At 43.3% G+C, this 72,089-nt stretch overlaps 3 long non-coding RNA genes across 3 annotated transcripts; 1 reads left to right on the top strand and 2 right to left on the bottom strand.

Annotated features, from left to right (window-relative positions):
- Positions 1-50,428: 50,428 nt before the first annotated feature.
- Positions 50,429-50,997, bottom strand: LOC143933223 (uncharacterized). Its single transcript, XR_013263058.1, has 2 exons — positions 50,806-50,997; positions 50,429-50,653 (listed from the first exon to the last, which is right to left on the bottom strand). It is a non-coding gene; the product is annotated as an uncharacterized LOC143933223 (long non-coding RNA).
- A 10-nt stretch (positions 50,998-51,007) lies between these two features.
- LOC143933222 (uncharacterized) lies at positions 51,008-52,362 on the bottom strand. Its single transcript, XR_013263057.1, has 3 exons — positions 51,738-52,362; positions 51,489-51,635; positions 51,008-51,056 (listed from the first exon to the last, which is right to left on the bottom strand). It is a non-coding gene; the product is annotated as an uncharacterized LOC143933222 (long non-coding RNA).
- A 266-nt stretch (positions 52,363-52,628) lies between these two features.
- On the top strand, positions 52,629-55,507 carry LOC143934112 (uncharacterized). Its single transcript, XR_013263213.1, has 4 exons — positions 52,629-54,196; positions 54,299-54,445; positions 54,880-55,130; positions 55,283-55,507. It is a non-coding gene; the product is annotated as an uncharacterized LOC143934112 (long non-coding RNA).
- The last annotated feature ends 16,582 nt before the right edge of the window (positions 55,508-72,089 follow it).

Here is a 72,089-nt window from a genome sequence, read left to right as displayed (position 1 = left end):
AGCTGTGAAAATGTGGAATAGACTCCCTGCAGAGGTGGTTATGGCCAGCTCAGTGGATTGCTTTAAGAAAGGCCTGGATTATTTCCTAAGTGTACGTAATATAACTGGGTACTAAAATTTATAGGTAAAGTTGATCCGGGGAAAATCCGATTGCCTCTCGGGGGATCAGGAAGGAATTTTTTCCCCTGCTTTAGCAAATTGGATCATGCTCTGCTGGGGTTTTTTGCCTTCCTCTGGATCAACTGTGGGTATAGAATTGGGTATATGGGCTGGTATATGTATGTGTGTATATATATATATATGTATATGTATATGTGTATATGTGTATATGTATGTATAGTATATTTTATTTTATTTATTTTTATTTTATTTTTTTTGGTTGAACTGGATGGACTTGTGTCTTTTTTCAACCTGACTAACTATGTAACTATGTAACATCCATGGACTTTTCTCCTGCAAAGAGTGCTTATTCCAATCTGAAATACAATTAGTTAATGGGGAAAACGAAAAACACAACAAAGCATATGTATCATCACAACATTTTAGCTTCATTTGTAACTCTTTTTAGTACTATTATTTTTCATTGTTTGCAAACAATTACTAACTAATGAGCTCATGGTACCATGTGATAATCGATTATGCATTGACAATAACCTAACCCCTGTTCTGTTATATTTTTCCCACTGTTCTCACTTTGAGAGACCTGCAAACAAATGCAAATGTCCGTATACGAACCAGTTTAACTTCTTCCTGGTCTCTGGAAAAAGGAACACACAAGTGATTACACACAATTCTTATGTTAATCAGCAGTATTGGATATTACTCAGGAAAAGTTTACAAAGACTGACAATAAGAGAAGAGTAAAGAAACACAAGATAAAAAAAAACTCATAACAGAAACATCTTTTAACCACACAAAAGAAAAACCACAATACCAATTCAGGGGTTTATCCCTAAAAGTACAAAACAAAAAAAATGTATATCTATATCCAGGTCCTCTATCATATTCTGAACTTGAAACTTGCATCAAACCTTTTTCATAGCCGGGAAACATTGACCAGAATATTCTTACCATGCTTGCAGCTCACTAAGTTCTGCTAACATTGTTTCCCCCAGTGCTATATTTGAGTAACCATGCGTCTATCTCCATTTTGACTCTAAGCAACTGTCCTACATATTGCTTTTTAGTTTCTAGACCCCGCATTTGCGTTTTACACGGGAAATGGGTTTGATTACTATGGGTTCCGTGCTGTGGATGGCTACCCCACCTGGCTGAATAACACACATGATGCCTTGGGGTCGTTTTCGGGTATAATTTCCTTTTGATATCATTATTCGCCGCCCGACAATATTTTGAAATGTGACCCCCCCTTTTACACAAAAAACATTTTAGTTCTGGTTTCCCTGCATAGGCCATTTTTTTAGCATATGGCACTGGAAACCCACATTGCTGGATAATATTACTGCGATTGGAATGCACAGACTTTACACTTTCGTTGTTTGAGGAGTCATCCGAAGTGTCAACTCCTGAGTCAATTTCAAGTGCAGTTATCCCACCTTTATTTGCTTCTTCCACATCGATTCCCATCACAGTACTATCATTTGCAGTGATAATAGCATACGGGTTTTCTTCATATTTCACTTCTAGCTTTTCTATACACTGAGCATGTGTGGAGGGTACCTCCACTATTGCACACTTGGAGGATAACTCCATTATGGCTGCTTGTGCCTTAAGCCTTGTGATAACCTGCAAATTCTCAGCCTCCCTTTGATTCAAAGAGGCAATGCAACTTTCTCTTAATTTACACGTTCTAATTCATCTAATCTCTGTTGCAATACACATTTCTCAGTCACTAATTGTTTAATCCGACTACAAGCATCCGCATCAGCCTTTTCAATCCTCATTGCTATATAACTTACCTGTTCCATCACTTTTTCTCTATCAGCAAACCATTCTAATTCTTTTTGTTCCGCAATTTCTTTCATTCTCAGCAACATGCATACAGAATTGGCTATTCTCTTTTTCTTGCCCTTTTTTGAAGATTTTTTATACTTTATGGCATCATTATGAGTATTGCATTGTTTCAATAGATCATTGAATTGGTGTGTTAAAGCATCCTTTCCTATACTGTTGAATTGAATACAAGCATTTTTCCCAAGAAACTCTTCAAGGATATCCATTGACATGCTAATTAGCCTATCCACACTAGATTGCTCAACCAGTTGCTTAGACAATAGAAAACAGATAAACAAATGGACAACCCCCCTTGGTCCTACCAAAAAAAAAACACACACAAAAAAAAAAAAAATAGATACGAACCGTTTAAATTTCCAGTGACTTGTGGTTCTACAGCATACAAGACACAAGGCACACTCTTAATGCCTTAGGCCGCGTACACACGGGCGGACTGTCTGCCGAAACTAAGTTCGTCAAACAGTCCGCTCAAACTTTTGAATGAACGAACTTGCCCACACACAGCACTTTTTGAGCGGACTAAGTTCGTCGTACTAAGTCCGCGCAACTTTTGAAATGAACGGACTCGCCCACACACGAGGACAGTCCGCTCATTTCGAGCGCGTGTCAAGGTAGGCGGGGCCCGCGACGGAGACGTCGCGGGCTCCACCGCCTGGAATGGACTTAAAGGGGAACTCCAACGCCGAAAAAAATCGGCGTGGGGGTCCCCCCAAAGTCCACAACAGACCCTTGTCCGAGCACGCTACCCGGCCGCCAGGAAAGGGGGGCGAGCGAGCGCGCCCCCCCTCCTGAGCCGTACCAGGCCGCGTGCCCTCAACATGGGGGGTGCCTTGGGGAAGGGGGGGCCGCGCGGCCCCCCCACCCCAAAGCACCTTGTCCCCATGTTGATGAGGACAAGGGCCTCTTCCCGACAACCCTGGCCGTTGGTTGTCGGGGTCTGCGGGCGGGGGGCTTATCGGAATCCGGGAGCCCCCTTTAATAAGGGGGCCCCCGGATACCGGCCCCCCACCCTATGTGAATGAGTATGGGGTACAATGTACCCCTACCCATTCACCTGTAAAATAAAAGTACCCAAAAAAAACACAACACACGAGATAAAATATTTTATTGCACAGCTCCGGGGGTCTTCCGTCTTCGGGGGTCTTCTCGCCGGACTCCTCCGCTATCTTCTTGTAGTTCTTTTGCTAGCGGAGGAGTCCGGCTTTCTTCCTCCCCGCCGCCGGCCTCTTCTCCCGACTTCGGGGGTCTTGTCCCCCTCTTCGGTTCTTCTGCCGGGCCACAGCGCCTTCTTATAGCTCTTTTACAGGCGGTGGCCCGGTCTTCTGTCGCCGCTGTCGCCGCTGTCGCCGTCGCCGTCGCCTTCCGTTCTTCTGCTTCTTCTTCTTCTCCAGGAGATGTTGACTCGTCGCTCTCTCCGGCCGGAATGCCAGAGCCGCGCTGCGCGGCCACTTATATAGTGACAATGGGGCGGTGTCACATGGTATATGTCACATGGGTTGGTCACATGGTGACCCCGCCCCCTTACGATGTCATAGTCCCCATGTGACATCAACCCATGTGACCAACCCATGTGACATATACCATGTGACACCGCCCCATTGTCACTATATAAGTGGCCGCGCAGCGCGGCTCTGGCATTCCGGCCGGAGAGAGCGACGTGTCAACATCTCCTGGAGAAGAAGAAGAAGAAGAAGAAGAAGAAGAACGGAAGGCGACGGCGACGGCGACAGCGGCGACAGAAGACCGGGCCACCGCCTGCAAAAGAGCTATAAGAAGGCGCGGTGGCCCGGCAGAAGAACCGAAGAGGGGGACAAGACCCCCGAAGTCGGGAGAAGAGGCCGGCGGCGGGGAGGAAGAAAGCCGGACTCCTCCGCTAGCAAAAGAGCTACAAGAAGATAGCGGAGGAGTCCGGCGAGAAGACCCCCGAAGACAGAAGACCCCCGGAGCTGTGCAATAAAATATTTTATCTCGTGTGTTGTGTTTTTTTTTGGTACTTTTATTTTACAGGTGAATGGGTAGGGGTACATTGTACCCCATACTCATTCACATAGGGTGGGGGGCCGGTATCCGGGGGCCCCCTTATTAAAGGGGGCTCCCGGATTCCGATAAGCCCCCCGCCCGCAAACCCCGACAACCAACGGCCAGGGTTGTCGGGAAGAGGCCCTTGTCCTCATCAACATGGGGACAAGGTGCTTTGGGGTGGGGGGGGCGTGCGGTCCTCCCTTCCCCAAGGCACCCCCCATGTTGAGGGCACGCGGCCTGGTACGGCTCAGGAGGGGGGGCGCGCTCGCTCGCCCCCCTTTCCTGGCCGGCCGGGTAGCGTGCTCGGACAAGGGTCTGTTGTGGACTTTGGGGGGACCCCCACGCCGATTTTTTTTGGCGTTGGAGTTCCCCTTTAAGTCCATACCAGGCGGCGGAGCCCGCGACGTCTCCTTCGCGGGCCCCGCCTACCTGGAGACGCACTCGAAATGAGCAGACTTTTCTCCAGGCGGGAACAGTCCGCTCATTTCGAAAGTACAGCGGACTGGCCCACACACGGGCGGACTGTCCGCTGAAACCAAGTTTCAGCGAACAGTTTTACGGAAATTCCGTAAGACTTTGTTCGTCAAACAGTCCGCTGTTCAGCGGACAAAGTTGGGCGAACAGTCCGCCCGTGTGTACGCGGCCTTAGGCTGTATGGTAATTCCTGTCACTCTCTAACCAACACTGTGCATTAACAATACACTAAACAAACAGATACCAAGCACACAAAGACACAGATGAAGCTGTTTAGAAGCTACCTTTGACCTGTAGTCCCACTCCAAATACAAAACAAAAAAAAATGCAAAAAGCCAAAAACAAAAAAAAACAAATACAAATCCGTTTACCCACGAATTTCTTTAGGAGAACACACTCTTATTCAATGCCCTCCTATCCGATAGCAGGTCATAGGGAATTTCTATTGGGACAGAAAGTTTTTTCACAATCACGTGGATATTTCCACTTTTCCCTCAAAATTGTATGGTTTATCCTGTCAATCTGCGGTTATATCACATAACCAGGGATGATCAGTCCCTTATCTGGCCAGTGTGCCAATTTGCCCTCTGGTTACAAGTTTGCAGCAAACACAACAATACGTACATATATATATATATCAGTCACAGTTCTCACCAGGTTTTACGTGTGCGTTTATACCAGTGAAATATCTCACAGAATTTTCCTGCTCATCCAAGCGTGGTTTCAGAATTTGCGAGCCAGCGCCAATCTTGTCCACACTAGAGATGACTTTCAGTTCTGGGTGTCTGAGCATCTGTGCTTACAGGGACTCAAACAAAAATACCTTAGATTTTTGTGGATTCTGTGTAAAAATACGTTTTACAGGCCTTCTGGGGTGCCAAATGAAGTAAACCGATCAATTAAGTCTAGTACTACTATTATCAGTTATATATTCCTTTGTCTAGTCCCTATAGTTCAGCTAAGCCTCAAATACGCCAAGCACATGCTATCGTTAATATCACAATGCTACCACCATTGGCTATGAAATCAATACACGGTCTAAGATCAATTAAATGTCATTTATTTCCCAAGGAAATAAGAAAACGTGCATCAAATATCAATATAAGTTACAGTAATACATAGCATACAATCAAAGTACAATATAAGCCATACTTATCGACCCTTGTGACTCGCCCTCCTGATGGAATAGGGAAGAGACCCAACTCATGGTTGCAACCCTTTTTGTTAAACATACCTCAGCCATACCACACCCTACTGCCAGTCCCATTTGGTTTGGACCAATCAGTGTTCACATGACAGCCCTCCTAATATTACTGACTGCCCTGCCATACTTGGCTTCTGTGGCCAGTATTGTAATTGATGTGCCCTGGGCCGTCTTCGTCATCAATCTCTTTGAAGCTTTGTGTGCACCAGGTGGGCTGAAGATAACTCCTTTGCTATGCAGATTCTGCCACATTCCTCTACACATTCTAAATGTGGGACTGCAAACATCAATATGGCTGAGTTCAGTTGTACCAACAGATGTGTAGAACTTTAGATATATAACGGTACTTCTTGTTCACTTCCAACAATATATATATATATATAAAAGTATTTATATGGTCTCATATAGTGCTGCCCACATGCTTTAAATTATATATTTTATATATATAATTTTTATATGTATAATGTTTCAATATTATTTCGAGATGCTACAGTCAATTTTATTTATTCTCATTTCATTCAGTTATTTGCCTGGTAATATATCTATACAAGTCCCTTGTCCAATAGTAACACAGGTCAGCCCCTCCTTCTGTGTATATATGCATCACTTCCTGTCTAGAATACTAGAACTGAGGAAACAACTGAAGTTGTGAAACGCGTCTTCTGATTGGCCCACGCGTCACTTCCGGATCCCAGAGCTTGCGTTCCACGCTGGAACGCACTTCCGGTTCCGGCCATCCGACCATCCGGACGCTTAACAAAGCTGGAAACCGATTGAAAACTATTAGAAATACAGAGGTGCTGCTCCAAATCAGCTTTTGGAACACAGAGGCAAGCCTATTGTCGTCCCCCGTCTGCTTTTATACTCCATCAGCTCTGCAAACCCCGTGGACCGGATTGAGACATGGATACATCCCTATCTAATTTGCATGCCTAAATCACTCTGACCTTTGTGAGTAGCCATTTGGCCGTATGTTTTTTATTTTAATAAATACTTTATCGTTTATACTGCACTTAGTCTGGCGCACCTTCTCCCTGTTTTTTGTGTTTTCGAATTCTTTAGAGAGCCCTGCTTCTCCTCTCAAGACTGTTGCTGCCGACGGTGCTTCTCCTATATTATTACAAATGCTATTGTTATTGACATTTTAAAATACTCATACTCAAATAGAGACTATACAGTGACTGATTCTTTGCGCCATCTGATCCCAAATATCTCTCTATCCCTATATTCACCACGCTTGCTGCTGGCTGAGTGGTCCCTGCGATTTCGTAGGTCGGCCAGTCGCTCTGAGCGCTGTTCATAAGTCGCCGCGGCCTTCTGTATAAGGGTTTTTACCCTCTCTCTCCTTTTCTAGAGCTTGCTTGGGCCCTCTCCCGGCTGGGCCCAGGTCCAGTCCATTAACTCAGACTGTGTGACCAAGAACAATTTCTCCTCCCTGGAGAGGTCTCTCACCCCAGGGGGGGTTGTCTGAGACCCAGGCCGGGAAAGAGGCCCCGAGCCTGGGCTGGCCGATGCCATAAGGCCGGATGTCCAAGACAGCTGCGGTTCTCCACAGAGCTCCTCCACGTAAGTCTGCTCTCCTGGGAAGCCTCTCCTGTGTGCTGGGTTCAGAGCACGCAGGCAGCACGCACAATCTCCTACAACTGACTGCAAGCTCTATTTAAAACGAGCAAGATAGCTAGCTATATAGATGGATATAGCAGTGTATACTGGGTTCAGAGCATGCAGACAGCACGCACAATCTCCTACAACTGACTGCAAGCTCTATTTAAAACGAGCAAGATAGCTAGCTATATAGATGGATATAGCGGTGTATACTGGGTTCAGAGCACGCACAATCTCCTACAACTGACTGCAAGCTCTATTTAAAAAGAGCAAGATAGTTAGCTATATTGGTGGATATAGCGGTGTATACTGGGTTCAGAGCACGCAGACAGCATGCACAATCTCCTACAACTGACTGCAAGCTCTATTTAACCACTACAATACAGGGCACTTTCGCCCCCTTCCTTCCCAGCTCAATTTTCAGCTTTCATCGCTCTCGCGCTTTCAATGACAATTGCGCGGTCATGCTACACTGTACCCAAAAAAAGCGGAAATTTGGAAAAAAAACAATATTTTCTTTTTTCTATTTTAAAAGAAATCCAATAAAATCTAATTTTGTCATAAATTTAAGCCAAAATGTATTCTGCTACATGTTTTTGGTAAAAAAAATTCTGTTAAGTGTATAATAATTGGTTTGTGTAATCACAGACATATGTACGCAAATGATCATGTACAGATGTGTGCAGGTGATCACGCACATATGTGTGCAGATAATCATTGGAACATGTGATTTTAGTGGGACATATGTGGGGGACATGTGTTTTTTTATTTGGGGACATGTCTTTTTATTATTTGGGGACATGTGTGTTGACATGTGTATTGTGGTGACATGTGTGTTTACACTGTGTGGTGATGTGTGTTTACACTAGACTGGTGATTAGGGATGAGCTTCGTGTTCGAGTCGAACGCATGTTCGACTCGAACATTGGTCGTTCGTGCGTTCGCCGAATTCCGAACGTTTGGGCCGTTCGCGGCAAAATTCGTGTGGCCCACAATGCACTGCGATGGCGCAATGCATTGCTGTCTCACGATTGGCCAAGCATGCACTGTGACCCCGCATGCTTGGCCAATCGCAGCGCCAGTAGCGGGAAGAGCAATGGTTGGCCACAGGCATCCTGCCTGTGGCCAATCATAGCTCAGACTGTGTAGTGCACGCCCCACACTATATAAAGCTGCCTTTCAGGCGGCCTCGTGTAGTGTTTGTTAGCATCTGAAGCAGTGGGTGTTCTGTGTACCTTCAACACAGTTACACACCAATCGTTTTTGGCTGATTTACTATTTTGCTCTTGTGTAGTGGTTACTGTCTGTGCCCTGACCGCAGTATACACCACTATATTCACCTCACCTATATAGCTAGTGATCTAGCTTTAATAATAGAGCTTGCAGTCAGTAGTGTTAGTGCGTGCTGTCTGCGTGCTCTGTACCCAGTACATACCACTATATACACCTACATAGCTGTTCTCTATTTGAGCCCGATTGGCATTTGCTGGAGTTATTGGAAGTTGTCTGTGCCTCCAGCACAGCACAGTATACATCTGTATATACCCCTTTAACTCTGCTGTTTTCTTGTTATTGTCTGCGTGCCCTGACCGCAGTATACACCGTGATATTCACCTCACCTATATAGCTAGTGGTCCATCTTTAACAATAGAGCTTGCAGTCAGCAGTGTCACTCAGGAGATAGTGCGTGCTGTGTGCCTGCTCTGTACCCAGTACATACCGCTATTATCCACCTACATAGCTGTTCTCTATTTGAGCCCGATTGGCATTTGCTGGAGTTATTGGAAGTTGTCTGTGCCTCCAGCACAGCACAGTATACATCTGTATATACCCCCTTAACTCTGCTGTTTTCTTGTTATTGTCTGCGTGCCCTGACCGCAGTATACACCGTGATATTCACCTCACCTATATAGCTAGTGGTCCATCTTTAACAATAGAGCTTGCAGTCAGCAGTGTCACTCAGGAGATAGTGCGTGCTGTGTGCCTGCTCTGTACCCAGTACATACCGCTATTATCCACCTACATAGCTGTTCTGTATTTGGGCCCGATTGGCATCTGCTGGAGTTATTGGAAGTTGTCTGTGCCTCCAGCACAGCACAGTATACATCTGTATATACCCCTTTAACTCTGCTGTTCTATAAAAAAGGCATCTGCAGGAGTTAGTGGGTGTTGTGTGCCTCCAGCACAATATAAACTACCCAACTACTGTTTTACCCAACTCCCTTCAGGCCATTACCATGTCTGGAAGGCCAGCAAGGAGAGGCAGACAGGCGCAAGCCGATAAAAGAGGGCAAGCAGGCTCTGTGTCTAGAGACAACAGTGCTGGTCGGGGACGCGGTGCATTGTCATCAGCACGTGGCCATGGGACATGCTTGTCCTTCTTTTCTGCAGCTGGACATGTTGAACCGCAACATGCCAACGACTTGGTAGAGTGGATGACCAAGCCCTCTTCATCCTCCTCATCCTCTCTCACCCAGTCTCAGGGTAGTAGAAAAGCAGCTGCCAACACATCGTCGTCCCTCCTCTCAATGTCATCATCAGTGACTCCTTCCCTAGACCCACCACGTCCTCCTGAGGAGTCTCCTGAACTCTTTGAGCACAGTGTTGGGTACATGCTCCAGGAGGATGCCCAGTGTTTGGTGGGCTCTGATGATGACACTCAGCTAGAGGAAGGCAGTAGCGTGAGCACAGAGAGAGGGGATGCTCAAGAAGGACAGCAATCTGGCAGTAATGTTCCACAAGCTGCAGCATACTGCCAGGTTTGCTACAGCGATGAAGAGGGAGGGGATGATGAGGGCACTGACTCCACATGGGTGCCTGGAAGGAGGGAGGAGGAGGAGGAGGAGGAGGAGGAGGAGGAGGCACATGTCCAACGAGGCAGGATGCCCTCCGGGGGCCAGCTTAGGGGCAGCACACTGACTGAATCACACCGCAGAGCTCCGCCTGCGCAGAGCGCTTCCTCTGCGCAGAGCGCTTCCTCTGCGCGTTATTCTAAAAGTTCTTTGGTGTGGGCCTTTTTTGAGACGAGTGCATCAGATCGCACCGCTGCTATTTGCAACATATGTCTCAAGCGTATCTCACGTGGCCAAAACATCAGCCGCTTGGGCACCACATGCTTGACCAGACATATGTTGACCTGCCATGCAGCTCGTTGGCAAGCATACCTCAAAGACCCACACCAAAGAACAAAGCGGACCTCTTCTTGCTCCTCATCAGCTGGCATCTCCAACCCCACTAGACCTTCAGTCCTCTCTGAAACCTGCTCTGAGAGGAATGAAGGTGTAGAATTAGGTGTGTCACAGCCAAGTGCTTCCGGGAACTCTGCTAGTGGTACATCCACGTCCGATTATAGCAGACAAATGTCCCTGCCCCAGCTGCTGGACCGGCGGAAGAAATTTACTCCCAGCCATCCACATGCCCAGCGGTTGAATGCTAGCTTGGCTAAATTGCTAGCACTTCAACTGCTGCCTTTTCAGTTGGTAGATTTGGCCCCCTTCCGTGAGTTTGTACAATGTGCGGTTCCTCAGTGGCAGGTCCCCAAACGCCACTTTTTCTCACGGAAGGCAATTCCGGCTCTCTACCGGCATGTGGAAGGCAATGTCCTTGCCTCGCTGGACAGGGCGGTCAGCGGTAAGGTGCATATTACCGCTGACTCATGGTCCAGCAGGCATGGACAGGGACGTTACCTGTCTTTCACGGCCCATTGGGTCACTCTTCTGGCTGCTGGGAAGGATGCAGGACAAGGTGCAGTAGTATTGGAGGTTGTTCCGCCACCACGCCTCCAAAATGCTACTATTGGTTGTGACACACCTCTCTCCTCCACCCCCTCCTCTTCTTCTTCCTCCACAGCCTCTTCCAGTGCTCTGTCCTCAGAACCAGCGGTGCTCCGTAGGCGTTGCAGGGGCTACGCAAGTATGCAGGCAAAACGATGCCATGCCGTGCTTGCGCTGGTTTGTTTGGGGGACAGGAGCCACACTGGGGCGGATGTTTTATCAGCTCTGCAGGGGCAGGCCGAGAGGTGGTTGACGCCACGCCAGCTTAAGCCAGGAATGGTGGTTTGCGACAATGGCACCAACCTCCTCTCCGCCCTCCGACAGGGACAACTGACCCATGTGCCCTGTGTAGCTCACGTCCTTAACCTGGTGGTGCAGCGGTTCTTGGGCAGGTACCCTGGCTTACAGGATGTCCTGAAACAGGCCAGGAGAGTCTGTGTGCATTTCCGCCGATCATTTAATGCCTGTGCTCGGCTGGCTGAGCTCCAAAAGGAGTTGAACCTGCCCAAGAACCGCCTTATATGTGACATGCCCACCAGATGGAACTCAACATTGGCCATGCTGCAGCGGCTGCACACGCAGCAGAGGGCCATCAATGAGTACCTGTGCGACTACGGCACCAGGACAGGGTCAGGAGAGCTTGGTTTTTTCTCACCACGCCAGTGGGGCATGATCAGGGATGCATGCACTGTCCTGTCACCGTTTGAGGAGGCCACAAGGATGGTGAGCAGTGACAGTGCATGCATCAGTGACACTATACCTCTTGTCCACCTCTTGGAGCATACGCTGCGTGGAATAATGGACAGGGCACTTGAGGCAGAACAGAGGCAGGAAGAGGAGGACTTCCTTGCCTCTCAAGGCCCCCTTTATCCAGACAGTTTTCCTGCTGTGCCACCCATCACACAGGAAGAGGGTGAGGAGGAGGAAGAGGAGGAGGAGGATGATTGTGTCAGCATGGAGGTGGAGGCTGGCACTCAGCATCAGCAGCAGCAGTCTTATAGGGATGATTTACAGTCCCAAGAAACACGTGGACTTGTACGTGGCTGGGAGGAGGTAGCTGCGGATCATGTTGTCCTTAGTGACCCAGAGGACTCCGGACCGAATGCCTCAGCTAACCTACGCTGCATGGCCTCCCTGATCCTGCAAAGCCTGCGGAAGGATCCTCGTATTCTTCGGATCAAGGAGAGGGACCATTACTGGCTGGCCACTCTCCTTGATCCACGGTACAAGGGTAAGGTTGCCGACCTTATCTTGCCATCGCAGAGGGAGCAGAGGATGAGACATCTCCGGGAGGCCTTGCAGAAAGCTCTGTGCAACGCGTTCCCAGAGACAGGGAGATCACAAACTCCTGGTCCTGGACAACGTGTTGCTGAGGCATCAGTCAGAAGGAGCGGTGGAGAAGGTGGCCGTCTGACTGATGCGTTCAGACAATTTTTTAGTCCGCAGCCCCAAGGTATGATTGGTTCCAGCACCCATCGCCAGCGTCTAATTTACATGGTGCAGGAATACCTAGGGGCAAGGTCAGACTTGGACACCTTTCCCACTGAAAATCCTCTGGCTTACTGGGTCTTGAGGATGGATCACTGGCCAGAGCTTGCACAGTATGCAATTGAGCTACTGGCCTGTCCTGCATCCAGCGTTCTTTCGGAACGCACCTTCAGTGCTGCTGGTGGCTTCGTTACCGATCACAGGGTGCGCCTGTCCACCGAATCAGTTGATCGACTGACCTTCATCAAGATGAATCAGTCTTGGATCACCCACAGCTACCAAGCACCTGAAGCTGATGTAACCGAATAATTTTTTTTGAAATACCACATCCCTTCAAGACTGCCTATGCTGATGCTGAGTGACTGTCCTGTTATGTTGATTGTCTATCCTCTTCCTCCTCCGCTGATATGTTGGAAGAACATTTTTGGTTCTTGGTGATGCCAGCAGCCCAATTTTTCTGCCCCTGTTTAACAGGGGCGTTTAAGTACAATTTTTGATGCAATGCTTTGCAGCAGGGCTAATTCCTGCAAAAAAACTAGAGTGTATGGCAGAGGTTGCAGTGTGATGGCACCAGTGCCTAAGGCCCAATTTTTCTGCCCCTGTTCAACAGGGGCGTTTAAGTACAATTTTTGATGCAATGCTTTGCAGCAGGGCTAATTCCTGCAATAAAACTAGAGTGTATGGCAGAGGTTGCAGTGTGATGGCACCAGTGCCTGAGGCCCAATTTTTCTGCCCCTGTTTAACAGGGGCGTTTAAGTACAATTTTTGATGCAATGCTTTGCAGCAGGGCTAATTCCTGCAATAAAACTAGAGTGTATGGCAGAGGTTGCAGTGTGATGGCACCAGTGCCTAAGGCCCAATTTTTCTGCCCCTGTTTAACAGGGGCGTTTAAGTACAATTGTTGATGCAATGCTTTGCAGCAGGGCTAATTCCAGCAAAAAAACTAGAGTGTATGGCAGAGGTTGCAGTGTGATGGCACCAGTGCCTAAGGCCCAATTTTTCTGCCCCTGTTTAACAGGGACATGTAATTACAATTCTTGATATAATATTTCACAGGAGGGCCCCTTCCTGTGCCCACCCAGAGTAACTGTGAGGACTTATAGTGTTGTGGCACCAGCACCACAACCACCAAAGGTCAATTTTTCTACCACTGATCAACAATGGCATGTAATTACAATTCTTGATATAATCGTTCACAGCAGGGCGCTCCAGCGGCCACCAAGAGTCACTTTGAAGGCTTACAATGTTGTTGCAAAACCAACACCTTGTTCCGCCATTTCTGCAGAGCATATAGGGCAGGCCCCTACTTTCAAACATCCAATTTACAAACATCTCCTACTTGCAAACGGAAGGAGACAACAGCAAGTGAGATGAAAAAAGATGGACGACAAAACAAATTATACAGGGGTGATAATCCTTCCCTATGTTTTCCAAAAAGCTTAAAAATAGTTTTTTTGACTGGAGCTACACTTTAAAAATGTACCAGTTGAAAATTACAAACAGATTCAACTTAACACAACAAACCTACACAGTCCCTGTCTTGTTTGCACCGCCTGTATACTGCTGTTCTGAGTATATAGGGCCTGGGGGCCACACGCATTTCCTTTTTTTAATATGGGTACGGGGTTCCCCTTAATATGCGTACAAGACCCAAATAGGCTGGTAATGGGCAGGGAGGGATACCCATGCCATTTTTCTGAATGATTTTCAACCATATTGCAGGAACCAGATATAACATTAAAACCGCAAGCAGTTTTAAATGGTGTTATTTCCGTTTAATGTCATTTTGTGCAGGGACTGTTCTAAACACGGGAAACACGTGGCACTTCACAGGCATACTATAGACACCCCCCAGGCACCATATTTAAAGGAATATTTCACTTTTTTTTTTCACTTTAATCGTCATTAAAATCAGTGCTCCCGCCAAAACGGTAGTTTTTAAAACTTTTTTTTGCAGTGACCCATGTCCCCTGAGGCAGGAGGCAGATCGCCAAACCCTTTTTAGCACACTATCTTGCATATTAGCCGTTAAAATTAGCACTTTCCAATTCGAACGTTCGAGTCCCATAGACTTCAATGGGGTTCTAACGTTCGTGCCGAACGCGGGGGTCGTTCGCAAGTTCTGGTGCGAACCGAACCGGGGGGTGTTCGGCTCATCCCTACTGGTGATCAGTTAGTAAAAAGCTGTAAAAACAGCTCATACTCACTGATCACTAGCCAGCTGCAGCGATCTGCTCTCCTCTCCTCAGCGGTGACTTCTGTGTGAGGAGAGGAGGAGCCGATTGCCTAGCAACCGGCTGTTTGTTTACATCTCATGACGGCCGTGATTGGACACGGCCGTCATTTGATCAGGAAGGACAATCACAGAGCCCTCCGGCCGATCCGAGATGTGCCGTGTCCGGGTGACACAAGCACATCGGGATCGCGCCGCTGCGCGGGCACGCGCGCGCGCGATCCTCCTCCTTCTGAAGGTCGTTCCTGAACGTCCTATGAGAAGTAGACGGCTCCCACCCGGCCGTATATGTACATTGGCCGGGTGGGAAGTGGTTAAAAAGAGCAAGATAGCTAGCTATATATGTGGATATTTTTTTTAATCCAAAACTGCTACCGAAATATACAATACTTTACATAAGAAAACCAAACATTAGTTTACATCCACTTGAACATAATACAAACTTACAAAAATACTAGGCTATACAAGGAAATAAAATTTTACATATCCTCATCACTATACTCTTCTCCAGAAGAGAAGAGTATAAGCGCAGCATCCCCTTTGTTACTCGACCCTGACTGGGGCCTTGATTCCACCTCAAGGGGTGGGGCCTTTTTTTTCTTCTTCTTCCCACTCTTCTTTTTAACTGTTACCCAGTTAACCTCCCCCTCTTCATCAGACTGTTCCTTGGGGCGCTTTTGGGCACCCTTCATCGAAACCTCCATCTCCTCCTCCCCTGTCTGACTGTCCCCTGCCGAAGAGTCAGATGAGGAGACCCTAACTGGGCGTCCACCTGGTCGCCGCCTCCGAGGGAGGGGAACAGGACCAGAAGACTGGGGGGCTGGAACCTGAACCACCTCCTCCGAGGGGGGAAGCCCAACCACCCCTTCTTCCTCCACCTCATTTGCAGGTGCTTGAGCAGCCTCCCCAGGCACAGACCTGACCTCTTTAACCTTCTGAGGTACATTACCTTCTTGCTGAGGCTGGGTTTTCCCACATCTCACCCCAGCCTCAGGGTCAGCACTTTGTTTTTTATTCCCAGGACCCCGCCCAGCAGGAGGCGGAGCCTTACTACTGTTTGGTTTATTCCCATCTGTTGTTTCCCCTCTGTAGGCCTTAGGGCATCTACTAAATGGATGTCCCATCTGGCCACAGAGGTTGCAGCAGATCTGATCACATGCCTCCCCCGAGTGCCCGAACCTGTTGCACTTAATGCACCGGACCACTGTGCAGTCAGCACTCAAATGGGTCGGGCACCCACACCTAAAACATCGACGGGGCTGTCCTGGATAGAACACTAGGATCCTGTCCCTTCCCAGAAAAGCACTGCCCGGGACATGCGCAACTGTGCTGCCAGCTCTTTTTAGCTTGATCCTAGTGCTCCATGCTCCAGTCCAGACCCCCTTCTCATCACGACACTTGTTTAGAGGACAATGCAACTGGCCGTATCTCCCCAACCAAGTCGCAATGTCCTCTGGGGGCAAACTCTCATTTCTTACCAATATTGTAAGAGTTTTAATATCCTCCTGCCTACTTAGAGGGATCACCCGAAACCCCTTCCAGGGATCGGTTCCCCTAATCATGCCAAAGGCTGTGATAAACAGCTCCATGATGACCGCGTTCATGAAGCTGATATCAAAATCAGGGGAACCAGACGGGTGAATCACCGCATAAAGTTCCTCTACCTTAATACCTAAGGACAGGACCATATCTACCACCTGGCCTCTAGTGGGGCACTGACCACCTCCCTCCCAACGCAACTGTACCACATTTCTCCTCTTACGCTCCGGACCACCAGTCCCTCTTGACCAAGAATTGGCCCCTGAGGACTGATCAGCCGGGGGAACCCGGAAATTCCCGGCCCCAAACTGGTGATAGATGTGGTCCAGAGCCACATTTGCTCCTGCTACTTTAGCATAAGACCGTTTCTCCCTTAAGGCCGTTAGTAACCTTATCTCTGGTGAACCCCTCAAAATAGGCTCAGGGGGAGGGGCTCCTGTCACAGGTACAGAGGGGGGAGCAAACGGTGACACCCCTATCTCCCCAGCACGAGAAGCATTACCCTCCACCCTTTCTACACTCGGATGATTTCCTAAAGGGGTCTCATCCTCTGAACTACAAAGAAGCGCGTTCCAGGCCTCCTTCCACTCTACTTCCATATGAGCCCCGCAGGAGTCTACTGGAACTTGCCCTCCTTCACTTTGGGATCCTTCTAGACCTCTAATATAGTCCAGTGCTGGATTACCCTCATCCAGTTCCCCCATTGGGCAATCTCCCCATGCAATCCCCTGACCAAGTTCCAAACTATCAGACATATCCATATTATTAGAACTGTCAACAACATTTGCGTGAAGCGCTGGACCGGAAGCTGTGTTAACCACCGGCCGGAAATGCTTTCCACGGCCAACTTCCGCTCCCGCTGACATCACTTCCGGCCCTGAATCAACCCCGTGAGAGGCCGATCCGCCTACCGGAAGCGCGTCACCCTCCCCCATTGTCTTTACATTAGGCTCACGCCCAACAGACCCGCCCTTTTGCCCGCGAAAAGACGGCGTTTTGCTATCAGCAGCCGCCATTACCGCACCACCAGGAGCCTTGCCGCCGGCCGTCACTGTAACCTTCCCCACAGCGGCGGCCAAGCTGGCCTGGCTCTTTACACCACCATTACAACCACCAACCCCCTTCCCCTCTCCCTGAGGTTGGCTTGCAGCAGCGGCAGCCGACAGCTCTGCTGACGGCATGCCCTGCTTACAACTACCGCCCGGGATCACTGGGGACTGCATACAAGGTAAGTCCATTTCTTGTTTGTCTTTCAGTCTTGTTAACTGCACCACTGGTATCTTCACCTTTTTAGAGTCTTTCTTGTCCCTTTGCTGCTTTCCTTCTGCTTCACTGGGACCTACAACGCCACCCGGGATCACAGCCTCACACACAGGCTGATTACCCGTTTTGTCTTTAGGGACACTTTCCACTTTTCCAGGTTTTTCTGCACCTTTACGCACTGGGACTGTCTCTTTGCAGGTCAATGGCTTTCCCACACCCACAGTCTTTTTCACTGGTTTCTCACCGTCCATCTTTCCTTCCACTACTCTTTCTGTCTCTTCACGGGTGGCCTCCTCAGAGGGACCCGCCATTTCCTCCTCTTGCGTTGTGCTTGGGGCTAAATGCTGTCTGCGGCGTCTCCCTGCCTGGGACCCCTCGTCACACGCTACTCTCACCGCCTTCTCCACATTAGATAGGAATTCTTTCTCACTAGAAGCACTGTCAATCAGGTTGGATAACAGCTCACCCATCAAGTTGCACTGCTTCTTCAACCCGTCTATCACCGTCTTGAACTCCTGTCTCTTTACAACACCTGATCTGTCTCTCCGGTTCCTTAGCTCCGCCAGGACCTTCATTTTCTCGCAGTAGCTGCGGGAAGCCTTCACAATTAAGCTTTTAGCTTTCTTTCTTCTGTCTGCAGATTTCTCCGCATCCTCTCCTGGCTGTCTCAGAGACCAATCTGCAAGATCCAGTTGGTTCTCCAAGAACAACCTCTCCTCCTTGACGAGCTCCAGGAGCTTAGGGGCTCCACGTCCTTCACTAGGCCGAGAAACAGGCTCCTGGCCTGGGCTGACTGAAGCCATCAGCTCCCTTTCCTCCTCCACCACTCTGGAAGCTCTCATAGATCAGAGCACGCAGCCAGCACGCACAATCTCCTACAACTGACTGCAAGCTCTATTTTAAAAGAGCAAGATAGCTAGCTATATAGATGGATATAGCGGTGCACACTGGGTTCAGAGCACGCAGACAGCACGCACAATCTCCTACAACTGACTGCAAGCTCTATTTAAAACGAGCAAGATAGTTAGCTATATAGGTGGATATAGCGGTGTATACTGGGTTCAGAGCACGCAGACAGCACGCACAATCTCCTACAACTGACTGCAAGCTCTATTTAAAAAGAGCAAGATAGTTAGCTATATAGGTGGATATAGCGGTGTATACTGAGTTCAGAGCACGCAGACAGCACGCACAATCTCCTACAGCTGACTGCAAGCTCTATTTAAAACGAGCAAGATAGTTAGCTATATAGGTGGATATAGCGGTGTATACTGGGTTCAGAGCACGCAGACAGCACGCACAATCTCCTACAACTGACTGCAAGCTCTATTTAAAACGAGCAAGATAGCTAGCTATATAGATGGATATAGCGGTGTACACTGGGTTCAGAGCACGCAGACAGCACGCACAATCTCCTACAACTGACTGCAAGCTCTATTTAAAAAGAGCAAGATAGTTAGCTATATAGGTGGATATAGCGGTGTATACTGGGTTCAGAGCACGCAGACAGCACGCACAATCTCCTACAACTGACTGCAAGCTCTATTAACCACTTGCCGACCAGCGCACGACGATGTAGGTCGACAGAATGGCACAGGCAGGCAAATGGGCGTACATGTACGTCCCTTTAAATTTGCGCTGGTCAGGACCCCCGTGAGTCCGGTCGCGGGACCCGCGGACTCGATCGCCGTGGGTATCCCCGCGATCGTCTCACGGAGCGGCCGAATGGAGAAGTGCCGTTGTAAACAACATTTCTCCATTCTGCCTAGCAACTAGTGACGCTGATCTCTGCTCCATGTGATTGGAGCAGAGATCAGTGTTCACTAAATGAAAGCCCAACCCCCCCAACAGTTAGTAACACATCCCTAGGAACACTTAACCCCTACACTGCCACCCACTGGTTAACCCCTTCACTGCCAGTGTCATTTACACAGGAATCATTGCATTTATATAGCAGTGATTACTGTATAAATGACAATGGTCCCAAAAATGTGTCAAAAATGGGTCCCCCACAATGTCGCAGTCACAATAAAAATCGCTGATCGCCGCCATTACTAGTAAAAAAAAATAATAAAAAATTATTAATAAAAATGCTATAAAACTATCCCTATTTTGTAAACGCTATAACTTTTGCGCAAACCAATCAATAATCGCTAATTGCGATTTTTTTTACCAAAAATATGTAGAAGAATACATATCAGCCTAAACTGAGGGAAAAAAATGTTTTTTTATATATTTTTGGGGGATATTTATTATAACAAAAAGTAAAAAATGTGTTTTTTTCAAAATTGTCGCTCTATTTTTGTTTATAGCGCAAAAAATAAAAACCGCAGGGGTGATCAAATACCACCAAAAGAAAGCTCTATTTGTGGGAAAAAAAGGACGTCAATTTTGTTTAGGAGCCACGTCGCACGACCGCGCAATTGTCAGTTAAAGCGACGCAGTGCCGAATCGCAAAAAGTGGTCTGGTCTTTGACCAGCAAATTGGTCCGGTCTGAAAGTGGTTAAAAAAGAGAAATATAGCTAGCTATATAGGTGGATAAAGCGGTGTATACTGCAGTCAGGGCACGCAGACAACAACCACTACAGAAGAGCAAGAACGAAAATCGGCTGATAACGATCGGTGTATACTGTGTTGAAGGTACACAGAACACCCACTAACTCCTACAGACGCCAACACACTACACAAGGCCGCCGCGCTGGCGGCCTTATATAGTGTGAGGCGTGTACTACACAGCCTGAGCTATGATTGGCCACAGGCATCCTGCCTGTGGCCAATCATGGCTTTCCTCGCTGCCGGTGCTGTGATTGGCCAAGCATGTGGGGTCACAGTGCATGCTTGGCCAATCATGAGCCAGCAATGCACGGCGATGGCGCAGTGCATTGTGGGCCATGAGCGCCACACGAATTTGGCGCGAATGGCCCACAACGTTCGGAATTCGCCGGACGGGCGAACAGCCGATGTTCGAGTCGAACGTATGTTCGACTCAAACACGAAGCTCATCCCTATCCAATAGGTATAAATAAGAAGGAACTACTCATTATGGCCATCTAGTGGTTCAAAACATCATTCCATGCCTCCCACATCATTAGTCCTTAATATACCCAAATACTAAATAGTAGTAGTTACTCATTATGGCCATCTAGTGGGTAAAATAGAACATGGATAAGTAATTCAATAAACTCAAATAATATATATGATAAAAGTTATTTATCGAGGCCATCTATTGAACAACAAGAATAATATAAAACTTAACCTAATAGTTTTAAAAATTCCCTGACACATTCTACTCCCAAAGGAGTCACCAACACAACCGAATAATGGAAATTCACCTTACTAATATACATATTCAACAAAGATCTAAAAATCATTATAATAAGAATGATCTAGTTGGAAACACCTACCATCTGACCAACTAAACCTTGATCAGGAATTATTTAATTAAAAGAGGGTACTAATAATCAGAAATAAAACAGTTAAGATCGAACTCAACGTTGTGTCCTGAAGGCGCTAAAGTGCATAATTCATGAATCCATCGGGATTCAGCCTGGCAAATTTGAATAATTTTATTATCACCCCACCAATGCGGTTTATATTTCTGGATACCACAAATTACTAATGATGAGGGGTCCTTTTTATGAAGTTTTGCATAATGTCTTGACAAACTATGCTTGTCAAAACCCTTTTTGATGTTTTGAACATGCTCTCTAAGTCTCTTCCACAAATCTCTTTTTGTTCTCCCCACATATTGAATGTGGCAAGGACATTCTAAGAGATATACTACACCTTCACTCCGACACGTAATAAAATCATCTATTACATATTCTTTTTTCGTAATTGTGGAAACGAAGCTCGATCTTTTTCTCTTATTTTCTTGTGTGTGTCAGCACACATAACATTTTTTACAGGGATAAAATCATTTTCCCTTAAAAAAGGACAAAGGCTTGTTTGGAGGGTCTAACACATTTTTAGCGTAGGAGCTCTTCGATAAACAAATTTTGTTTTTTCTGGTAAAATACTTCCGAGATGACGATCTGTTTTAATAATCTCCCAGTGTTTTTTTTAATTATTTTTTCTATTTGTTTGTATTGGATATTGTAATCCATAATAATAGATACCATATCATGTGTCTCCGAATTTTTTATATTATCCTGTATTAGTTTTTCCCTGTCCAGCTGTGCTACACTATTTATTTTATCTTTAATAAAATTGGCTTGGTAACCCTTTTGTATAAATCTGTCTCCAATCAGTTTTGCCTGCTGGAGAAATAAAGATTCATTGGAACAGTTACGTCTTAGGCCGCGTACACACGGGCGGACTGTCTGACGGACTTGGTCCGCTGAAACGTGTTTCAGCGGACAGTCCGCTCGTGTGTGGGCTTCAGCGGACTTTTTCAGCGGACAGTCTGGCGGACTAAGTCTTTCGGAATTTCCGTAATATTGTCCGTCCAACTTTGGTTTCAGCGGACAGTCCGCTCGTGTGTAGGCAAGTTGGACGGACTAAGTATGGCGCATGCTCAGAAAGGATTTACACGGCCGAAGGTTGCATTGCAGTGTATTGGACGTCGTATTTCTAGTACGTGCTGTACACGTCATCGCGCAAGCTTTCAGCGGACTGTCTGTTCATTGTGTGTGGTCAAGTCCGTTCATTCAAAAGTAGGACGGACTGTCTGTCGGATTGTCTGACGGACTTAGTTGGCCAGACAGTCCGCCCGTGTGTACGCGGCCTTAGTCTAATAAGCTGACCTCTCGGTATATTTTCCAACCACTTATAATGGTGGCAACTATCAAGAGGTAGGTAACTGTTCCTATCAACTGTTTTGAAATGAGTATACCTTAGTGGTCTGATACTGAGGTGAGAGGCTGGGAGAAATAAGGGGTGCACAGAGCACTGAATGCTTGGAATATCGGTGGATTGTCACAGGTTTGGTGTTTTTCCACATCTTGTGTTTACTGCATGGACATTTTTTGGACTCTTATTAATTGAGTCCTCATCTTGAACATTATTTGCGTTATTTACGCCACTGCTTTGTTATGCTATATGGACTTATTATGGTTTGCACTGGGTTTGTGGATTGCACTTAGATGATTTGCACATAGTATATATGTAAGTGTGTTGTTTATTGCACTTTAATACATTTGTTTTACTATATGCGATTTTTCCACTGCAGCATTTTTGCACTATTGCTAATTTTGCACATTATTTGATGTATTATTTATCTAATTAATTTTTGTATTTTCTATTTATTTGTAATTTTTAGTTTATTGTTAACTAATTCCTGGGTTAGGTAGCGCCACATACTATTATTTACTATATTTCCTAGTGCATCTGCTGCACTTATATAGGGCATTTGGTGCCAATGTCAGTGGCGAAAGCATTTGCATATGCATCTGTCCATGCACCGCAAGACAGGCACCTGCAGGACAACGCCTGTGGATTTGCATTCGCCTCAGAACTTAAACTGCACTATGGCCAGGCTTGGAACGCAGCGCTCAGTCGGCTCAAGGATACCCAAGTGCGCATGCTCAGGAAACGCGTCCTTCACTAATGACGACATCCCCTGGAGCCGACTGAATGCTGCTTTCCAAGCCTCGTTTTGAGCCTGTTCTTCCGCAAGCCAGCATTTCCATCATACAGAAGCATACGAACCAGCTAATAACGTGATCAAATGGCTATATTCCATGGCGGGGAAAAACGTCCATGAAACTTATATGCAATGCCTGCTATTCTTCTGTTAAATGTGAGTGCACAATTTGTTGCTTATTAAAATTTGTTATTTTAACTACTGCACCCAGAGGCGCCTTTCTACTTATCTAAGAGAAATTGGTTTGTATGAGGCTATGTCCATCGGGTCCTCCCTTCTTTATATATCACTTTAATCGTTGCTTCAAACATCGAGGGCGGGAGCCTTCGTTCCTCCATCGCCCCCACCCCCCTCCCCCCACCACCACCCCCAGGGCTCTGAGCAACTGAGGTCTTTCCTCCTTTCATCTTAATTGTAGGTATAGTAGAAGGGAAAGAGTTTGATTTTACCAACCATGCTAACATTCAGCCCACCATTTCCCCTTCACCGAACAAACATTGTTTCTATAAGAGTCTTCTATTCTCAGCCTTCCTAATAGTAGCTAATTTATACTCTTGTTGTCTATTTATCCAAATTTCCTTTTTCCCCAGTGATGAGTCACTTACATAGTTAATTTCAGCTGTCACTACCTCGCTTCTGATGTTGTCTACCCATTCCCTCGATTCCCTATTGGCTTTTGTCACTTGCTGAATCAGTATACCTCTAAGGAATGCATTTAGAGTGTCCCAAAGGATATCAGCCAAGACTATACCTTTGTTGAACTTTACAAACTCTCTAACCTCATCTGATTTCTTGATCATTTCCAACCAGAATGGACTTATTCTCCAGGGTCTTAGAATACCCCCCCCCCCCAAGTTCCAGACCACAACCAGTGGGGAGTGGTCCGAGACCCCTCTTGGTAAATAGCATATATTCTTAATGATTTGTAACATTCTCATGTTCCCTAAAGCCATGTCAATCCTGGAGAGCCTGGAGTGGGTACCTGAAAAACAAGAATACTGTTGAATGCCTGGATTTCTCACTCTCCAGACATCCATCAACTCCACTTCCTCCAAAAACTGACCTAGGCAACTTTTTCCTGTATCGCCAAGCACGCCCCCAAAGGGAACCTATCAATCTTTTTATCTAGTACCTTATTAATGTCCCCTACTATTATTATCTGTATGTCCTCTTCGCCTACCAAAAATTCCATTAATCTATACATGACATCCATTTTAAAAGGTGGAGGGATATATATGTATATTTGCCAGCATGTACATTTTATTTCCTGACAGACTCCATGGCAGCAACGTGTGGGTTAAGTCCCGCCTCCACTACCCTATAGGACACTACTCCCATAAATCATTGCTCCCTGCCCCTGGCTGTGTTCTTTTTTTGTCCTCCTCCGAAGGACCCAGAGGTGGTCTTTCTACCTGAAGATCTTTCATCCCCACGATCAAGGTCGGCCGGTCTGTGACTCTGGGTCTGGAAAGTGGCATTACTCCGCTAAGCCCTAGCTATTAGCAGGGTATGGAGTGGGCAGTGGAAGAGGCACTGTGAAGAAGCCCATGTCCTGGCCACTGGCAGGCAAGCTGCGCATTGGTCGGATAACCAGCTATTAGCAGGTGACCTGTTTTGCCCCCTGGAAAGTCCGGTGTCATCTTACCTTACCTTCGGCCGAGTGATTAATCGTGGTGGGAGTGGTGAGAGGTTCTATAGTTCATTATGGCAGCAGTTTGTGTATCTTATCTGTCCTCGTTCTTCCTGTTTGTTTGTATGTGCAGGCATGGTGGCTTGTTCTTCCGCGTTCCAGCCACCGTTCTACTTCGGGGTGAGTGACATTCTGGGACAGGGTGGCTATCCCTTCCCTGTCCCTTGCACTGATCCCTTGTCATCTTTTCAGCGCGTATGGATATCGCTGAGGACATGGATTCTCTACCGCCTGTCTGTGGCCAGCCCTCTCATAAAAGGTATTTTTAATGATCACCTGAAGGTCTGGTGGGGGAGGGGTATATATCTGTTAGCTCTGTCCTGATATCTTGTCTCTTGTGGTTTCTTGTCTTGTTCCTGTTTCAGCCCTTCCAGGTCAGAACAGCATCGCAGCTCTCACAGAGGGAGCGACTCTTCCAAGTCGCATCACCGGCACTCCTCTTCCAAATCGAAACATTATGGTTCCTCCTCAAGATCAGGACACCGTAGTGAGAAACGGTCACATTCCTCGAGGACTCAATCTAGTCACTCAGCTAGTGCCTGTTGGGGGTGCAGAGCTCTTGTACCGGCAGGGAAATCTTTGTGCGATCCTTGCTACGCCAAGGCTTCCAATGAAAGGGGTGACACGGATCAACAACTTAAAACCCTGGTGGAAAAAGTTGTTAAGTAATCCCTCAGAAATATTGAGGGCCAGTCCTATGTTCCCCCGGCAGAGCCGCCACTTTCTCCAGGAAGGGAGACTCAGCTAAAGGATACTTAGGAATCCTCTGCGCATAGCCACCCCTCAGCTGCCATATCTGACAGTGACTCTGATGAAAGTGATTCCTGTGTGGGTTTTGATTTCGCTCTACTTCCTCCTCTGGTCAGAGCTGTTAGAGAGACACTGAACTGGGAAGATTCTGTGGCTGCTCCTTCCAAACAGAGAAAATTCTTTAAGCAATTAAAGAAGGAACGGATTAATTTTCCTTTTATCTCTGAACTAGGTGAGATTATCACAGATGAATGGGGCAAGGTGGAGAAGAAAAATTCCATGCTATCTAAGGTTTCAAAACTCTATCCTTTCAATGAAGAAGAGGTGAAGCATTTGGAGTCAGCGCCGTTGGTAGACGCAACAGTCATGAGGCTGGTGAAACATGTCACACTTCCCTTAGAGGATACTGTTTCTTTTAAGGATGTTCTGGACAGATGGATTGATGCTGTTTTGAAGAGAGTGTATCTCACAGCAGGAATGGCCTGTAAGCCAGCGTTAGCTCTGGCCGCTATGTCCAAAGCAATGGAGATATGGACGGATAGTGTAGATGAGACGCTTAGAAATATCTCTGAAGATACGGCTAAGAGCTCGCCTATCCAAGAACTTAGGCTGGCCTCCGCCTTTCTTGGGGAGGCCTCTATCGACATCATACGCCTAGTGGCTCGGGTGATGCTTTCTTCTGTTACGGCCAAACGGTCTCTGTGGCTCCGCCCTTGGCTGGCGGACCCAGCCTCAAAACAAGTATGGTGCCATATAACTCTTTGAGGAGTCTTCCCTTTTCGGCAATAAGTTGGATGAGGCTATTACCTGAGCCACTGATGGGAAGTCGGGGTTCCTTCCCCAGGACCAGCATTTGCAAGCCCAGAGAAGGTCTTTTCCAAAGAGACAGCATCAGGAACGAGCCAGGGAAGCTCGCAGTTACAGACCGGGCTGTGAATTTTCCAGGTCCTGGAAATCAAGACAATCCTCTTTTAAAAAATCTACAAAAAGTGATTTGAAGGGAGAGAGGGAACCGACTAAATCTTTTTGGTTGGGCCCGCTCAGACAGGGCAGGTGGGGGCTCGTCTTTTCCACTTTCTCCATGTCTGGGCGGCCTCGATCCAAGACTTCTGGACCGTCAAGACTGTCTCCTCAGGTCATGCTTGGACCTTCAATGAATCTCCCAGGCTCAGATGGGTCCCCACCTCTCTTCCGGCTTCAGACGAAAAAAGGCAAATTCTTCTAGCCTACGTGGAATCTTTGTTGGCTCAAGGTGCCGTTATCCATGTTCCAGTCATTCAGCGAGGCATGGGAATCTACTCTCCTCTATTTATGGTCCAGAAAAAGAGTGGGGCCTGGAGGCCAGTCATAGATCTAACTCACTTGAACAGTTTTATCAAAAAAGAAAAATTCAAGATGGAGACATTATCCACAATTCAACAATCTGTTCAAGCAGGGGACTGGATGGTCTCCATAGACCTCAAGGACGCCTATTTTCATGTCCCAGTTGCAGAAAATTACCAGCAGTATCTCCGCTTCTCCGTGGGCGAAAGCCATTTTCAATTCACATGCCTTCCCTTCGGGCTATCAACTTCTCCTCGTGTATTTTCAAAAGTACTGTTGGCAGTGGTGGCTCTTCTGAGAACCAAAGGGATTCGTCTTCATCACTACCTAGACGACCTTCTGTTGTTGGCTCCAGACAAGGATCAACTTCTGGTACACAGAGAGCAAGTCATCTCCACCCTACAGGAGTTCGGGTGGATCTTGAACTTGGAGAAGTGCCAGCTGGACCCATCTCAGCGGCTGGTGTTCTTAGGGGCCCTAGTCAACACTGTCAGAGGCACCATCTCATTACCAGAAGAGAAGTTGTCAGTGGTCAGGGACAGAATCCGTCCAGCCCTCTCTGTCTCTCATCTCCAGGCTCTCCAGTGCCTGAAAATTATAGGCACTATGGTAGCGACAATTCCGATGGTGAGGTGGGCACAGTGGAGGATGAGGCCCTTTCAGAAGGGTTTCCTTCATCAATAGTCAGGCAACAAAACCCAGCTGATTTGGATCACCCTATCCATGAGGAATTCCCTTCCGTGGTGGCTCCAACGGGAAAATCTCTGCAACTGCCATTCCATTCTCCCCATCTCATGGGTCACCATAACAACGGATGCCAGCAACAGAGGCTGGGGCGCCCACTGTCTGGCAGAAGTGGCTCAGGGCACCTGGATTCTCCCCTCCAGAAGGACGGTGTCAAACATCCTGGAATTAAGGGCAGCCTTTCAAGCTCTGCTAGCCTTTCGGCATCTGATTTCAGGAGCCTTGGTCTTACTCAGGCTAGACAATACCACAGCAGTAGCGTACATAAGAAGGCAAGGGGGTACCTGAAGTCTATCCGTTCTCCAGGAGGTGGAACCGATCATGAAGGATCTGATAGCAACTTATGTTCCGGGGATTCAGAGCGTTCAGGCAGACTTTCTTTCCTGGATACTTCTGGACAACAACGAGTGGTCTCTTCACGAGGAAGTGTTCAACGGGATCCTGATGATGGGGCTCTCCCCGGAAGTCGACCTGTTTGCCTCTCCCTGCAACAAAAAACTGGAGAAGTACTACTCAAGGTACAGGGATCCTCAAGCCTACGGGGTGGATGCCTTGACAGAGAAATGGTGGTTCCACAGGGCCTATGCCTTTCCACCAACTCCTATCATTCATCAGTTCCTGAGGAGACTCAGGTCAGAGACAGCAGAAGTGATAGCCATAATCCCTTATTGGCCCAACAGACCCTGGTTTCCGTATCTGATGCTCCTCAGTGTCAGGGATCCAATTCCTTTACCATGCAGACCAGACCTTCTGTCTCAAGGGTTGAGATTACATCCTTGCCCGGAATCACCTGCGCCTAAAGGCTTGGTTTTTGAAAGGGGACGGTTGAAGGCTTTAGGCTGTCCTGAAGAAGTCCTTCCCACTCTTCTTAGTGCATGAAGAAGTAGTACCAACCGGGTATATGAGAGAATTTGGGCGAAGTTTACAGATCACTTGTCTTCAAGGTCCAGTTCCTGTAATACCCTGACAGTCCGGGACGTTTCAAGCTTTTTGCAATCAGGATTGGATATCTCCCTTTCGGTTAGTTCTCTCTGGGTCCAGGTATCAGCAATTTCAGCTTTTTCTGGAGTTGCATGGGCCAATCATCCCTTGGTCCAACAATTTTTCAAAGGAGCAGTCAGGCTTAGGCCACAAATGGGACCTTCCATTGGTTCTAGATTTCTTCTCTCAACTTGACAAAACGCTCTCAATCAGGGAATTAACCCTTAAAACCTCTTTTCTGGTAGCCATAACTTCGGCGAAGAGAATCTCCAAAATTCAGTCTCTTCGTGCAAAGGAACCTTTTCTCACCTTCTTTCCAGATAGGGTAGTCCTAATTCCGATGTTGGGGACAAATCCCAAGGTTACCTCTGTTTTCCATGAAAACCAGGAAATCACTCTTCCTACCTTCAATTCTGATGGAAGTCCGGATCCACATCCACTCGATTTGGGAGTTAGGCCGCGTACACACGGGCGGACTGTTCGCCCAACTTTGTCCGCTGAACAGTGTTTCAGCGGACAGTCCGCTCGTGTGTGGGCTTTCAGCGGACAGTTTCAGCGGACAGTTTGACGGACAAAGTCTTTCGGAAATTCCGAAAAACTGTCCGCTGAAACTTTGTTTGAGCGAACAGTCCGCCCGTGTGTAGGCTACTTTCGAAATGAGCAAACTGTTCCCGCTCGGAGGAAAGTCTGCTCATTTCGAGCGCGTGTGAAGGTAGGTGGGGCCCGCGACGGAGACGTCGCGGGCTCCGCCGCCTGGAATGGACTTAAAGGGGAACCCCAACGCCGAAAAAAATCGGCGTGGGGGTCCCCCCAAAGTCCACAACAGACCCTTGTCCGAGCACGCTACCCGGCCGGCCAGGAAAGGGGGGCGAGCGAGCGCGCCCCCCCTCCTGAGCCGTACCAGGCCGCGTGCCCTCAACATGGGGGGTGCCTTGGGGAAGGGGGGGCCGCGCGGCCCCCCCACCCCAAAGCACCTTGTCCCCATGTTGATGAGGACAAGGGCCTCTTCCCGACAACCCTGGCCGTTGGTTGTCGGGGTCTGCGGGCGGGGGGCTTATCGGAATCCGGGAGCCCCCTTTAAGAAGGGGGCCCCCGGATACCGGCCCCCCACCCTATGTGAATGAGTATGGGGTACAATGTACCCCTACCCATTCACCTGTAAAATAAAAGTACCCAAAAAAAAAACACAACACACGAGAAAAAATATTTTATTGCACAGCTCCGGGGGTCTTCCGTCTTCGGGGGTCTTCTCGCCGGACTCCTCCGCTATCTTCGTGTAGCTCTTTTGCTAGCGGAGGAGTCCGGCTTTCTTCCTCCCCGCCGCCGGCCTCTTCTCCCGACTTCGGGGGTCTTGTCCCCCTCTTCGGTTCTTCTGCCGGGCCACCGCGCCTTCTTGTAGCTCTTTTGCAGGCGGTGGCCCGGTCTTCTGTCGCCGCCGCCTTCCGTTCTTCTGCCGGGCCACCGCGCCTTCTTATAGCTCTTTTGCAGGCGGTGGCCCGGTCTTCTGTCGCCGCTGTCGCCGTCGCCGCCTTCCGTTCTTCTTCTTCTTCTTGTTCTTCTTCTTCTTCTCCAGGAGATGTTGACACGACGCTCTCTCCGACCGGAATGCCAGAGCCGCCCTGCGCTGCCACTTATATAGTGCCAATGGGGCGGTGTCATATGGTATATGTCACATGGGTTGGTCACATGGGTTGATGTCACATGGGGACTATGACATCGTAAAGGGGGCGGGGTCACCTGCAAAAGAGCTATAAGAAGGCGCGGTGGCCCGGCAGAAGAACGGAAGGCGGCGGCGACAGAAGACCGGGCCACCGCCTGCAAAAGAGCTACAAGAAGGCGCGGTGGCCCGGCAGAAGAACCGAAGAGGGGGACAAGACCCCCGAAGTCGGGAGAAGAGGCCGGCGGCGGGGAGGAAGAAAGCCGGACTCCTCCGCTAGCAAAAGAGCTACACGAAGATAGCGGAGGAGTCCGACGAGAAGACCCCCGAAGACGGAAGACCCCCGGAGCTGTGCAATAAAATATTTTTTCTCGTGTGTTGTGTTTTTTTTTTGGGTACTTTTATTTTACAGGTGAATGGGTAGGGGTACATTGTACCCCATACTCATTCACATAGGGTGGGGGGCCGGTATCCGGGGGCCCCCTTCTTAAAGGGGGCTCCCGGATTCCGATAAGCCCCCCGCCCGCAGACCCCGACAACCAACGGCCAGGGTTGTCGGGAAGAGGCCCTTGTCCTCATCAACATGGGGACAAGGTGCTTTGGGGTGGGGGGGCCGCGTGGCCCCCCTTCCCCAAGGCACCCCCCATGTTGAGGGCACGCGGCCTGGTACGGCTCAGGAGGGGGGGCGCGCTCGCTCGCCCCCCTTTCCTGGCCGGCCGGGTAGCGTGCTCGGACAAGGGTCTGTTGTGGACTTTGGGGGGACCCCCACGCCGATTTTTTTCGGCGTTGGGTGTCCCTTTAAGTCCATTCCAGGCGGCGGAGCCCGCGACGTCTCCTTCGCGGGCCCCGCCTACCTGTACACGCGCTCGAAATGGGCGGACTTGCCTCCGCCTTACATGGGCGAGTCCGTTCATTTCAAAAGTTGAGCGAACTGTTTGGCAAACAGTTCGCTGAAACAGTCCGCTCGTGTGTGGGCAAGTCCGCTCATGCAAGTTTTGAGCGGACTGTTGCGGCAACTGTTTGACGAACAAAGTTTCAGCGAACAGTCCCCGCGTGTGTACGTGGCCTTACTCTAAAACAATATCTGGATGTTACAGCTTCTTTTCATCAATCTGACTTCCTCTTCGTGTTATTTAACGGGAAAAATAAAGGCGCTAAGGCCTCTGTTAGATCCATTGCTGCTTGGGTGGTCCAGGCAATCCAATGGGCTTATAGAGAGAAGGGCTTGGCTCCTCCTGAGGCGGTTACAGCTCACTCTACCAGAAGTCTCTCAACCTCATGGGCGGCTTTGCGTCATGTTGCGCCTGATGTACTCTGCAGAGCGGCTTCCTGGTCTTCAATTCATACCTTCATGTCTCACTATTGTGTTGAGCCAGCATCTTTATCCTCTGTTGATTTTGGTTTGAAAGTTCTGTCGGCTGACAGTGTTAAATAAATCTTTTGTTCAGCATTTTGCCCACCCGGGTGTGTTTGGCGAGTTATTTCCCACACGTTGCTGCCATGGAGTCTGTCAGGAAAATGGAAAATTCCTATCAAAATACTTACCGTAATTATCCTTTCCTGATGGACTCCATGGCAGCAGGAGTTCCCTCCCAAATGGCTGGAGTAGGCTAGTTACCGAACACGGCCAGGGGCAGGGAGCAAAGATTTATGGGAGTAGTGTCCTATAGGGTAGTGGAGGCGGGACTTAACCCACACGTTGCTGCCATGGAGTCCACCAGGAAAGGAAAATTACGGTAAGTATTTTGATAGGAATTTTCCATTTTTCTGTTAGGCATTGGAGAATGATAAATCTACCCATCTCATCAATACTGACCTGTATGAAAGAAAAAGCCACCCTCATTCTCATTCTCACCATAATGCTCACCCCTCTAGAATAAGAGGAGTGCATCAAATGGTATTGTGTCTGATATCTCTTATTATTTAATTGAGACACAGTGTGTTTCATTAGATGTGTTTCCTGCAAACAGGTCAATCCTATGCCCTGTCTAGCATCTCAAACACTGCTGCTTTTTTAACTGGGTTGCCCAGTCCCCTGACATTCCAGGAGCAGATATTAAGAGTCTTAGCCTGTATCTAAGATCAAGGGAAGCATTAGTTTTAATTGAAAGTGCAAAATTAATAATAAATTCATGTGAAATTCAACTCTTCTCAGTTTGTTTCTACTATTAAGTCCAAGTGCATTATATTGTGATCTCTGTATAGTTTTCCCTAATACCCTATTTTCAAATATATATTTCCTTATTCGTGTGACTTTCACTATCCAATCCATTCTATTCGTTAGTAAACTATTCCTCCATTCCCTCCATCCTCCCTTCTTCTATTCCCCTCCCTCCCCCCCCCCCCCCCACACACACACCTACCTATCAAGGTATGCCCTAAGGGCCTTTATAGTGACAAAATTCCACTCGACATATTGCTCATTTCCTTTCAGTGCAACATACTTTCCTCTTTCTCCCCTATTCACCTTCCCCATCAATAATACAAAAAAATGTAAGCGTGCATTCCTCACTTCCTCTCATTACCAACCCCATTGCTCCTATGTGTGTGTGTCCCCGCATCCCCACCCCTCCCCCCAGTCAATAAGTCCATGTCTCCATTCAGTGGAAAACAATGAGAGAAAAGGAAGGAGAAGAGCAAGGGAGCAAGAAAAAAAAAGAAAAAATTAAAATTCCCCCTCTTTCTCTTCAACCCCCCCCCCCCCCCCATTCAGTTTATCTGCAATTTCTCCTTGTTGTTCTCCAACCGCATTGCTGCTCCAGTCTCGTTATCAAAAATCTGTGTTCCTCCCAGTGCTACTGTTCACAGCCGTGTGGGGTAAAGCAGCACATATGTTATTCTAAGTTTTTGTAAAGAGCGCTTTATCTCAGTAAAGACTGCTCTGCGCTTCTGCAGGTCCGGTGAAAAGTCTGAATAGAACGATATTTTGGTTCCCTTATAGGAAGTATAGGCCTTTCTTGCCTTCCATAAAAGTGTCACTTTTTCTTTATAGTTAAGGAATTTCATCAGAACTGGTCTTGGGTATCCTCCCGGTGGTGGGGCTCTGAAGGGGACTCTGTGTGCTCTCTCCATTGAGAACAGCGTAGAAAGTGACTCTTTTCCAAATACCTCTACAAGCCATTTTTCTAAAAATTCTCACATTATCTCTCCAGAGCCTATTCTCCATCTCATCCATTTTTGAGGCGTATATACTCATCTGATCTTTCATATTTTTAACATCATGTTTTAATGGGTGCATATCATCTTCTACTTGACTTATCCTCCCTTCTAGGACTGTTGTTCTTTCTGACATTTTTGAAAGTCTTGTCTGACCAATATCAAATCTTCCTTTACCCCCTTTATTTGGTCACATAATTTCCTCAATGAGAATTTGCATACATTTACCAACTGGGGTATATCTTTCAATGACGGTTCTTTCTCAAAAATGTAACTAGGGTCAGAGAGTATCTCTTCCAGTTGTTCGGCCTATACTCTTACTGCTCCCTTTTTTTGTTGTTAAAACAAATAATGCTGGAACTGATGAGTGGCCCTGGCTTTTTCTATCCCCTGATACACCCTGTTGTATTTTAGCCTGTTGGGCCCCTTTTATAGGTGTCTGCACCGGGGTATGGACAAATCTTTCCAACTTTGCTGCAGCAGCTAGGAGTTTTTTTCTTTTGAAGAGTGCAATTGTTGTGTGCCCACATTCTCCGGCTGCGTTTGCTCTTCACTTCTTCTTCTCATTGTTGCCATTTCTGATTTTTATAAATCTCAGTCCTATCTGAGCTCAAAGCCTAGACTTATTCGCAAGTAGTTAATTTGTCAGCGCTCAGTACATAGGATTATTCACAATTTACATTTTTCATTTGTCAAGTCACGCTGCATGGCCTTATTCACAGTTCCGAAATTCCATTTATCAAATCCCAATACATAAGCTTATTCACACTTTGGGTAGTTGATTTATCAGAACACAATGCATAGGCTTATTCACAGTTCGGGTAATCAAAGCACAGTGCATGGGCTCATTCACCGTTCAAATAGTGCCTATATCAAAGTGCTGTGCATTTACTAATTCACAGTCCAAACGGCATCTTTATCAGAGCACAGTGCATAGATTATTTACAGTTCAAATAATACATTTATCAGAACACAGAGTGTGAGCTTATTCACAATGCATTTATCAGAGTGCAGTGCCTAAACTTATTCACAGTTCAAATGAGGCATTTATCAAAATGCAGTGCATAGGCTTATTCAGAGTTCAGGTAATGCCATTTTCAGAGCCCAGTGCAAGGGCTTATTCACAGTTTAAGTAATGGGCTTACCAAAGCGACATGCATATTCAGATAGCATGTTTATCAAAGCACATTGCATGGACTTATTCACAGTTCAGTTAATGCACTTATCAGAGTACAGTGAATGGACTTTTTCAGAATTCAGATAATGCGTTTATCAGAGTACAGTACATGGGCTTTTTCACAATTCAGGTTGTGCGTTTATCAGAATGCAGTGCATGGGCTTTTTCACAGTTCAGATAATGCGTTTATCAAAATGCAGTGCATGGGCTTTTTCAAAGTTCAGGTTATGCATTTATCAGAGCACAGTGCATGGCTTATTTACATTTTTCGAGTCCCACCCCCAGACGTAGGTCCATCCCGTCAGTCAACCAGCCAGAGCAGTCCAAGTGTGCAATGCTCTCCTCGTTTGCCGGAACCTCCACAACTAGCCATCATCTTCATGCTCCACCGCACCTCACTCCAGGGGGAAGCATAGGAGAGAGCACACACATGATCTCACTCCATACTCTCCTTCCACTCACGTCGACTCACATCCAGTCATGCCCCCGTATTGTCTCATCTTTGACAATACGGGGGTGTATTTGACACACCTGCTCCCCATTCACACCTGAGACCTTGTAACACTAACAAGTCATATGACACCGGGGAGGAAAAATGGCTAATTGGGCCCAATTTGGACATTTTCACTTGGGGGGTATTCACTTTTTTGTTGCCAGCGGTTTAGACATTAATGGCTGTGTGTTGAGTTATTTTGAGGGGACAGCAAATTTACACTGTTATACAAGCTGTACACTCACTACTTTATATTGTAGCAAAGTGTAATTTCTTCAGTGTTGTCACATGAAAAGATATAATAAAATATTTACACAAATGTGAGGAGTGTACTCACTTTTGTGAGTTACTGTATATATAAGTTATTTAGTATTAAGTAGCAACAAGTTGTAGGGGCCCATGGGTAAGGTAGCAGTTGTGAAATCTGGTTCCAAACCATTGGTAGATGAGGCATAAGGTGCAGAAGAGCTGAATACTCGATCAGTGGTAATACAGAGATCCTCCAACCGATACTCGATCAGCCTGAGAAGCAATTGCTTACAGACAACATTAGTGGAACACAGTGTCAACACATCTGTTTTTTCAGTCTCTAATAGTTTCTAATCCGACATGCAATTGGACCTATAGCTACCTATAGGCTGTAGAGTGCCTAATCTGGCTCTACTCTATGCTGTTTACTGAGCCCTGAACTATAGCTAGCTAGAGAATCACAGACCAGAAAGGACAGCAGTTAAAGGTAACAGGAACTGCATAAAAATTATATTGTAATTAATAAATTCACCTAATAATATAATGCAATGTAACTACTACTCACATACAATAGAACATACCTACCCATTTGGCATTGTGCATGCAAGATAATAACAATAGAACAAAGACATTTCTGTCACCAGACTTCAGATACATACATAAGCTGCAACGAAACTATTAGAACACAGAAACACTCGCCTAATAGTCTCTGTCACGTGGTGAATGCCTACACTGATGATCCATGACCGCTGGACCAGTAGATAACAGGTTGCATTGTGAAGTGCTCAAATGACATTACCTGTGGCAATATGCATAGTTACTAATCACCTACAATGTCCATCTTGAGAGTTGCAGTGGACATGTCCTTCAGCATCCATCTGTAACATCTTTAGCAGTCCTTGTGTCCATTCATTACCCTTTGGGGATATGATACATTCAGATTCATTAGAGGTACCAAATGAGGGCATCGATCTGTAGTTTTTAAAGGTATCAATGATGTTTTCATCCAAGATCTGTCATAGTGTGTTCATTATGTGGCAACATAAATGGTGTATTATGAACCTGTTATGATCTATATACAGATGTTAAATGTGATCAAATCAGCCATTTGTGTTTTAAACAGTTCAATACGTTTCAATAAAAGTTATAGTTTTTATATGATGTTATGATTTGAAACTATCTTATGATTATTCAAGCTCCTGTGTGCTTATAAAGTCCCACATATTGTTTGATATACACTTTGCAGATACTCCATCTTTTAGAATACAGGAGAACCAGTTAACACTGCCCAGGGTGGCCCTAATGCAATACTACACAGGTTTTTGTCTATCTAAAACTTCTCCCAAACTCTCAGGAAATAGCCATGCTTCTTAGGTATATACTTCTTCAATTTCTCTCAGAAACTAGCCATGCTTTTTAGGTATAAACTTCTTCAATATCTCTCAGGAACTAACCACACTTTGCAGGTACAGACTTCTTTAATATCTCTTGGTTTTTGGCAATTATTTCCCTATTCAGAGACCAAAATAAAGGTCAGACTTCTGATTCTTGAGTTGTGGAGCAGTTCTCAAATTACCCTAGTGCAACAGGGCAGGTGTTTAGCACATCTTCTGGTCCACTCCTATGGAACCTATAAGCTGCATCTCAGAGATGGCACGTGATCTTCAACTATTGTGGTCTTAGCACACAGAGCCCCAACACCAGGACTGGAAACTTCAACAATGAATTTAGGACCTATGAGCCCAAAGCACTTCCATCTGCGTCTTTGATCCTGTACACGGAATACCACACTTTTTACTGTTCCCCCATAGCCCTTACTTACATCAATGTTTGGTAGAATGGTCAACCAGAACGGCAGCTGGTTGAGCAACTGAAGATATCAAAGTTCTCTAATTGGGATTTCTGAAGTAGCTATTTCCAGTTTTTGACTCAACTAGCAGGGACAGGAAGTACCTGTCTATAACCAACAATGAAGCAACTTCTTACACTAAAAAATTGGTTATATATACATCTTAATTTTTTGTATTATTAATGAATTACCATTTATATTACAATACAAGAAACAACCCACACATGTATCTTCCATCCACAGCAGCTACTGTGTACTGTGTCTCCATTACAAACTTCCATGGGTTCAGTTGCTATATAACAAATTACCCAACAAACTGAGATTAACAGATAAACTAGCAAAACCGAACATTGAAAGTTTTATAGACTGCACTCTGGTAAGCGTTACCCATTCAACAGATGTCTGCGTGCTGAGGGGAAACCAAACCTTTGGCAAAATATAAGGGGGTTTTAGAAAGTTCGTTATTGAGAACAGTTTCAAAATGCCTTCTATTTTTCCTTTAACTGTATGAATTAGAAAGATGTTTACCTACTTTGTCCAAGAGCAATTGTAATTTAATTTCAACATAATAAACAATGAAATTAAGTAGAATTCTAACGGCACTCCTGGTGAGATGTTAGTACTATTGAAATAGTTTCATATCAATTATCTCCCTCTTGAAAATCAGAGATATATGATGACTGTGTGTGTGTGTGTGTATGTGTGTGTGTGTGTATATATATATATATATATTAAAATAAAACCTTTGTGGCTTAGCATTAACAAAGCAGTTAATATTAAAAACAAGATATTTAAAAATATAAATCTTTTGTGTAAAAGAACTTTGCTTTGGCATTCCAAAAAACACAAATTGACAAGTTAATTGAGTACTTGAAGCTCTACTCTTTAAGTTAACATCCCACTATACTGTAAATATACAGTATCTCTCAAAATAGAGTAAACCCCTCACATGTTTGTAAATATTTTATTATATCTTTTCATGTGACAACACTGAAGAAATGACACTTTGCTACAATGTAAAGTAGAGAGTGTACAGCTTGTATAACAGTGTGAATTTGCTGTCCCCTCAAAATAACTCAACACACAGCCATTAATGTCTAAACCGCTGGCAACAAACGTGAGTACACCCCCTAAGTGAAAATGTCCAAAATGGGCCCAATTAGGCATTTGCCCTCCCTGGTGTTATGTGACTCATTAGTGTTATAAGTTCTCAGGTGTGAATGGGGAGCAGATGTGTTACATTTGGTGTTAACGCTCTCACTCTCTCATACTGGTCACTGGAAGTTCAACATGGCACCTCATGGCAAAGAACTCTCAGAGGATCAGAAAAAAAGAATTGTTGCTCTACATAAAGATGGCCTAGGCTATAAGAAGATTGCCAAAACCCTAAAACTGAGCTGCAGCACAGTGGCCAAGACCATACAGCAGTTTAACAGGACAGGTTCCACTCAGAACAGGCCTCGCCATTGTCAACCAAAGAAGTTGTCTGCATGTGCTCAGCATCATATCCAGAGTTTGTCCAAGATGTACAAGTGCTGCCAGCATTGCTGCAGTGGTTGAAGGGGTGGGGAGTCAGACTGTCAGTGTTCAGATCATATGCCGCACACTGCATTAGATTGGTCTGCATGGCTGTCGTCCCAGAAGGAAGCCTCTTCTAAAGATGATGTGCAAGAAAGCCTGCAAACCGTTTGCTGAAGACAAGCAGACTAAGGACATGGATTACTGGAACCATGTCCTGTGGTCTGATGAGACCAAGATAAACGTATTTGGTTCAGATGGTGTAAAGTGTGTGTGACGGCAACCAGGTGAGAAGTACAAAGACAAGTGTGTCTTGCCTACAGTCAAGCATGGTGGTGGGTGTGTAATGGTCTGGGGCTGCATGAGTGCTGCTGGCACTGGGGAACTGCAGTTCATTGAGGGAACCATGAATGCCAACATGTACTGTGACATACTGAAACAGAGCATGATCCCCTCCCCTCAAAGTATGGGCCGCAGGGCAGTATTCCAACATGATAATGACCCCAAACACACCTCCAAGACAACCACTACCTTGCTAAAGAAGCTGAGGGTAAAGGTGATGGACTGGCCAAGCATGTCTCCAGGCCAAAACATTACTGAGCTTCTGTAGGGCATCCTCAAACAGAAGGTGGAAACGCTCAAGGTCTCTAACATGCACCAGCTCCGTGATGTCATCATGGAGGAGTGGAAGAGGACTCCAGTGGCAACCTGTGAATCGCTGGTGAACTCCATGCCCAAGAGTGTTAAGGCAGTGCTGAAAAATAATGGTGGCCACACAAAATATTGACACTTTGGGCCCAATTTGGATATTTTCACTTAGGGGTGTACTCACATTGGTTGCCAGCGGTTTAGACATTAATGACTGTGTGTTGAGTTATTTTGAAGGGACAGCAAATTTACACTGTAATACAAGCTGTACACTTACTAATTTACATTGTAGCAAAGTGTAATATTTACAAAAATGTGAGGGGTGTACTCACTTTTGTGAGATTATATATATATATATATATATATATATATATATATATATATACACATACATATACATACACTGTACATATAGATTTATTATCCATAGGAGTAAATTGTGCAATGTGTTATTCAATTGATTTAAACACAGCAAAAATTGCATACTCATGTTCTCTATCGGCTGGTCAGAGAGGGAGTGCGGGTAATTAAACTACTTTCTTTAATGGGGAGTCCATGTATGAAAGTTCATGTGCAGCACAGGATATGATAGTGGTCTCAGGTGTGCTGACTGTGGACAGCTGCCGACTTGTAACAAGCTAGAAGGGGCTCTGTGGAAAACAAGACACAAAGAATAGCAGTGCCATCTAAGTGCAACAAAGTTAAAACATTTTATTACAGGATAAGCAATTTAAAACTCACAAAATCATGGAAGTGTCAGCGCATTGGAATGTTTTTGGAGGTTCATCCACTCATAGGGAAAGGCGGTCGTCTCGCAGGTGGAGAGCTGTTGGTCAGGTAAATACCTGATGAAGGAGCACGCATGCTCTGAATGTGCGCTTCTCCCCACTCTGCTACCAGAAGTGACGTGTACCACTGCCCCAGAGCCATTCTGAGTGCCTGGAAGCGCTGGGAACCATCAGTGTTAGCCAGACCAACAGCTGCCTCTCCACCTGCGTGTGCCACAGATTTGCTCATTTGTAATTGCCACACTTTTACATAATGTAACAGTGTGGCAAATCTACCTTGCTACATAATCTGACAAAACAAGGGATGCTAATTAATATGATTCCTCTACTGCATGATGTTTCTATGACAGATCAGCAAACTGTAGAACATTAACAAATGCAATGGCTAAGACTTTTTTGATAAATTCCTTCCTTCAGGTTTTATCATATAGATCTACAGAATTTACTATATGCACATTATATGACAGAGTTTTTTGCTATTTTGTTCTATTTCTGTAAGAATATTGCCCAGGTCTTTCCCAGATGTTTTGCTCCACAGCCAGGCACACAAGCTCAGTCACACATTTCTTCAGTCTAGGGGTGTTTTTTTCTTGTTGTTTTTATTTTTGGAGAGCTTGGATAGGTTTGAAGGCATTGAGTTAGATACTCCAAAAATAAGAACGATATACGACTTGAGGACTAGGTTTTATTTCTGGAAAAATCTGTAGTAATGTCCATGCTTGCAACAAAACACAAAGACTTTTTATAGAGGATTGGGAGGACTAAGCTCTTCAGGACACCAGCCAGTGTCCTCTTTACACAAACCCATGGCTGACTTTCTACAAAAGAGGGGTGGCAGCAACCCAAAAGTCTCTATGATCTCTCAGAACTGTTACCCAACTTCCAAGTTACCCAACTTCCAAGTGATGCCTATCTCCAGTAATACCAGACAGCCCCTCAGTCAGCTCTCTGTGGTCTCAACTTCCAGGCCCTCAGGTCATCCACCTGAGGCCTATCCACAGCAAACACATAGCAGCATTGCCCTGGACGGCAACAAGCCCCCCAGGCTGGACTGATCCTCTTCAGAAAAAGACCCACAGCTCAGTGTACTCAAAGGATATATACATTTACCCACCATGCCATCAAGGCCCAGTCCCTGAGATTGGCCAGGGCAGTATAAATATTCATGCTGCCATATGCATACTGTAATTCTACACCTATGATCCAGAAAGTTCTCGCAGTTTTTCTGGACCGCAGAGGGAGTAAACAAACTAGCAGCAGCTGAGAAAACTGAACAGACCTATCTAGTCAAATGCAACCACACTGACTACAGTTTACCAAGCTAAATTTACCTATAAAAAACACAGCTCCACAGAACACGAGTCAACACTAAATCTACTGTATTTATCTAATCGTAGCACATATCTAGCAGGGTCTTACATACGTAAAGGACAATACATGGATATAAAAGTTGGAGGTAATATTATCTGCTTTCTTAGGCCAACATCCCAGGATTATATGGAGGCAATGGGGGTTATTTACTAAAGGAAAATCCACTTTGCACTGCAAAGTAGATAAAATAAGCAGAGCTTCCACTAATTTCCACTAATTTCAGATCTACCCCTTAAGTTTAGAGCGACTGCACTTCCAAGTGCACTTTTAGTGCACTTTTAAGTGCACTTGCAATGCAAAGTGGATTTGCCTTTCGTAAATGTTCCCCCCTTAGAAAAAATGGGAATTGTCACAGAAACCTAATCAAAGAATGGTATAACATTTTGAAGTTTAATGGTATCTAAAATGTACATAAAGAAAATATTTGAAGTAAAAAAGCTGGATTACAAGGAGTGAGGTAAAAATTACCTCACCATGTTGAACATGATATAACAGCAGTATCGATAAATTTACAATAGTATAGACAATTTCAACACTTTCAGAGTAATTTTGACTCCTTCCTCAGAGACGGTCCTTTTTGCAATCAATGTAAATACATTCTAAAAGGTAAAGGCAAATTACAAACATATTCCTCAAATTGTACAGTGACTAGTTGCCTATATGGCATTAAATGGGATATTGAGTGTAATACTCACAATGCCTTGAATCCATGACTCAACATCAGTCAGCACTACAAAAACAAGTGATGAAAGGAGACCACCATAAGACAGATGGACAAAAACACTGAAGTGATAGAATAAGAAGAAAAAATCTCTGGAGACCAGGTGGAGGGCCAAGGTTGTACGCACTGAGACTAAATGGCTTGACTAGGAGGAGAGAGTGAGAAGACTGACAAAATATATACTATATATGTGTTGCACCCATGGTATAAATGGAAGTCAAACCAAACTGTATTAGGCAGACATGTACACACATTCCTATGATGCAATGGAAGGTGACTAGGAGCTCAGATCCATATGGAGTGGGACTTTGGTTAGCTCCCCCCAGCTGATAATTATTAGTGAACCAAATATCCACCAGCTAGGGCCTGCAGCAACGTCCCTAATAAATATAAAAATATGTAAATTGAGTCATTTAATCTGTGTCAGGATTTTGTAACATTATACAGCAAGTGCCAAAGTATAGTATACAGCCACCTACCTAGAGAGTATGAATCCCAGGTATGGTCATAGGCACATGACAAAAAGTATATAGGATAGCCTGGTAAGCTCACAGTGCCACAGAAGCAATGGACTTAAGGGTAACGGGAAATTGAGCATACAAGACAATATGTCATGTATGTGGTAAAATATGCCATGTATGTGGTAAGAACACACTTGAAAGAAGCATCAAAGCAGAACATACCTGTTTAGGCCTGTTTACAAGGTCAGCATCATGGTATGTGGGTGGGGACCGATGGCCAGAAATTAAAATATCTTCTCCCCTGTATTTATATGGCTGCTGCTAACTGTATAAGATCTTCCCCCAGTGTGGGTGGAGAGCAGTCTCCATGTGGAAGCAGAGAGTTTCCTTGTTCCACCATTGTGGGTGGTCACCTGGGCATTCGGTGCGTGGCGTCACCCCACCACACATCCAGAGAGGTGGTGGTGGTGGGATGGCATTATGCATCACACGCCCACCAACACGCAAGTGTGGATTCAATGGCCCCAGGCATAAACAGAGGGAAAAAAGCCACAATGACATAGGGCTAGGACCTGCGGGTCTACCCCTGGACGATGGAAACCACACATGCGTCGACTGACACTGGAGGCTCTGGTCTGTGTGTTGCCTAGCAACAACCATGGTTTGGGAAAAGAGTGATTGGAGATAAACTCCCAACTCCTACCCGCCCAGAGGAACCACACAAAAATGATACAGGACGCCCAGGGATCCAGGGGCAGATGAGGGGCATCAGCTATCCCAGGACCATGGGCTGAACGGCCCACGTGTGTCTGGTGCGCACATCAACAAACCCCTCCAAAGGGCCAGCCCTAGAGAGATAGTGCAAAAGGAGAAAAGAAAAGAAAGAGCAGAAAACAAAAGATAAAGATCAACAAAACAGAAATGACAACAAAAAAACCCCACCAAACAGTTATTTACCAAAACTTCCTGGCGGTGGGAATACAGGATGTGGGCATTGCTATAGATCACAAAGGAGGATGCAGAGTCTGGGTATAGAAATTAGATACCCCCCCCCCCCCCCCACACACACTTTTTTAGAAGCATTCTGAGGGAAAAAAAGCATATTGGTTTGACATATATAGAAGCATGGTCCAAAATCTATGTAGCAATTCAAATAGATGTTATAAATCATAAACGGGCAAGCTGGGCAGAGACAGGTTCAGCATCAAAAGACTGGAGTTATTTTTCTATGCCACCAGAGGTAAATCCTTCCAAGAAGGGTTTATAGAGGTTAACTGCCTCATTAAGGCCTGAGAAGTGAGTGCCTTTGAGAAGATAAATCCACTTAAGCTCCCTCTGAAGGAGGAGTTTATTCCAATCCCCTCCTCTGTGGTTAGGATGTACCGTATCAAGGGACAAAAATGTTATATTGGGGAACTGTCCATTGTGTAGAACAGCAACATGTCTTCCCAAGGGTAATTCGGGATCACGTGTCTTCATGCTCAAAACATGTTTGTAAATTCTATTTCGGAACTCAACCTTTGTTTTACTCACAAAAAAGAGCCACAATCAAAAATCATTAAATAGACCACACCACATGTCTTGCAATTTGCAAAATGTTGTGCCCTAAACATTTGGCCATTGGGTAGAGCACATGAGGGACCTACACATATGTATCTGAAATGATTGCATCCCCCACATGTATGTGTGCCTTTGAGCTTACAAGGGCCACATCTACCTTCCCCTTTGTATTCACTATGAATGATGTGATCTTTGATAGATGTGGCTCGTCTGAATGTTATGGATGGTATTTTGAATATAAACCTACCAATATTGGGGTCCATGGACAGCAAATGCCAATACTTTTGTTTCAAATTTCTCTTTATTTATATTATAAAACATCCATTCAAAATTTCCATTCAAATTTCACATCATTATAAAACATTCCCCATACCCAAAAAAAAAAAAAAAAAAGACACAACTTATTAACACTATTCCGATCAATCGCCCTCCCTCACATAAATTCCCACACTTTTCCTGAGGTACTCAATTCCTCCCATTTCTTCCAATAATCCGAAATCTGTTTTTCTACATATCCCTCTTGTCTAATCTGTTTTTCCATGAAGCACACCTCGCTCATCTCATAATTCCAATCTTCTATTGTTGGGGCTACTTCCTTTTTCCATTTCCTTGCTATTACGGTTTTAGCTACTGTAGTTATTTGGTACAAAAATTCCATCTCTTTTCGATTTAATTTTTCAGATGAATGGGAGAATAATACTGTCTTTATATCAAGATTTATTCTTATACCTGTCAGTTCCTGATATAATTTTATTATCTTACCCCAAAATATTTTTATCTTCCAGCAACTGTACCAAATATGCTCTAAAGTACCCTTCTCCTTCTTACATCTCCAACATAGTTCAGAGTTCCTTTTATTTATTTTATTCATAACCACTGAGCTTCTATACCATCTTAATAGAATTTTATAATTTTTTTCTTGATATTTAATAGCTAAGGGTGTTTTATATATTCCTTCAAATGCCTCTCCCCACTCTTTCTCTGTCAACTCCTGCCCTATTTCTTCCTCCCACTTTTTTATTCCTGCTATTTTTTTAATATTCCCTCCAGGAAGTAATAGGTTATATATCTTAGCTAATTTCTTATTTGCTTTATCCTTATTCATTGCTATTTGCTCAAATATAGTTGGTGGTCTATTAATCATTATCTTTATTGGGTCAATAAATGCCCTCAGCTGTCTATACTGAAACCATTTATTTTTATATTCTTGCCCCAATTCCTGAAATGTTGGAATATTTCCATCATTTAGAATTTGTATTATCCGCTCATGTTCTTCCATATTCCATTTCAAAAATGTATTATCCTTTACAGCTGGTCTAAATTCAGGATTGCTAAATAAAGGGGTCATAGGGCCTATTGAAGATGATAGTTGTTTCTTCTTTATCATATCGTCCCAAATTTTTAAAGTTGTTCTTACAAAGATAGGCATCTCCTTCCTCTCTGGTCTTAACTTAGGTTTTATCCATGGCTGATGTTTTATTTTAGCCCCTAATATATCTTCCTCCAATTTTACCCATTGTTTGTCTTTTTCATTATGCTGCCAGTCAATTATTCTCATTAAAGAGGCTGCTTGTGAGTATTTAAAAAAGTCAGGCAATGCTAATCCTCCATTATCTTTCGTTCTAATTAATACCTCCCTACCTACTCTAGGGGTCTTATGTGCCCATACAAAGCCTTCTACCATTTCTTTCAGATCTTTTTTTTATAATTTTTTTTGATGGTATAATGGGTACCGTTTGAAAGATATACAGCATAATTGGCAAAATCTCCATCTTTACAATATTTATTCTCCCAAACCATGAGTGAGTTATTTTATCATATTTACCTAGAAGTTTCTTTACCTTCTGAACTGTCACGTTGTAATTCATTTCTTGCAAGAGTTTTAAATCTCTTGGGATATATACACCCAAATATTTTATCACATCTTGCTTCCATTTAAACAGAAAATTTTTTTGTAAGACAGTTTGGACTCTCTCTTCTAATGTAATATTCATTAATTCAGATTTATCATAATTTACTTTAAAATTGCTAACTTCACCGAATCTCTCAAACTCTTTTATTAGATTTGGTATAGTAATTATGGGATTAGTTATATATAATAAAAGATCATCTGCATAGGCAGCCATCTTATATTCTTTGCCTTTGACCTTTATCCCCATAATATCTTTGTTTATTCTTATAGCCTCCATGAGATGTTCCATCATCATAATATATAAAAGTGGTGATAAAGGACACCCTTGTCGGGTTCCATTTGAAATCTTTATATATTCAGATAATATCCCATTTGTTCTCACTTTAGCCCTAGAATTCTTATATAGGGCCATAATCCTTCCTAACATCTTAGGTCCCATCGCTGTTTGCTTCAATACTTCCTCTAAGAACTGCCATCCCACCCTATCGAATGCCTTTTCGGCGTCTATAGCCAATAGGCAGGTTGGGATAGCAGTTCTCTGAGCGTATTCAATCAAAGTGCATGTTTTAATGATATTATCTCTTGTCTCCCTCCCTTTCAAAAACCCCGTTTGTTCCAGGCTTATATTATTTGAGATAGTATCCGTTATTCTTTTGGATAAAATTTTTGAAAATATTCTTATATCTAAATTAGTCAAAGATATGGGTCTATAATTTTTACATAGTGATCGATCTTTTTCCGGTTTTAATATTAGTACTATATGAGCCTCTGTACCTTGTATCGCAAATGGCTGATCTAAAGATATAGAGTTAAATGTTTCCTTAAGTATGGGTATTATTTGATCCTTGAATGACTTATAAAATCTAGCAGTATATCCATCTGGCCCTGGACTTTTCCCCAGAGCAAGTTCTTTAATAGTCTGTTGAATTTCTTCTGTTGTAATTTCTTCCTCCAACCCCTCCATCTTTCCTTTTAAGCAGTTAAATATAGCCATTTCCTTTACATATTTTTTTATGTTCTCCCCTTTGTTTTCCTCTGGCTAATATTTTCCCAGGTTTATTTCCAAATTTGTACCACTGCGCTCTATCCTTATCCCTTATCCGAAGGGAATCTTCATCAAGCACTGATTGTAATTCCAATTGTTTTTCCTTTAATCTAGCTCCATCACACAATTTCCTACTTACTTTATGCACTTCTTCTAGTTCTTTAATCTCACTTTCCAATTGAGATATTTTTTGTGTTTTTTCTTTTTTTTTTCTTGCCCCGTGCTTGATGAATATTCCCCTCATAACACATTTTAATGTTTCCCATTGAATTGCAGGTGAGGTTTCATCCCTTTCATGAATTATCAAAAATTCTTTTATAACTTGTAATATTTCTGCCTCGCATTTTCTATCTTTAATTAAATTATCATTCAATCTCCATATCCCATTCCTTTTCTTTGTTTCAATCACTGAAATTTCCACATATATTGGGGCATGGTCCGACCAAAGGAATCCCCCTATTTCTGTTACTGGTTTCATCATTAAACCCTCTTTATTTATAAAAAAATAATCCAATCTATGATATGAATTGTGTATATTTGAATAATATGTATATTTTTTTTCCTTTTGGTGTTGGGCCCTCCATATATCTGTTAACTGATATTTTTTCAGTATATCCTTAAATTCCTTTATTCTATTGTTATTATTATTTTTTTTTTGTAGTTGAATATTTGTAGTATCTTACTTTACATCCATTAAAAAGTTTATATCACCACCCACTATTACCACTCCTTCCGCCTTCTTCATTGCGTCCGATAGGGCTTTCGTACCACTCTCTATTTGTCCATAATTAGGAAGATACAAATTAACTATAGTAAATTTTTTTCCATATAACATAAACTTTATTATTAAAGATCTCCCATCTTTGCCTTCATATTTTTGTAATATTTGGACCGGCAAGTCCCTATGGAACGCAATTGATACCCCTTTTGATTTGGAATATGGAAATGTATCATGTAACCATGTATTGTAATTTATATTATTGATTTTAGGTATATGATCTGAGCGAAAATGTGTCTCCTGAAATAGCACAATGTCTATTTTCTGCTTATGTAGGAAATTTAGAATTTGATTTCTTTTAGCGGGGGAATTAATACCTCTTACATTAAAAGAACAAAACTTCACACTACCCATAAAAAAAAAAAAACAAAAAAAAAAAAAAAACAATTTCCAATATACAATAATCTCACTTAGAGTTACCTCTATCTATTTTCCCACCCTCCCTATACCCATCAACACATACACACTCAGTTATCTCCCACCCTTCTACACCCACCCTTATGACAAATGCCAATACTTTTGTATGACATTTCGTATTTTTTTATGTTGATTGGAATATTTTATTATTATCCTAGTGGTGCTGCCCATGGTCTTATCTTTTCTGATGCCATATAGTAAATAATTTCTAGTATTTTCTATTAACTCCTATACGCTTTCTTGAGATATGATTTTGTGTAGCCTCTCTCTAGGAGTCTATTTTCTTGCTTCTTTTTGAAAGCATATTTCATATAAAGTGATTTCACCTTGTTATTAAATATTGGCTATAGGGTATTGAGGTTAGTAAAGGTTCTGGATGAAAACTGGAAGCATGCAGAACAGAATTTCCAGCTTGTAGCTTACAATAAAGACGGTTCATAATGGTGTTGTCTTCACCACAAACAACCATAACATCAAGAAAAGTCACCTCGTTAAGGTGATATGACATAGTGAATGTAAGCTTAAATTCATTCTTGTTTAATCTTTCCAAAAAATGTAAATAGAAGTAGCTCCTGGACATTCCATATCATGAACATGTCGTCAATATACCGGTGCCACATAATAATGTGGTCAGTGTACATCGACAACTGTTCATCAGACATGAACATTTGTTCCCACTCCCCCAGGTACAGATTGGCATACGACGGGGCACAGCTTGTCCCCATCACCACCCCCTGCACCTGGAGGTAGTGGGAACCATTGAAGACAAAAAAGTTGCGGTTAAAGTGGTTCTGCACCTAAAAAAAAATATTAAAAGCCAGCAGCTACTAATATTGCAGCTGCTGACTTTTAATGCAATCACACTTACCTGTCCCAGGGTCCAGCGATGCCATCCTCTGTCAGGGAATCGGGAAGTGAAGCATTGCGGCTTCACTGCCCGGTTCCCTACTGCGCATGCGTGAGTCGCGCTGCACGTCTCTTCTGGTCCTCCGGTGTGTCCTGGGAACTGTGTGTTTCCCAGAACACAACGGGGGGCGGGGCATCTGCGGGGGTCTTCGGCGGTCTGCCCAGAAGTGGGTGCAGATACCTGGATTATCCAGGTAACTGCATCCCCCCTGAAAGGTGCCAATTGTGGCACTGGAGGGGGGAGGGATCAGATTAGCGGAACTTTCCCTTTAGGGTGAAGAACCGCTTTAAGTACAAATTCCAGGGATTGGATAATAAAGTCACTTAAAGGCCATTCATCCTCTCCCCACTGGAACAGAATATGTTGAATGGCTGCTAGACCTAAAGTATGAGGGATAGAACTATACAACGCCTCCACATCAATAGTGACCAAAAGTGCATGTGCAGGTTTGTAGAGACTATCTACCTGTAGATTTTAAAAAAATGAATCCTTAACATAAGGAAGATTCACAACATAGGGACTAAGGTGCTCATCAATGAGATGGCTCAAGTTCATTATTCATAATAACAATGTTTCCACCTTTATCTGATGATTTGATAGTCAAAGAAGGATCGTTAGCTAAACCTTTCAAAGCCTGTTTTTCTTTTGATGTCACATTGTCCTTATATTTAGATTTGGTGGACATTTTTTCAATACCTTTGGACACGAGTTTCAAGAAGGCAGGCATTAGAATTGGAACTAGGTGGTGGTAAGCGGTCAGACTTCTTCTTTAGTCCGGATTTGGGTGTTGGATATATTATACTTTCTCCGCCAAATTTCTGTAACAATTGTTCAATGTCAAGACAATCAATTAGATCTGCCTGGTCAGTTTTTTCCAGCAAGGATATAAGTTGACCAATAAAAAAAATGGACGGTAACACCCCAATGCAGGGTCAGAGGGCGCTGATCACCCCTGGTATGTTGAAAACAAAAAACGAAAGTATCCCCAGAGTGGGGTTTTTTAACAGCGTAAATTACCTGTGGAGGCTAGTTTATGTATATATGGAAATAAATACTGACATGTGGCAAAAAAATAATAATACAAATGTTTATTAGTAAAAAAGAGGATTGAACAGGTGACACAGTGGTCAGGGACTGAGCTCCACTAAGTGAATAAAAATATATGATATTACATGGATAAACAGAATACAATTATAATGCCTAGACCATAATACCACTGTAGATACAGTAAAAAATAGATAATGTGGACCCTTTACGCGTTTCGACCCTCTCGGGGGTCTTCTTCAGAAGGTTTTTATCTATTGTAAAAGAAGGAAGACAAACATAAATACATATCCATACATGGTGCACTGTACTGTACTAGAAATAATCTGCTGTAAGCAGAATATACACCAAACATTGCATGGTTACATAATTAACAGTCAATTGATATACATTGCATAATAGATACCTATATCATTCACGTAGGAGATCCTCTTTGAAAGACAGAAATAAGCTCCGCCATTTCTCCCATATCCTTCACAGATGCGCCAAACTTGCATAGTTGAAGTTGGTCGCTATGCTCTACCGAAAAGGGAGAGCAAGGGAACGGAGTTCAAGGGATAAATGACTTACAGGGGATCACATCGCTATTGCTACCTCCAATATAAGTAGTGGAGGAGGGTATAGGTATAGGTAGACAGAAGTCGGGAGGGGGACAACCTACAATAAAAACAAAAGAAGATATAAGGATGTATATATATATATATGAAAAATCCCTATTCAGGGGCTGTCCCCCCTGTGTAGGGGGACAGAAAATATACCCACATGTAATATGACGGGTATATAAGTATAGAGGTAAGCCATACTACTTGAGTGTAGCATGCCATACACGATTAGAGTTTAAGCAGATGATAATAAAAGCTAAAGATCATTGTAAGTGCCCAGTGATGAGTCAGCAACGACAGACAACGCCAGATGACAAAGAAGAAAATAAGTGAAATAAAGACACAGCATGTGCAAAATCTAATACCCCAGCGTGACTGGTGATGAAAGTAAGATGGTGAAAAGTAAAAAAAATACACCATGTTCTGGAGTCCAACGTGCCCCAGCGTAACAAAAGTAAGTGTGGAAAAAGGTGGTATATATATATACCTGTGGTTAATATCAAGTAAGTGCACGTTATGTAGCAGAGCCAAAAAGGGGCAATATAATGGGGATAGTAGTTGATTAGAAATGATGAGCTTTACAATCAAACCCCTCAGATACTTATACTGTCATGGGACAGAAAAGACCTTTTATCTGCAAATAAACAAGAGATAGTATTAAACTCCTGCAAGCAGAACTATATATAGGCAGTAAGGAGAGTAGTAAAGCATTCAGTAAAATAATCCAGTGACTTACCCTGCACCTAAAGTCAGTGCTAATGCTATCCTGTAGTAAGCAGAGTGAATTGCCAGTGTGAGGAGGTGGGATATAAGTATCCCATGTGTCGTTCAATTAGCTGAATCAAATTAGGAACTCCACCTGTCTAACCATAGCCTCATTTGGTCGCCATATTGGTTGATTAGAAATAATGAGCTTTCCAATCAAACCCCTCAGATACTTATACTGTCATAGGACAGAAAAGACCTTTTATCTGCAAATAAACAAGAGATAGTATTAAACTCCTGCAAGCAGAGCTATATATAGGCAGTAAGGAGAGTAGTAAAACATTCAGTAAAATAATCCAGTGACTTACCCTGCACCTAAAGTCAGTGCTAATGCTATCCTGTAGTAAGCAAAGTGAATTGCCAGTGTAAGGAGGTGGGATATAAATATCCCATGTGTCGTTCAATTAGCTGAATCAAATTAGGAACTCCACCTGTCTAACCATAGCCTCATTTGGTCGCCATATTGGCCGACCGGATGTGGTCCCCTCGGCGTTCCGGAAGTGACCTTCCCAACATGGCGGGAAGGTACACAGTAGTGTCGCACCGGCGTGACGTCGGCACGTCGCGTCGCACGCGTGCAACACGCGTGCGCAGTGAGGTGCCGCGTCCGTTACTGTTCCGGAATGCCGCCGACCAGATGCACTCAAGTAGTATGGCTTACCTCTATACTTATATACCCGTCATATTACATGTGGGTATATTTTCTGTCCCCCTACACAGGGGGGACAGCCCCTGAATAGGGATTTTTCATATATATATATATACATCCTTATATCTTCTTTTGTTTTTATTGTAGGTTGTCCCCCTCCCGACTTATGTCAGTATTTATTTCCATATATACATAAACTAGCCTCCACAGGTAATTTACGCTGTTAAAAAACCCCACTCTGGGGATACTTTCGTTTTTTGTTTTCAACATACCAGGGGTGATCAGCGCCCTCTGACCCTGCATTGGGGTGTTACCGTCCATTTTTTCTAGTCTTCTAAAACCCGGGTGGTTAAACACCCTTCCCCATTCGGTAACATACAGAGGTCTGGGCCATGAGCTCTACTTGGTTTAGTACTATTTGAATTTGGCACTTTTCGGCTATTGTCGATTGTCTTTTGTCTTTTATTGTCAACATGAATAGCTTCCAAGGCGATAATTGGAACAATTTTGGTTTGGGCCTTAGATATAGCCCCCCAAGGCACCTATAAAGTTAACATATCACATACGTGCAAATGTTCACATTTACATAGGTGCTCCACTAATTCCCTAAATAGGATGATTATATTGATTATCCTTATTTGCTCCTCTCTGCGCCTGATGGGAGTATATGTGCATATATGTGATACAGTAACGTAGTATGTATATATGGCCTCACCATCCGATAACCAGCTTGCCATATTCTGTATACCAACCAGTAGATGATTTTCTTATGTATACCCAGTTTACCTGTAAATGATATATTCATTATGAAATGTTTTTGTGCTATTTTTATATTTATTTTTACTCCTGACATGTTGCTATTGAATGTATCAAAATGTCCTTTTATATATTTTTCTATACACTCTATGACGGATAAGCTTGTGTGCATTTCCCCTCTTTCTCCATCAGATGGTGCCATTCGAGCATACTTGTTCCTTTCGCTGCACATAGGGTGGACTGCTTGGGTATGGCTTCACGACCAGAAGAGGGGAGCGGCATTGGCGCGCGCACTCCTCTCCCCGTTCGTCCCGGGGCTTGTGCGGGTAGGTACCACCCGTCCCCCCGGGACAATGCATCTGGTCGGCGGCATTCCGGAACAGTAACGGACGCGGCACCTCACTGCGCACGCGTGTTGCACGCGTGCGACGCGACGTGCCGACGTCACGCCGGTGCGACACTACTGTGTACCTTCCCGCCATGTTGGGAAGGTCACTTCCGGAACGCCGAGGGGACCACATCCGGTCGGCCAATATGGCGACCAAATGAGGCTATGGTTAGACAGGTGGAGTTCCTAATTTGATTCAGCTAATTGAACGACACATGGGATATTTATATCCCACCTCCTTACACTGGCAATTCACTTTGCTTACTACAGGATAGCATTAGCACTGACTTTAGGTGCAGGGTAAGTCACTGGATTATTTTACTGAATGTTTTACTACTCTCCTTACTGCCTATATATAGCTCTGCTTGCAGGAGTTTAATACTATCTCTTGTTTATTTGCAGATAAAAGGTCTTTTCTGTCCTATGACAGTATAAGTATCTGAGGGGTTTGATTGGAAAGCTCATTATTTCTAATCAACCAATATGGCGACCAAATGAGGCTATGGTTAGACAGGTGGAGTTCCTAATTTGATTCAGCTAATTGAACGACACATGGGATACTTATATCCCACCTCCTCACACTGGCAATTCACTCTGCTTACTACAGGATAGCATTAGCACTGACTTTAGGTGCAGGGTAAGTCACTGGATTATTTTACTGAATGCTTTACTACTCTCCTTACTGCCTATATATAGTTCTGCTTGCAGGAGTTTAATACTATCTCTTGTTTATTTGCAGATAAAAGGTCTTTTCTGTCCCATGACAGTATAAGTATCTGAGGGGTTTGATTGTAAAGCTCATCATTTCTAATCAACTACTATCCCCATTATATTGCCCCTTTTTGGCTCTGCTACATAACGTGCACTTACTTGATATTAACCACAGGTATATATATATACCACCTTTTTCCACACTTACTTTTGTTACGCTGGGGCACGTTGGACTCCAGAACATGGTGTATTTTTTTTACTTTTCACCATCTTACTTTCATCACCAGTCACGCTGGGGTATTAGATTTTGCACATGCTGTGTCTTTATTTCACTTATTTTCTTCTTTGTCATCTGGCGTTGTCTGTCGTTGCTGACTCATCACTGGGCACTTACAATGATCTTTAGCTTTTATTATCATCTGCTTAAACTCTAATCGTGTATGGCATGCTACACTCAAGTAGTATGGCTTACCTCTATACTTATATACCCGTCATATTACATGTGGGTATATTTTCTGTCCCCCTACACAGGGGGGACAGCCCCTGAATAGGGATTTTTCATATATATATATATATACATCCTTATATCTTCTTTTGTTTTTATTGTAGGTTGTCCCCCTCCCGACTTCTGTCTACCTATACCTATACCCTCCTCCACTATTTATATTGGAGGTAGCAATAGCGATGTGATCCCCTGTAAGTCATTTATCCCTTGAACTCCGTTCCCTTGCTCTCCCTTTTCGGTAGAGCATAGCGACCAACTTCAACTATGCAAGTTTGGCGCATCTGTGAAGGATATGGGAGAAATGGCGGAGCTTATTTCTGTCTTTCAAAGAGGATCTCCTACGTGAATGATATAGGTATCTATTATGCAATGTATATCAATTGACTGTTAATTATGTAACCATGCAATGTTTGGTGTATATTCTGCTTACAGCAGATTATTTCTAGTACAGTACAGTGCACCATGTATGGATATGTATTTATGTTTGTCTTCCTTCTTTTACAATAGATAAAAACCTTCTGAAGAAGACCCCCGAGAGGGTCGAAACGCGTAAAGGGTCCACATTATCTATTTTTTACTGTATCTACAGTGGTATTATGGTCTAGGCATTATAATTGTATTCTGTTTATCCATGTAATATCATATATTTTTATTCACTTAGTGGAGCTCAGTCCCTGACCACTGTGTCACCTGTTCAATCCTCTTTTTTACTAATAAACATTTGTATTATTATTTTTTTGCCACATGTCAGTATTTATTTCCATATATACATAAACTAGCCTCCACAGGTAATTTACGCTGTTAAAAAACCCCACTCTGGGGATACTTTCGTTTTTTGTTTTCAATAAGTTGACCAATAGCCTTACTTTCATCTTTATTTGGTTGTGTTGAAACTTTGTTATAGAAATTCTTAAGTAGTAATTTACACATGAAGGGGTATAGGTTTTTGATAAGCTCAAATCTATCAAAGTCCTCATTGGGACAAAACCCAAGACCCTTTTTAAGGAGTCATGTCTCAAAAATAGTGAGGGGATGTGATGATAGTATTTAGTATCCTTATCAGTGATTGTATTATCATTTATTTCTAAGTGACTGTCTGTGAATTTATCAGTTAGTTTGTTTTTGTGGCTTTGAGAGTTGGGCACTTCTGAAAAGAATGATTCTGGAAAATAGGGGCATGGGGAGTGGAGGGATTTTCCCTACCATCCAGAACATGATGTGCATTAATGTGTTCATGTGTATCCTCACAAGAGGAAATAGAACACAGCTCATTCACGACACCCATTTGTGTGTTACCTGTCACCATAGAAACAGAACACCCAAGTGTAGAAGGATTACCGTATGTGTTGTTTGCTGATTTTGTTCCAACATGGCCTTTTTAGATACTAGATCCTCTTTTTCTTCATTAGTCCTGGATATTTTGGAACGTCCCTTTGTCCTATGTTTGAAAGAAGATTGAGAGAGAAACATTAGAAGAAGAATGAGAGACATTGGGGGCATTACCCGTAGAATTATTGCCATGCGATATTTGTTTGTTATTTTGTTGTTTTGTTTTATGCTTCTTCTTCCCTAAAATGTGTTCTCTCTTACCATCTTTTTTTTCCTTTTTCATGAGAATGCCTTTATTGAAATTATCTAAACATTGAATCAATAATTTCTCTTTCTCATTATATGATGAGAAAGATATTTGAGTTTTTAGAAGTTGGAATAATGTATTAATTTGATCTAGATCTTTGTCTAGATTGTTGATTTTTTTTGTGCTATTATCAATAGCAACATGATCTCCTTAGGACATTTATCAAGGGTTTTTTTTCCATTCTTTTTTTTAAATCTTTTTTTTAAATCAGCATCTACTGGTTTATAAGTTGGGAATATTTACACTCTCTGGCCAAAGGGGTTAATTTCTTCCCTAATATAACTTTCAAATGATTGTATATGCCAATATAATAGTGATTTGTTTTCAAACAATTTAGCCAAACTAAAAATAGAGAGGTAAGATCAAATTCAAACCGCTCAGTTTGTCCTTCAAGTTTTCAGGTATCCTGTCACCCGATTATCCCATTCTCTGCCTTTAAAGCCAGATATTTTGCCAAGTGAGAAACAGTAAAAATTGAATGGGAAAAAAGATAATATAGCACATAACTTCCTAAGGGGGATGGGGGAAGGAATCGGGTATGTGCTACCCATAATTTGGATATAACAGACGGAGGTAATATTATTTTCTTTCTTAGGCCAACATCCCAGGATTATATGGAGAACAATGTTTACCCCTTAGAAAAAATGGGACGTTAAAGGCACAGAAACTTAACCAAAGCATGGTATAAAATTGTAAAGTTTAATTGTAAATTTTAAAAAAGTAGAAAAATGTATATGAAAAAGATATTTTTTTTAAGTAAATATCCCCCCCCCCCCTCCAGGCAGTCACAAAAAAATATATATTTTTTTTTAAAGCTGGCCCTTAAAAAAAAATTCAAAAAAAGGTCCTTAAGTGCATTGTGTTCGGATGCCGGACACAGTGCCACGCCTGACACAGTGCACTTATGGGAAGCGCCACATCCATGCAATCACAAGATTGCAGATGTGGCCATTCATTTGCAGGTGTTTAACCCACCTTGCGGCACTTTCTGAAGCGCTGAGTAGCTTCCACCCAGCGCTCATAGTATCTATTACTATGGCCAGGCGGTTTGATTGATATCTCAGTTTGATGTCGCTTCCTGTTTCTCTCTCCAATTGCACCCAGGAGAGAGGAAACAGGAAATATCAGAGGAACGGACCTTTCCACAGGAGACACCACTGGATAGGACAACACACAGCAAGGTAAGTAACAGGGGTGGGGGTTTGATGTGACACAGGTAGGCTTCTGCAATTTGGTGGTGACACATGATGCTGCAATTTGATGGTGACACAGGCTGCTGTGCCATTCGGCCCATGATCCTGGGAAAGCTGGTGCCCCCATCTGCCCCTGGATCCCTGGCTGACTGGCATCAATTTTGTGTGGTTCCTCCGGGCGGGTAGGGAGTTTGGAGTTTATCTCCAATCACTCTTGTCCCGAACCTTGGTTGTTGCCAGGCAACACACAGACCAGTGCCTTCAGCATCAATCAACGCATGCACGGTTTCCATCGGCCAGGGGAGGACACACAGGTCCTTGCCCTACATCATTGTGGCTTTCTTCCAACTGTTTATGCCTGGTGCCCTTGAACCCATGCTTGCATGTCGTTGGACATGTGATGTGTGACGCCATCCTGCCACCACCACCTCTCTGGATGTGTGGATGGGGCGACACCGCGCACCACATGCCCGGGGGACCATCCACAATGGCAGGACAAGGAATCTCTCTACTTCCACATGGAAACTACTCTCCCCCCACACCTGGGGAGGATCTTATACAGTTAGCAGCAGCCAAATAAATACAGGGGAGAATATGTCTTCATTTGTGGCCATCAGTCCCCCCACATACCATGATGCTGAGCTTGTAAACGGACCTAAACAAGTATGTTCTCCTTGGATGCTTCTTTGAAGCGTGTTCTTATCACATACATGGCATATTTTACAAGATAGTGAGCAATACTGACATATTGTCTTGTATTCTCCATTTCCAGTTATCCTTAGATCCATTGCTTCTGTGGCACTGTGAGCTTACCAGGTTATCCTATATACTTTTTGTAGTGTGCCTATGATCATACCTGGGATTCATACTCTCTAGTAAGGATGAGCCAAACACAATACTCCCCCCCCCCCCCGCACGGTTTGGTTCACACCAAAACATCCAAACAGGCAAAAAATTTGGAAAAACACACGAAAACCATTAAAGTTTATAGGTCATGAACAAAAAAATCAAAAGTGCTCATTTTAAAGGCTTATATGAAATGTATTGTCATAAAAAGTGTTTGGGGCCCAGGGGACATGTATCAATGCATTTTTTTTTTAAATGCCAGTTTTTTCGGGAGCATTTTTTTAATGCTTAAAGTGAAACCATAAAAATGAAATATTCCTTTAAATATCATGCATGGGGGGGGGGGGGGGTGTCTATAGTATACCTGTAAAGTGGTGCAGTTTTCCCGTGTTTAGAGCAGTACCACAGCAAAATGACATTTCTAAAGGAAAAAGTGTCATTTAAAACTGAACGTGGCTGCAATGAATTGTCAGGCCTCGGCAATATAGATAAAACTCATTGGAAAAAAGGGCACGAGTCCCCCCAATCCATTACCAGGCCCTTTGGGTCTGGTATGAATATTAAGGGGAACTTCGACCAAAATGTAAAACAAAAATTGCATGGGGGTCCCCCCAAAATCCGTACCAGACCCTTATCCGAGCACGCAGCCTGAAGGGTCTGATATGTATTTTAAGGAGAACCCTGCGCCAAAATAAAAAAAAAATGGCGTAAGGATCCCCCCAAAATCCATACCAGACCCTTATCTGAGCATGCAACCTGGCAGGCCACAGGAAAAGAGGAGGGACAAGAGAGCGCACCCCCTCCTGAACCATACCAGGCCACATGCCCTCAATATGGGGAAGGTGCTTTGGGGTCTGAACCCAAAGCGCCTTGTGCCCATTTTGATGGGGACAAGGGCCTCATCACCACAACCCTTGCCCGGTGGTTGTGGGGGAATGTGGGCGTGGGGCTTATTGGATCCTGGAAGCCCCCTTTAACAAGGGGACCCCCAGGTCCCGGCCCTTCATATGAATTGGTAATGGGGTACATTGGACCCCTACCATTTCACAAAAAAGTGTCAAAAATGGTAAAAAGACAAAAGACAGCTTGGGACAAGTCCGTTATTAAAAAAATAAATGTCCAGCAAATCCATACCAGACCTAAAGGGATTTTGGGGGACCCCCATGCAATTTTTTTTTAATTCTTGGTTCGGGGTTCCCCTTAACATTCATACCAGACCCAAAGGGCCTGGTAATAGACTGGGTGGAACACATGCCCTTTTTTCAATGAGTTTTATCTATATTGCCGAGACCTGACAATTATAGCCACGATCAGTTTTAAATTACAGTTTTGCCTTTAGAAATGTAATTTTGCTGTGGTACTGTTCTAAACATGGGAAAAATGTGCCACTTTACAGGCATACTATAGACAACCTGACCCCCCAATGCCCCCCCCCCCCCCCCCCCCGGCACAATAGTTAAAGGAATATTTCATTTTTATTGTTTCACTTTAAGCATTATAAAAAAAAATCGCTGCTCCCAAAATAACGGCCATTTTTAAAAACAATTTTTACATTGATACATGTCCCCTGAGGCAGGACCCAGGTCACCAAACACTTTTTATGACAATAACCTGCATATAAGCCTTTGAAATTAGCATATTTTTTATGTTAGTGTCCCATAGAAGTTAATGGTGTTCCGGTGGCTTCCGAATTTGCCACCGAACCCCGCATATTGTTCGGTGTTCTCCGAACATCCTGAAAAACCAAAGTTAAACTTATGCTCAGGCCGAACCGTTCGCCCATCCCTACTCTCTAGGTAGATGGCCATATACTATACTTTGGCACCTGCTGTATAATGTCGTTACAAAATCATGACATATAGATTAAATGACTCAATTCATACCTTTTTATATTTATTGGGAACTTTGCTGCAAGCCCCAGGTGGTTGTGATTTGGTTCACCAATAATTATCAGCTGGAGAGAGGTAACCAAAGTCAGCTCCTAGTCACCTTCCATTGCATCATAGGTATGTGTGTACATGTCTGCCTAATACAGTTTTGTTTTCCTTCCATTTATACCATGCTTGCAACACATATATAGTATATATTGTGTCAATTGTCTCACTCTCTCCTCCCAGTCATGCTATTGGGTCCCAGTGCGTACAACCTTGGCCCTCCACCTGGCCTCCAGAGACTTTTTCTTCTTATTCAATACGTTTTTGTCCGTCTATCGTATGGTCTCCTTTCATCACTTATTTTTATGTGCTGACCGATGTTGAGTCATGGATTCAAGGCATTGTGAGTATTCCACTTAATGTCCTGTTTAATGCCATATAGGCAACTAGTCACTGTAGTGTACAATTTGAGGAATATGTTTGTAATTTGCTTTTTACATTTTAGATTGTATTTACGTTGATTGCAAAAAGGACTGTCCCTGAGGAAGGAGTCAAGATTACTCCGAAACACGTTGGAAATGTCTATACTATTATGTATGTAAATGTTTCAATACTGCTGTTATATCATGTTCAACATGGTGAGGTAATTTGTACCTCACTCCTTGTAATCCATTGTAATCCAGATTTTTTTTACTTTAAATATCTTTTTCATATACATTTTTCTACTTTATGTAAATTTGTGATACAATTAAACTTCAAAAGTTTATACTATTCTTTTGTTATGTTTCTGTGTCTTTAAAGTCAAATTTTTTCTAAGGGGAAACCATTGTTTTTGTAAAGGACAATACAGGAAGATTATCAAACAAGTTCTTAAAAAAATACTACTCACTTCCATTTGTTGTTAACAATCAGTCTGATAGGTTCATGCTACAAACAGCAATATACAGTAGACTGATGATGTGGATAGGCTTTAAACGGTTATATGTTCATTTCATGCAGGAAAGTAGAGATTCCACTCCAATATGGTATATTCATTTTAAGCTCTCCAGTGTGCATTTGTCTTTTGATTGCGTAGATATTATGTTATGGTTACTGTTGCCCAGATTATCATAATATGACCATATATAATAAGATTAACATTGCTTAAAATGAATAATTTCCATAAAGTACGATTCCAATTTATGTATATTTACGCAGTAGTGCTATTATACCATTCATTTAGAATACATATCCCCTATTATTTCTGCTCTGGCAGACTGTGCAAGCCTTTAAACTTGTTTAAGTAGCTAAGACTCCTTAGTGTACTGCAATACAACCCCGATCTGTGTCATTGGTATTCTACATTTACGGGAGTGTTGGACGCATGTATCTGACACCTACTTCACTGCTTAGTCCAGTAGTGATGTAGGATTTGGAGGAAGGAATCAATGAGCACGGTGGTGATTACAGGTATCCGACACTTCTGGAAGTGAGGAATGCTGAGCTGTCTTATGAAGGTTGCCACGCTGAAATGGAAGGCAGGTTGCAGACTCAGGTTTCCACAGAATAGAGTATAAAAAGCTCTTTTTTTGCAGGCAAACTCTTGTCTGGAATATTTTTTAACCTGACAGAGTCACTTTAAGACCAGATTTAAAAAATGTAATCTAGAGACATCATATTGATTATAGGCAAAAAAAAAAACTAATTTCTAGTCCCCATTTTTTTGACATGGTCTAAAAAAAATAGTCATAAGGTGAATGATGCAGCATTCCTATTGTGGAATGGATAACTGTGGGTGTAGACTTAAAATGGTATGGTAAATCAATTCTGAACCTATGCTGCTTTGGGTCAAGAGAGCATAAAGCATTGAGTGCATGGGTCAGGATTAAGTAACGCGCAAAGCTCAGGGGTCAGGATTAAAGTGACACCAAACAATATTCTTATTCTCAAAAAATAATCCATACACTTCCGCAACTTAAAGCGGAGGTCCACCCTAAAATGGACCTTCCGCTCATCGGATTCCTTCCCCCCTCCGGCGCCACAATTGGCACCTTTCAGGGGGGAGGGGGGTGCAGTTACCTGGATAATCCAGGTAACTGCACCCACTTCCGGGCTAGCTCTCTGCGGAAAGGGGCGTACATTACGCCCCTTTCCGCAAGTGCCCGCCCCCTTCCGCAAGTGCCCCGCTGCCTGCTGGGAAACACACAGATCCCAGAGGCAGCGGGGACCGTCCTCATTGCGCAGCGCGGCTCGCGCATGCGCAGCAGGGAACCGGGAAATGAAGCCGAAAGGCTCCATTTCCTGATTCCCATACCCAAGATGGCAGCGGCAGCACTCGAGTGTCGATCTAGAGATCGGCTTCGGGTGCCGACATCGCGGGCGCGCTGGACAGGTAAGTGTCACTATTTTAAAAGTCAGCAGCTGCAGTATTTGTAGCTGCTGACTTTAAAAAAAAAAAAAAACGCGGAGTCCCGGCGGACTCCCGCTTTAATGGCCATGTATTCTGTTTTTTTTTAATACTTTTAATTTAAGCTGTTTTTGCTTCTTTGTAACATTTTCCCAAACCACTGCACTACAAATCCCATGGTCCATCAATCCTAATCCCTAGTCCATCTCAAGAGTGAAGGGAGGATAGACACTTTCGTACATGCAGTGGGACCATGGACAACAAACACAGCCATCCTCTAACAGGATTAAAAATGCGGCGCTACCTAAAAGTGCTTAGACATATACAATGAATAGTAATCCCAAAATTAAAACGAGAAAATATAATGTAAATCAGATACTATCCATTAGATGCAACATAAATAGTATAGAAAATATGTCTGTATAAATAATCCAAATGTAAATGAGCGTGCAACCAATATGTATATATATATAAAAAAATGAATGAATGAAAGTCCGTGAAAAAAAATCAATCAAGTGGTTAAATAAAAATAATCTGCATTAATGATCCAAATAGAAACAAACGTACAAAAAATATATATAGAGTGAAAGTTCGTGAAAAAAAATCAATCAAGTGATTATTTATATAATCAATATAAACAAGTGATTGTCCATAAACAAAGCATGCACTGATGACTGGTAAACTTGCAAAAATAAAGTTCATGCAAAAAGTGTAAAAATCATTTCCAAAAGTGACAATCCACTGCAAACTTCAGTGCTTAATGGGTGCACCACCTATTTCCCCCAGCCTCTCACCTCCAGTAACTGGTAAATAGGCACTGTGTATAAAGATAGCTGCTGGCTTCTTATTCATTCAGTCACACTGCTCCACTGCTGTCAGTATTTCACTGTATGGCTATGTATTACATGCCCTCTCAATAGCTCCAGGATATCCAAGCAGTATAGAATAGAAGAACACAGAGGGATTTCATGTGTAGTATTTCGCTATTTTATTGTAATAAAGATAAAATCCACACTTACATCAACATATACAGCAGAGTGTGCAGCAGACGCGGACTTCCGGTTTCGGCCGCAACCGGAAGTGATAGGTCCGACACCAAATTCCTTCCCTGACGCGTTGCGTTACAGCACGTAACTTTTTCAAAGGGTAATAGGAAGTAGGTGTCATGGGTATTTATATGCAACGAGCGCCGTCGCCATATTAACTCAGGGCGGCGGCGCTATTGCAGACTACTAATAAAATGGCTATAGCATCAATATTCAATATATTCCAAAACCACTTATAGTGAAACTACAAAAACCATATAGGTAAATCACTGTTTAAAAGGAATATATAATTTGAAATAAAATAGTATAAAAATAATTTAAAAATAGGCCGTATTATATACAGGCTTATAGGAAGAGCGACATCTAGTGGTTGAATATAAAATTGCTCTTCAAATTATTTAACTTGAATCCAAAAACCAGGGCATGAAAGGGAGAAAAACATTTTGTATATACAGAAGAAAAGATCATAAAAAATTATATCATTGAGCATATAGTAAATAATCCTCTCTATTTAAAGCAGACTATGTGAGAGGGAATATCTCAATGACATATCTTTATCTACACAATGCTAATAGACAAATATATACATAAAAAATTATTTTAAAATTTCATAAAAAGTTGATAAATCACCATAAATATCGACAAATAGAATCCATACAGTACCAGTGGATATAGGCGCTAATATATATCATATATATAAAATAATATGTAACGCATATAAAAAAATGTTAAAACCAATAAAATATTTTTTAAAATTTATATAAAATTCTCTATAAATATTACTGGATAAAAATACGTTAAAAATTTGAAATAAAACAATTGAGATCAAATTCAACGTTGTGTCCTAGTGGTGTAAGGGTACGAAGTTCATGTATCCATCTCGATTCAGCTTGGCTGATTTTAATCACCTTATTATCACTTTATCATTTTATATGCGTTACATATTATTTTATATATATGATATATATTAGCGCCTATATCCACTGGTACTGTATGGATTCTATTTGTCGATATTTATGGTGATTTATCAACTTTTTATGAAATTTTAAAAGAACTTTTTATGTATATATTTGTCTATTAGCATTGTGTAGATAAAGATATGTCATTGAGATATTCCCTCTCACATAGTCTGCTTTAAATAGAGAGGATTATTTACTATATGCTCAATGATATAATTTTTTATGATCTTTTCTTCTGTATATACAAAATGTTTTTCTCCCTTTCATGCCCTGGTTTTTGGATTCAAGTTAAATAATTTGAAGAGCAATTTTATATTCAACCACTAGATGTCGCTCTTCCTATAAGCCTGTATATAATACGGCCTATTTTTAAATTATTTTTATACTATTTTATTTCAAATTATATATTCCTTTTAAACAGTGATTTACCTATATGGTTTTTGTAGTTTCACTATAAGTGGTTTTGGAATATATTGAATATTGATGCTATAGCCATTTTATTAGTAGTCTGCAATAGCGCCGCCGCCCTGAGTTAATATGGCGACGGCGCTCGTTGCATATAAATACCCATGACACCTACTTCCTATTACCCTTTGAAAAAGTTACGTGCTGTAACGCAACGCGTCAGGGAAGGAATTTGGTGTCGGACCTATCACTTCCGGTTGCGGCCGAAACCGGAAGTCCGCGTCTGCTGCACACTCTGCTGTATATGTTGATGTAAGTGTGGATTTTATCTTTATTACAATAAAATAGCGAAATACTACACATGAAATCCCTCCGTGTTCTTCTATTCTATACTGCTTGGATATCCTGGAGCTATTGAGAGGGCATGTAATACATAGCCATACAGTGAAATACTGACAGCGGTGGAGCAGTGTGACTGAATGAATAAGAAGCCAGCAGCTATCTTTATACACAGTGCCTATTTACCAGTTACTGGAGGTGAGAGGCTGGGGGAAATAGGTGGTGCACCCATTAAGCACTGAAGTTTGCAGTGGATTGTCACTTTTGGAAATGATTTTTACACTTTTTGCATGAACTTTATTTTTGCAAGTTTACCAGTCATCAGTGCACGCTTTGTTTATGGACAATCACTTGTTTATATTGATTATATAAATAATCACTTGATTGATTTTTTTTCACGAACTTTCACTCTATATATATTTTTTGTACGTTTGTTTCTATTTGGATCATTAATGCAGATTATTTTTATTTAACCACTTGATTGATTTTTTTCACGGACTTTCATTCATTCATTTTTTTATATATATATACATATTGGTTGCACGCTCATTTACATTTGGATTATTTATACAGACATATTTTCTATACTATTTATGTTGCATCTAATGGATAGTATCTGATTTACATTATATTTTCTCGTTTTAATTTTGGGATTACTATTCATTGTATATGTCTAAGCACTTTTAGGTAGCGCCGCATTTTTAATCAATTTATATACTCATTTTCCGTGCTGAGATCACTGTTTTCATGCTGGCTGCTTCCTGTGTACATTATTTTTATATTTAGTCTTCCTATGACATATTAGGTGGAGCGCACTAGTTTTTCCCTATATACATCCTCTAACAGGGAGATGTAGGATCACAGCAGTAAAATAAAATTAATAGAAAAAGTGTTGATTTATAGGATGCTGAGAGCCATAAAAAATATTTTTGGGAAGTAAACATACATACTTCGATAGACTTTTATTTTATTTATTTTTTAAACCAGAGTTTAATGTCACTAAAACAGAGAGTTCAGAGTCAGAATTAGATAATGCAGAGAGATCAGGATTAGATAATACAGAGAGTTCAGGAGTCAGGGATAAGTAACCCACAGAGTTAAGGGGTCAGAATTAAGTAACACACAGACATAAGTGGTCTGGATTAAGTAATGCAGAAAGCTAAGGGGTCAGAATTAAGTAAAGCAGAGAGTTTGGGGGTCAAGGGTAAGTAACGCACAGAGATCAAGAGTAAGTAATGCAGAGAGTGCAAGGGTCAGGATTAAGTAGTACGCAGAGTTCAGGGGTCAAGATTAAGTAACATACAAAGTTCATGGATCAGGATAAAGTAACACACAGAGTTCAAAGGTCAGGATTAAGTAATGCACAGAGTTCAGAGACCAGGATTAAATAATATACATAGTTCAGAGATCAGAAATAATTGCATGCCAATCCACTGCTGTCTCTGAGCCTTTGATAACAGAGAGAGCTTAGAGAGCCACTGCTCTAATACACATCACTGGATCAGGATCAGGCTCAGGAAATTATTATGGGGGGCTGGGAAGGATGGGGGGGGGGCTAATCTGAGAGGTTTTTTTTACCTTAACGCAGATAATGCATTTAGCCTTTAGAACCACTTTAAAGGCAGAAAAAGACTATTATACATTCCCTTTTGCCACTGCTAATATTATTATACTCCAACAGCCAATTCTTCAGTTAGCAAACCCATACATCTTCAGTACCTTCACAATATTCTTCCATAAAAATCTGTTAATCATTTTCATGACAAGATTCTACTACTGCTATTCTCTTTTTCAGAAAAAGACACTCAACCACCGTTTCTATTTACCCTGTTACTCCAAAGGAGAGTACCATAGTGGATGTTAATATCATAGGCATGCAAACAATCAAGCATTGCTGCTATAGCACCCCTTCCCCCAAATTATAATCTGCGTTATGTTTGAACTGTCATTGCTTCCTCCTGTGTGCAGGAGTGACAGTTCAATCCTTTTGTCCAGAGTGTGAAGTAGTGATGCATAAGCCACAACACATTTAAATCAAATGGATGGGTTTTGGTAAGAGTTGTGGAGCTTAGTATTTAGAGGACTGTGACACATTTATGAAAGGTCACATTGCATATGTGTTTGGGTGCCTCTTTGTATTATGGCAGTCATATGTGTCTGAGAAAGAACACACTCTGTAGTGTAAGTCTGGGTTGGAAGACCTTGTACTTTCATTCATGTAACTGAATTTTTCTAAAGCACCAGACATTTCATATGTTAACTCATTTCAGCTTCTAGCATTTGTGAACATACACAACATTTAAGCTGTCATTGTTTTTTCTGTGTAATGACTTATGGAGTAATTGCTTGCTACATAATTGGAGATGGTATGTTCTGTGTTTATTTGTAATACAAGGATCTAATTAGCTATGGAAATCTCCCTCTTCAATCGCCAGCTTACTTACTTATTTGTTGAAAAGGCACGTAGATTTAAAGAACACAATACTGTAACTTTATACTACTAGAACAAAGAAATAACAGACAAGTTCTACAATGTGTAACAGTTGTTAAAATACATGGAGTCAAGATGTAAATGATGCAGTTATGCAATAAACATTTGTTCAATATCAGTAAATTGGGATTGTTTCTATTTGCTAATGAGTGAATTAGAAAGTTGCCTGACCTTGATTGTGTTATTTAAAATAATCGGGGAATTAAGCCTCCATAAAATGATTTCTAGTAGTAGTTTCTTGTAATTGCTTAGGATGTTGTATTTGAATTTGATAATATATGGTCCAGTGTGCTGGGCTAATAATAGGGCTATAATTTCTAAGATTTTTTTAAGGTAACTATTAGTTTGAAAAAAAGCCAATATGTTTTTTATTGAGAGTCTACTCAAAGCTTCATCAAATGATAACATTTTTGTTCATGAAAGCTTCTGAGTAAATGTATGCCTATCTTTAACCAATGTGTACAAGAGAGTCATTTCCTACTTAGTGGTAAGTCCAGGTTCCCCAATAAAGGTAAAGTCAGTGGTAAATGGCTACAGCTATTAAACAAAATTGGACCGATAGACTCAAAATGGACTTTATAGGCACCACAACACATATAGTTATCTAAAAGTATATATTTTATTTATACATAAAAAAGGAATTAAAATGACAAAGTGAAGTTAAATTCCTAGCACCAAGGGTTAGTAAAGCTACCACATAGACATCACCATTATCATTCATAATGTAGAAAAGACAAGAAGTGCGCCAAACTAAGTGTAGTATATAAAAGAAATAACATTTAATACGATAAAAGCACACGGCCAATTGGCTACTCACAAAATGACATGGTAGTCAGGCATAAAATATAGCGGAGGGGAGGGTAATCACAGCCACTTCTATCCAGAGGAGCGAAGATGGTAAATTGCTGGAACGGCCATTAAAGATGTTAAGCAGTAGAGGCTTCAGTGTAGCAGTCTTAGTTTTGTAAAAAAAACGCTGCCTAGGGGATATCAAGATGATGGCAATAGGCAGTATCAGGGCCGTATAGCTCCCGGAGAACCAGAAAACCGGAACCGGAAGTGCGTCTCAGTGTGGAGCGCAAGCTCCGTATACCGGAAGTGACGTGTCGACCAATCAGAAGACGCGTTATACAATATCCATTGTTTCTTCAGTTCTTCATAGGTTATACTGTAACTTGGCATAAGGTTTGTACAAATGCAGTCATCGATATTGTGGTAGGCCTGGTATAGGTTGGTGTGGATGGGTAAAATAACTCGTAGCTCTACATGTTTCGCACTGGCACACTTTTTCAAGAGATGGAAGTATTATAGTCAATAATGATCAACTACCAAGAGTTGTCCTTTTATTGTAAGACATAGATTACACTGTGTACCAGTGGGGATTCAATGGTATTGAGATCCACAAATGAGAGCAAAGAAGTAATAAAGAAGCACAAGGGTACCCCATGGGGAAATTCTTAAGGAGAAATAACTAGGTGAGCCTCATAAGAGGTAAGCTTGCAGCCCCCAGACATAAATGTATAATGACCTCCACCCTTATATGTCACATTCGGACTGCCATTTAGTATGACCGATAGTCCACCACCAAGTCAGCAGTGTATGTAACAAGTTCTTCCAGTGTCCGTATATCCAGACAGAGTGAGTCTTTAGCTATTCGTTTCATTAACTAACATTTTCAGAAGTGGTAATTGGCAATGGCAGCCTGCATATTCTAATAGGTTTCCTTTAATAGTGTATCCAGATCAGGTATAGAATAAAAGGCTTGCCTAGGATAAGTAAGGTATTGCCAGAAACCATGAAATCAGACCGAGACAGAAGTACAGTTAAATTACCCTTGTTTAATAATAAAAGTAAATAGAACAGAACATAGTAAAAACATAGCCAGAGTTCAGGATAGTCAGACAAGCCAAATGTCAGGGAGCTGGAGATGAGCATAGTAAAACAGCATGCAGGATCTGGAGCCAGAACAGGAAAGTGTCTCTGTGATGTTGACTAAGGCAAAGGCAGAGATCCTCTGGGCTGGACGGCTTAAGTAGGCTGGACTGACGAGCAGGATATCATCAACAGCTGAGTACCTGTGGAGAGATAGGAGCTGGCAATTAGCCAGCAGCTGAGCGGCCAGCTTAGAGAAGGAAGGTCTGAGCCCAGCCCTGACAGTACCCCCTCCTCAATGACCCCTCCCCCTCGGAGGACCGCCAGGCTTGAGGGGAAAACATTGATGGAAATCACGGAGGATAACAGGGGCTAGAATGTCTGAGGATGAGACCCAAGAGCATTCCTCCGGACCATATCTCTTCCAATGCACCAGGTACTGTATGTGTCCATGGAACCTACGGGAGTAAAAAATGGACTGTACCTCATACTCCTCATGGTTCCCAACTTGTACAGGGTGAGGATGTGGCACTGAGGTGGTAAAGTGGTTGCAGACCAAAGGTTTTAATAAGGAGTCATTAAATACATTTGAATTATGCAGGCAGAGATCAACTGGGCTGGACAGCTTAAGTAGGTAGGACTGACGAGGATATCATCAAACAGGTGAGTCACTGTGGAGAGATAGGAGCTGGCAATTAGCCAACAGCTGAGTGGCCAGCTCAGAGAAGGAAGGGCTGAATCCAGCCCTGACAGTACCCCCTCCTCAATGACCCCTTGTACTTCATACTCCTCATGGTTCTCAACCTGTACAGGGTGAGGACAAAGCACCAAGGTGATAAAGCGGTTGCAGACCAAAGGTTTTAATAAGGAGACATGAAATACATTTGAAATATGCATGTTAGAAGGAAGGTCTAATGTGTAAGCCACTGGATTTATCCTGAGAAGAATACGAAAAGGCCCAATAAACCAAGGGGCGAACTTCAGTGAGGGAACACAAAGTCGGAGGTTGCGAGAAGACAGCCAGACCCTGTCCCCAATCTGGTAGGAAGGCGCAGACAGGTATCTGCAGTCAGTATGGAGTCTGTACCTATCATTAGCATGATGGACTTGTGGACTTGTGCCCAAGTGAAACAAAGTGCTAGGAGATGCTCCTCTAATGCAGAAATACTCTGCGGAACAATTGAGTCGGGCAACATGGAAGGTTGGAAACCATAGTTTGTCATAAATGGGGACAATGGGGAAGCAAAATTCAAGGCACTATTTTGCGCAAACTCTGCCCACGGTAATAGGTCTGACCAGTTATTATGTCGGTCAGAAATATAGCCACGTAGGAATTGCTCCAAGGACTGATTGGCTTGTTCGGCAGCCCAATTAGACTGTGGGTGATAAGCAGAGGAAAAAGCAAGCTGAATTCCTAATTGTGCATAAAAGGCTCGCCAGAACCTGGACACAAACTGACTACCCCCGTCCGAGAAAATCACCTTAGGTAGACCATGTAAGAGAAAGATCTCCCGAACAAAAATGGAAGCCAGTTCCTTAGACGTGGGTAACTTCTTAAGCGGAATACAATTTTTGAGAAATAGTCAACCACCATAAGGATAACTGTGTTGCCCTGGGAGTTGGATAACTCCATAATGAAATCCATAGGCAGGTAGGTCCAGGGCCTCTTTCCATTGGGTATGGGTTGTAGGAGGTCCACTGGAAGATGTCGTGGAGTCTTACTCTGAGCACGCATGGAACAGGCAGCTACAAAGGCGGTTACATCAGCACATAGACTAGGCCAGTGATGGCGAACCTTGGCACCCCAGATGTTTTGGAACTACATTTCCCATGATGCTCCACTACACTGCAGCATACATGAGCCTCATGGGAAATGTAGTTCCAAAACACCTGGGGTGTCAAGGTTCACCATCACTGGACTAGGCCACCAGAATTGTTGGAGCACAGCAGTATGGAGACTCTCTGAGACAAAGCAGCGGTCACAAGGTTTCTCAGGAGGAGCATGGACCTGAGCGGCAAGAATTTTGTCGCCCAAAGGAGAAGTGAGACTGGTGCGAACCGTAGCCAGAATACGATCAGGAGGAATCACAGCAACCAGAACTGACTCCATCTTGGAAGTGGAGGAAAATTGTCATGACAAGGCATCAGCCCTTATATTCTTAGTTCCAGGTAAGAATGAGACAATGTAGTTGAAACTTGACAAGAAAAGAGCACATGCTGCCCTTCTGGGAGAGAGGCATTTAGCCTCAGACAAGAATGTGAGATTC

The sequence above is a fragment of the Lithobates pipiens genome, unplaced genomic scaffold (genome assembly GCF_037356315.1).
Source record: "Lithobates pipiens isolate NorthernLeopardFrog02 unplaced genomic scaffold, aLitPip1_a1.2 Scaffold_27, whole genome shotgun sequence".
Classification (NCBI taxonomy): Eukaryota; Metazoa; Chordata; class Amphibia; order Anura; family Ranidae; genus Lithobates; species Lithobates pipiens.
The sequence above is the reverse complement of the archived record's forward strand: the minus strand, read 5'-3'. Positions and strand labels throughout refer to the sequence as shown.